This window comes from Clytia hemisphaerica, unplaced genomic scaffold (genome assembly GCF_902728285.1).
Source record: "Clytia hemisphaerica strain Z4C2 unplaced genomic scaffold, Clytia hemisphaerica genome assembly, whole genome shotgun sequence".
In the NCBI taxonomy this organism is placed as follows: domain Eukaryota; kingdom Metazoa; phylum Cnidaria; class Hydrozoa; order Leptothecata; family Clytiidae; genus Clytia; species Clytia hemisphaerica.
The window spans coordinates 1,229,354-1,301,442 of NW_027103421.1; the positions used below are offsets into that span (position 1 = coordinate 1,229,354).

The 72,089-nt window shown below is 36.3% G+C and overlaps 2 protein-coding genes and 2 non-coding genes across 4 annotated transcripts; 2 read left to right on the plus strand and 2 right to left on the minus strand.

Annotated features, from left to right (window-relative positions):
- Positions 1-9,325: 9,325 nt before the first annotated feature.
- Positions 9,326-20,118, plus strand: LOC136797812 (zinc finger MYM-type protein 1-like). The gene is made up of 7 exons (XM_067054396.1): positions 9,326-9,344; positions 10,233-10,267; positions 10,823-10,829; positions 11,491-11,636; positions 17,294-17,515; positions 18,424-18,584; positions 18,858-20,118. Exons 1-7 carry the CDS (start codon positions 9,326-9,328, stop codon positions 20,116-20,118), a joined length of 1,851 nt encoding a protein of 616 aa, XP_066910497.1.
- An 8,221-nt stretch (positions 20,119-28,339) lies between these two features.
- Positions 28,340-28,412, minus strand: Trnaa-ggc (transfer RNA alanine (anticodon GGC)). The gene has a single exon. It is a non-coding gene; the product is annotated as a tRNA-Ala (tRNA).
- Positions 28,413-28,725: 313 nt separating this feature from the next.
- On the minus strand, positions 28,726-28,798 carry Trnaa-ggc (transfer RNA alanine (anticodon GGC)). Its single transcript has one exon. It is a non-coding gene; the product is annotated as a tRNA-Ala (tRNA).
- Positions 28,799-30,390: 1,592 nt separating this feature from the next.
- LOC136797813 (uncharacterized) lies at positions 30,391-35,083 on the plus strand. The gene is made up of 5 exons (XM_067054397.1): positions 30,391-32,480; positions 32,880-32,992; positions 33,186-33,829; positions 34,013-34,720; positions 35,012-35,083. Exons 1-5 carry the CDS (start codon positions 30,391-30,393, stop codon positions 35,081-35,083), a joined length of 3,627 nt encoding a protein of 1,208 aa, XP_066910498.1.
- The last annotated feature ends 37,006 nt before the right edge of the window (positions 35,084-72,089 follow it).

Below are 72,089 nucleotides of genomic sequence, written 5' to 3' on the forward strand. Positions count from 1 at the left end.
CATCGGAGGGAAAAGTGATTGATAGTATCTATTTTGATTTCGCAAAGGCCTTTGACACTGTACCTCATCGTCGTTTATGCCAGAAACTATTAGCATACGGCATAGATGGTCCGATAATGTCTTGGGTAAAATCATTTTTAAATGGACGAACCCAATCAGTGAAAGTAAATAAATCATTTTCGACAACGGATCACGTGGTTAGTGGTATCCCACAGGGTAGTGTCCTTGGACCGTTATTGTTCGTTCTTTACATCAACGATCTTCCTGAATGAGTGATATCATCATTTATACTCCTTTTTGCTGATGACACCAAAATCTTCCAAGAGGTCAACACTATCGAAGACTCTATTTCCATCCAACAGGATATAGACGCGCTAGTTAAGTGGTCGAAAGAATGGTTATTAAATTTCCATCCCGACAAAGGTCACGTACTAACTATTGGCAAATTCTCTGACATCAAACATGCCTATCCATATTGTTTGGATGGAAATCAGCTTGAACATGTTTTTGAAGAGAAAGATCTTGGGATTGTGATCGACTCAGAACTTACATTCGAGGAGCATATTGCAAAGCAGGTAAAGAAGGCAAATTCAATACTAGGAGTGATTAACAGGAGCTTTGAACGTCTGAATCCATCCATCTTCCTAGTACTATATACTTCGTTTGTCCGTCCGCACTTGGAGTATGCTCAGTCGGTATGGTCACCTAAACTTCGAAAATATGTTAATTTGATCGAGGGTGTACAAAGACGCGCCACAAAACTCGTGCCTATCTGCAAAGATATGTCCTATGAAGAACGCTTGCGCATACTTGACCTCCCCACGCTTGAATTCAGGAGACTCTTTTGTGATATGGTCCAAGTATACAAACATCTCCACTACTACGATAAAAATACTCTTCCAAGTAAATTATCGACTCGAACACGACCGAACAGGAGACACAAAGATGAGCTGATACCAAATTTTGGTAAAGATGGATTCCGAGGCGCCCAAACCAACTCGTTCTTTTACAGGAGTATACCAAACTGGAATAGATTACCAAGATACGTTGTAGAGGCAAAGACTGTCAAAATCTTTAAAGAAAGACTCAACGAAGCTTGGAAAAAACATCCGAAAAGATTCGAGACAAGACAATTGTAATCAAGATCCGGTTCTCAGAGGCCCTCGTGTGCCTTGAACTTGTATACATTATTATTATTATTATTATTATTATTACAATATTTTTTCATATCTTCTTTGACACAAAACCCGCTAAATCATGTCAACAAATCTTCATAGACTGTACATTAAATCTGGTAAATTTTTCTTTATATAGAACAATTTTGAGGGGTCAGGCCATTCGCAAAATTTCGCGTGTTTTGATAGAATTCGTGGGAATTAATTTTCGCGAAATTGGATTCACCCAGACATAAACACTGGTAAAATAAGCTAGAGAGCCTTTTTCTATGCAAAAATGATGAAGAAATCTACAAACAGTGTCTTGTGGGTTTTCGCGAGTCAGCTTTAAGATTTATTTAGGGGGTTCGAATCCAATCAGCGGACAAAGTTTTGCAGGGCTTGGTCCTCTAAATTAGGGCTTGGGTCGCTTACGGAAAAACAATTCGCGACGGGCTCCCATCGGGTCAGTCTTTTTCTTTTCATTTTTTTATTCTTTTCATTTTTTTATCGTGCTTTCAAGCCATCTTCACCATCCTAAGGGATGCGTTTAGCAACAGCTATACCAGCGTGCGACGCCGGGTACCGGCTAGTACACTATAATACTGCCGTACTGTATGGGACATAAAATATTTGTTATTATCACAGGTAGCTAGAAACTTTCTGTCTTCCCTTAAGAACCATAAGGGACCATCTGTCACTTTCTTTGATAGACTACTTGTTTGAGTTGTTCTACAATTAACAGGTTGATTAAAAACATAATTTTTTTTTTAAAGAACCAGCAGAGCAGAGGGGCCCTTGAAAAAAAACTGAACTGTTGAAACCAAGTTGGAATTTCATTTATTTCAGAGCCAACTTGTTATTTAGTGGATTGGCTGGACCTTGCTGATTCCCCGGTCTGGGCTCAGGGTATCCTTTGGTGTAAATCTAAGTTATGTTCTGTGTTTGGGTCGTTTGTCTCTCGCCCAACCAACTACTCTCCATAATCCATTAGAACGGCCCTGTCCCGACTCCCCAGACAGTCCGGGGTAAATGGCTGGGGATCAAAAGTACTTGCTTTTTTCACTTTGGGGTAGCCAGTCTGGAATTTATACACAGTACGCCGAATATATTCGGCTCGAGAGGGGGAGGGGGTACTCCCAAAAGGTCCTTGTCCTTGAGGAGAAGTACATACGCTCGTAATTTTTCCAAAACTGTCCTTTTTGAGAGAAAAATGCACATCAAAAAATTGTTTTTGCGATTGTTATTTTTCATTTCTCCTTTGGTATTTTTGTTCGTCTTATAGATTCTTTTAATTTCTTGACACTTTGTTATAAATACGATTGGATACCTACATATTCTACTGTTACAAGAGTTTCAAGTTTCGACTTTGGTTAGGGGGGTTACTAAAAAGCGTACGTACGCTGAAGGGGGGGGGGGTACACATAAAGCGTACGAAAGCATACAAGGGGAGAGGGGGAGTCAAAAATTTATTCATTGCTTTACTTCAAAATAATAACAGTGTTTAGTAGGAAAGAAAAAGATGGTGTTTGTAGTATTTGTCAGATTTCAAAAACCTAGAAATCCGTCCGCCCGCCTGTTTTGTTATGGCGGCCATATTAATATAATTACACATGTGACTGGTTACACTGACCCAAGGGTAGGATTTTTGAAAATACCAAACAGAAAAACTTTAATCAATTCTTATTTTAAAACGACAGATTCAAATTCAGTTGTCAATTGCAATTGAATATCAATCTAAACCAGTCGATACAATCGATTAGCTTTTTCCAATTGACGACCAATTATTGTTAACCGGTTACTTTATCGAAGCTGGCTACACAACTTTTTGCGCAATGCAATTTGTTCTTTTCGCATGACGACGGGCCTACATTGTTCACAGTTGCCCGTCGTTAGGAAAATTCATTGTGACGTCACTATTTCAAAGGAAAATGAACAATGCGTTGACATCATTTCTCTCATTTTTTTATTTCCGACGTCAGAAATTATAACAATTTTTTATCTCTTTTCGCTTTTTTTTTTCGCTTTATTTCGCTATTTTTCCTGGATAATGCGCTACAAATCAATCGAAGCTGAAGGAAACGGTTAACAAATACAATAATGACTGTTTTTTTTCGGGCTGTACTGAAAATATTGCCATCGGTCAATGCAACAACCTCGCAAGCTCGGTCGTTACTTGACCTTGGGAAATATTTCTCAGTACAGCCCTCGCAAACCGGTCATTATTGTATTAATAATCAATGGATAGATTAAATATCAATTGGATAGAATTGATTACCTATCGATTAGGCTGGACTTTGGTTTGCCCGTCACCCTGCGTCATTCGACCCTAGATTTTGGAGATGGGTCGGTCAGAAAAAAAATTATTTTCACAATTTTGTATCAAAATTCTGTTTACATTTTGGTAATTCTGAAAGGAAAGCGGAAGAGGCTCAGAAGGGAGTTCACGATTCTAAGATTAAAATAAAAGGAGACGGACAAGATACCGGTTTTGGTTTGAAATAACATTAATTTTTTTGGGTTGGCAGGGTTTGAGGTAGGGTTGGTCAGGTGACCAAAATTTTGTATCGGGTGGGAGAGTCTAGTCTAATAATAACTGCAATTTTCAGATTCATTTGGGATTTGATTGCGCTTAATTATGTTCCATTATAATTATGTTCACTTGTGCTACCAACTTCTTGTGATTCTCATATTACTAAAACTTTGTAAATCTTCTCTGATTGGTTCAATATTGTCATTTCTGTTTGATTAAGATTGTCTGGTTATACCACGGCAATAAAGATTTGTTCCAAAATTTGTTTTCAAAGTTTTTATCATTTATATAAATTTTATTGTTGTCATCAAAAAAATTGTTACAAGTTGTCAAGTTATCAAATTAATTTAATAGCTTATTTTCCAGTTTATTTTGACCCCTCCTGGTTTTTCAGGCACACGAGAACTAATTCAGATCAATTGAATTTTCAGCATTCAAAGAAAGGATCACAAGTTGTGAAATGAATAGTAACCAGAGAAATTCAAAAAGGTGACTATAGTACTTTGTCTTTAAAAGGGCAGTCAACAAGTTTTGAAAGTGAGGCTTCATAGACTTAAAAGTTTTCTTAGGTGACCCCTACGCCAATGACATGTGGCTTTTTTTTCTCGAAATTGCTTTGCGTTTATTGCACAAATTTTTAGAAAAAAATTAATTTAATAGCTTATCATCCAGTTTATTTTGACCGCTCCTGGTTTTTCAGGCACATGAGAACTAATTCAGATCAATTGAATTTTCAGCATTCAAAGAAAGGATCACAAGTTATGAAATGAATAGTAACCAAAGAAATAGAAAAATGGTGACTACAGTACTTTGTTTTTATTAAAAGGGCAGTCAACAAGTTTTGAAAGTGAGTCTTCATAGACTTAAAAGTTTTCTCAAACAGGTCTTATGCAAAACAGCAGCCTCCCTTTAGCTTCTATTATTGTTATTGTTATTATTATTTTTTTTTTTTCTCATAACAGTATTTATAGTTTTATGGTTAATTTAGAACTCTGAGAAATACCTTTTTAAATTTTAAGGTTGAAGTCATGGAGAAATAGAAGAAGAGAAGTACAGAATATTTCAAATGCTAATGAAGATGATTCGGATTCATCTTGTGATATGGATTTGGCAGACAGTGGTGATATTACTACTATGAGTGTTGGCCCCAATGATGGTGGTGGTCTGTCAGATGATACTCCCTCCGATCTCCCTGATATCCCTGATCCCCCAGAAGTTGCTTTTGAGTTGATAGGTGATGGTAACATTCCAGCTATAGATGGTCACATTCCAGCTATAGATGATATTAATGATGATATTAATGATAATGAAGTTAGCGAACAAAGTTCAGCTGAATTTTCTTACTCAGAGTCTGATATCGACTGCTTGGATGACGAGGATCAAATTGATAATGTGTTGTGTGAGAAATTAAAGACATGGGCACTTAACAATAATTGCACTAGAGCCTGTGTGAATGAGGTTCTTGGTATAGTAGGAGATCTGGGATGTAAAGTACCAAAGGATAAAAGAACACTTCTGAATATCCAGAGAACTGTTGCCCAAACACCAATGGGTCTAGGACATTATATATTTTGTCAAGAATTCGGCCATTCTTCGTTGTTTGTAGATCTGACAGGAGAAAACATTTTATTTTCATACTATATATATATTGGGGTCGAAAATAGAATCACCAAGTTACTTTCATACAATGATCGTGTTGATTCAATAGTTTTGTTCGTGAATATGGATGGATTGCCCTTGTTCAAATCTAGTCCGATCAACTTATGGCCGATTCTAATTCAATTTCATATTTTCAAACCCATCGCTGTGGCATTTTACTGTGGTAAAACTAAACCACCTTTTACCGAATTCATGAATGATTTTGTTGTTGCGATGAATCATTTGATACAAAACGGTTTTATTTTCCAGAATGTTCATTATCATGTTTCTTTATTTTGTTTGACATCAGATTCACCTGCACGATCTGGTATGAAAGGTATTATTCAACACACCGGATACTTTTCATGTGAATGCTGCTGTATCAAAGGTGATAGCGTTAAGGGTAGAATTGTCTTTGATCGAGGACAGGAAGGCGCTAATGTTGCACGAACAGATGACGCATTTCGCATGGATCTTTGTGCTATACCAGATGAAGACGGAAAGCGCCATCAAACCAATGTTTCACTTCTCACCAATCTTCCCATTGACATGATCAAAGATATTGCTATTGATCCAATGCATCTGATCTTTCTTGGTGTCACTAGACGACTCCTCTACTATCTCAAAGGTTCTTTTAGAAAAATCAAAGCTGGAAAACTTTCAACTACTTTGAATGAAATCAGACTTCCTACAGAATTTGCACGTAAAGCAAGAACTTTATCGGAACTAGATAGATGGAAAGCTACAGAACTTAGCTCTTTTTTGTTGTATAGCGGGTTGGTTGTTTTAAAGCCTTATTTATCATCTCCTGCATTTAAACATTTCCTAAGTTTCTCCATTGCAATCAGATTGCTCAGCGAAGAAGACGCTACTATTCGTAACCGAAATATTGCAGCTACACGTGATCTTTTGGCTTATTTTGTCAATAATTCACATGTTTATTATGGTGAAACATTTTGTGTTTACAATGTACACAACGTGGTCCATCTTCCAGATGATGTCTTTTATTATCAATTGCCTCTTATGAGATTTTCGTGTTACCAGTTCGAAAACCATCTCCAAAAATCAAACGTCTTGTTCGAGGTAGAAATAACCCATTGAGCCAGATCGTGAAAAGATGTGATAAATTAGATGGACGTTATTATCTCAAAAAGCAGATTGAAGTGAAGTATAAACCAAAAGGGAAAGATTCTTGGTTCCTTGCATCTGGCCTTCTCATCCAGTTGAAAAGAACAGTAGCTCAAGGAGAGTTTTTTTGCGAAACCTATAAACTTTGTGACCTTTCGTCTTTCTGCAAAGTGTTTGGTATTGATTCGAAAGATGTTGGAATATACGTTTTGAAATCTAATTTGAAATCGACCGAAAAATACTTCAGACAAGATGAGTTTGAAAAGAAATGTGTTTGCTTGCCGTACAAAGAGGACCTTGTTCTTTTTTCCATGTTTCTATAGGTTTATCCTTTATTTTTGTTGATGTAATGTAATACTCAATTGGAAGCTTCAACAATCAAATGTTAAACCTGGTATAAAAATTTGCGATAGGAATTGTGTTGAGCACAGTGTGCATGATAGATTTTGCGTTGATCTTTGTTTGTGCCCGGTGACTGGTATTTTATTGCTTTGTTAATAAAGAAGTCTTGGTCACAATGGTGGAGATAACATAAAATCTATCATGGCACCACACAGTGCTTATTGCAAATTCTTTATCGGGTATTTCTATATTTTTATGCATCTGAACCGGGTTACACGCTTTTTTTTATAAGAATGGTGTTTTTTCATTTCATCATGGATATTCTTAACTTTTTGGGGAAAATCGTCCTAAAATATTCTTATTTGGATCCAAATTAAACCTAGATATGCATGTAATGCATACCTGAAGCAAGAAAATGGCATTATAAAAAAAGGTTTGAGCCTTCCTGGGGGATAGTGTTGGCAATTTACAGTTAAAAGTTCTCTAAAAGTGTCATTCTAAGGTTCAGTTGCAAAATTCCATGATGGTGATATTCTTAGCGTATTCTCAATTTTTTGCCCAATTTCATCATGAATATTCTTAGTTCTTATAAAGTATATTCTTATAAAAAAGCGTGTAAGTTATTTAGATTTCCTTCGAATGCTATTGTTTCTATTATGTTTTCAAAATAATTTCAGAAAAACTGAACTTTGTTTATATTTCCTATTTCAGAAAGATTGAATAATAGAAGTTCGAGTCCACTGTTTTTGTTTTTTCTACCTGTTAGTTGAACCAATTTCATGAATTTTAACTCAGCGTCATTGATTGAATAGCACAGCCTTCTTCAATATTTTTTCTCTCATGCCCAATATTGTGCAATGATTTCTTAAATCTTTTTATAGATGTTGTATGTTCTGTTTAAATACGTTGAAAAAAACGGTAAAATCCGCGAAGGAGTTGCGCCAGCTTCATGGATTAAAGAAAACAAGTTATACCAGCCGAAGTATGGTAGCAAAAGAGGGAGCGCCACTCGACGAAAGGTGGCCGTCGCACGATCTTCACGAGGTTAAGAAATATGATGGTATATTACATTATTTCTCTTTAAATTATGTGAAGAAAGAGATTTCCAGGTTTCAAATCAGAAAAATACCCCAGCATTGTACCCAATACAACATATTTCATGCATTTTTAGGAAAGAACTGAATGATATTTCTAAGAAAGAACTTTTATCCAAAAATATTTTTGGTTCAGTTTTGTCATAAAGAAGTTTAAACGAGGGGGCGATTTGTCTAATTTCACATCTCCTCTTTTCCCAGATGACTTTCAGCGCTTGAATATCTGCCAATATTCCACTACGGAGAATGATAGTCCCGTGAAAAAGAATGACCCTCAGTAAAGTTAGCGAGCGACATTAGATTTTAGCCACAATTTTTCACAGGCTTTAGGCTGATGTTCTCAGCCACTGGGTTAACCTAGAAAATTAATTTTTTTGCTTTGAAATATTTGATGTATTTTCTTCGACAATTTTTTTTTCTTTTGGTCCAAAATTTATTACAATTTTATGGAGCTTTTATAAGTGCCATGGAAAATGACAAAAAGTCCTTTCCTGTGGAATCTAATCCTGATTTTTTTTCTGCTTGAGTGCTGATTTTCTTTGACTTTTATTTAACCATGAAAAAGAGTAACATTTGATCATGATCATAAGAATCCTGGTCAATTTTAAGTAAAATTGAAAGCTTTGAATGACTTATGTTTGAAAAAAATGTTTTGTACAGTTTTACCAAAAATTCAGTGTTTTGGAACATTTTTCTACAAAAAGCAACTGTATTTGAGAAATCAAATGCTGAAAATGCAATTTTCAAAGCTGATGTGCATGCGTTAGAAAACATTGTATTTTTACAAGTTAGTCTTATTTTAGCAACAAAGGTATTTGAAAATATTTGAATTTAAAACTCTAGCAAATGTTTTAAAAATTATTCATCTTAATAAGCTTCCTAAATATGTTTTCTTTATTTTAACAATGAAATGATGTTTTTTTCGATGTTTTTCCCCATTCATCAGCCTTTATGTTCATTTTTGAGTCAATTTCAGTGTTTTGTGTACACTTTTTTTTATAACAAGCTGTAACAAATAAAATTTTTCTGCAGCTAGGCTGTTCTTATTTTTATGTACTTTGAGCCTCAAATTGTTCTTATATGGTTTCAGCCCCCCTCTTAAAACAAGGGGGGGGGCTTGAATTTTGGGCAACATTTTAAGGGGCAAGTTTCTGAAATTTCCAGAAATGAGGGGGATTTGTGTTTAAGGGGACTAAAGAAAAAGTAATTTTGAATTTAGAGGGGGGTAATTTTTTTAACTTAAAAATACCGTTTAAGGGGGGTAAATTAAGGGTGAAAATTGGAAATTTCTCTGTCGCCCAACCATGGCGGGCGACATGATTTTTTGGCCCTTGTACTAATGGCCTTTTAAATAAAGGCCACACTTTGTAATACTAAAAGCTGACACTCTTTGTAATAACACATGATGCACTTTGTAATAGGAAAAAATCATTAAAATGGCTCGTAAAAAGCCCTGTAAGCTGCTTACTATATACTTAAAACAGAGAAAACTAAGGATTTAGATCCAAGGTTTTAGACTTTAAAAATTGACATTTTTAACCAATTGATTTCAAAATATTGTAGTAAATCGAATGTTTTGATCAGCTATGAAAAGAAAAGTTAAGAACCTATTTCCCCCCAAAAAAATGATTCCAATGTTCTGATTTCTTAGGCATGTCAGACAGCTTCACCTAATTTTTTTATACAACTAAAACCTTTGCATTTTATTGTCTGAAACTTTTGGATTAAAATTTTGCTGATTATAAAGTGTGGTAGGCATTACTAAGTGCGTCAAGTTGTATTACTAAGTGTGGCGTTATTACAAAAGGTGCAAGTACAGCCTCCTATATCTTGTTTGCACGCCAGGGGCCATAGTTTATTTTCCCATACTCGGAGTTTCGTGCCGTTTCAGGCAGTCTTCAGTCAGATTTCTGACTTCTTTTTTTTTTTTTTTTTTTTTTTGAAATTCTGTAAGAAATTCCATGTTCAGATCTTATATTGAAGTCAAATCACATTCTCAAAAGGAATAAGATTTAAGGGAGGATTAGGAAATAAGGGCACAGTACATATGGAATTCCAAATTGAGGGGGGAGAAATAGATAAGGGGTAATTTGCCGTTTAAGGGGTAATTTGCCGTTTAAGGGGAGACTGAAAAACATGGATGAAACCATGTCTTATTATATTCCCTATTTCTGGAGGTGGGGCTACAGTTCTTGAAATTTTTCTGCGGGCTATTTTGTTATCGCTTGTTGTCCAATACTTTCAAATACTTTAAAACTTAAGGAAAGGTTTTCTAGAACTATGATAATAAAATCAATCTTTGCTTTTGATATTCAATAATTCTATTCAATGTTTTATTTTTAGGTTGGTCCCACTTATGGGCGAAAAATGCTGAAAAGGTACATCAAATCTTCAATGGGTGAAGATATAAGTGAAAAAAGAATTTCAAAAATCGCAAGACATCTTCAACCTGGTCATCACGAAGCGAGAGCAACAAGAACTTCTGCACTTATGAATCCCATCCCTTATTTTGCTGATTTGTTTCTCGATAAAGTACATTTGGACCAGAATGAAAAACTAATTCGTTATGGGGTGACACATGTTGCTGCTGTTGATGGCCACTCCAGATTTGTTTTGGCTTTTGATACGATGCCTGTAAAAAATAATCTTACAATATTTCGCAATGTGTACAGGTACAAACTTAATTCTCTTACTGAACAGGATTATTTCTGCAGCATTTATTTTTGCTGGATTAACACTTGCACACAGTTGCACATAGCACATACATTAAATTTTGCTGTTTTATTCCTTTCTTCATCTTTTCCTTTCGGGGTTTTATTTGAGAATTTCAATTTCTCAAAAAATGGCCAAATTTGTGCGGACGTATTTTATGGATGGCCCCTAACTTAGATCATTGAAATAGAACTTTTATGGTAACTTTTATGAACAAACAGGATGAAAGTAAGCCCTGAATACTTTTGTATAAGTCTGCGGCCGAAAATTTTAGAAATTTTATTAAATGGCCAAAATAATTTCCGCCAAATTGCACCAAAATAGGCGAAATGACTCGTCCAAATCTCTTCTCGCCAAAATATCTTCTCTTAAGGTATTCAAAATGTTTAATGTCCGGCATGTGGTGAGACCCGAACAATACATTTTTCTATGGTCACCAGAGGGATACCATAAAAGAACAAATTGCTTTTCCCGGATTTTTTCCCGCGTCTTTGCACCCGAAAATCAGCAGAAAATATGATGCGGGTAGGTGACGCGAATGGAACAATTTTTCGATGGCCGCCTTAGACTATTATAGTATTTGGTACTAATTAGGCGGCCATCGAAAAATTGCACTGTTCGCGTCGCAGCAGGTGTTAAAAATGCATGCGGACGGACGGGCGGGCGGTTGGAAAAATTCCCGGGTTTTTAAAAATTGTGGCAGTATGTCGGGGAGGGTGGTTGTACCTTAAAAGAAGGAATTGCTCTTTCTAGATTTTTCCCGCATCTCCGCACCGGAAAATCAGGGGAAAATATGATGCGGGCGGGTACGCAAATAGAACAATTTTTCGATGGCTGCCTTACAACAACTCAATTGTAATAATCTTGAATCTTAACTTTTAAATTTTAGAAACTGGTGTGAAGTTAACGCTCAGATTTCAAGATGGCTATACCACATCACTCAAAGATGCTGGTTATTTTGCGATCAAACATATTTCTGATCTTTCGGAATTGCCTACCAACCATCTTGGCAATGCACTTGGTTCACATCCTGATGTAAGTTTTAATTCAAAACTACATACTTTGGTCAGATATTTCAGGTCTGGCAATGAAGAAAGCGTTTCGCATGCTAACAGCATCCCTAATGAAGTTTAAGAGTTTACCTGCTGACCAGCACGTGGCTGGTTGGATACCACCATCATGTCGTAAGGAGGAAATGTGACAGAGTTTTGGCCTCTACTCCTCGGGTGAAACAAGGCATGTCCCAAATATATTTTGCGTGACGCGCACCGCTTCCAATTATTCCTTAACGTTCATATATAGCTCAAAAGAATCATATCAACGAGCGGATTTCGAAAAGTGCTGGGTCAAATATTTGCATTAAGCAAATCTCAAGATATCGGTCAAAAATTGATTTTGACGTTATAAAATACATCGAAAAAGCACGTCATAAGTAAGATTCAAATGACGTCATTATTGAAAAACAGCGATAACTTCAATTTTATTAATGCAATCAACACCAAATTTTGACTGGAGTTGTAAATTAATGATTCTGAAATATTTGTTCAAATATGTTCAGAAAATTTGAATGACGTCATTTGTTGTCGGGAAAAATTAAAATACGTCAAATAATGCTTACGTCAATGCTTACCCAAAACCTCCAGTAGATAAACAAACTTTTATTGAACTTTTAACGATCTGTAGTAAGGACGTAATAATGTTGACGGATGATGGCTTCTACCGCCAAACCGACGGCCTCGCTATGGGAAGCCCTCCAGCTCCAATGTTAGCAAATGGCTGGATGAGCACCTTCGAAACAAAAATCAGTGAAGGCTCTAAGATCTACAATCGTTATATGGATGATATCTTACGCGATATTGCAAAATCTAAAATTGATGAAACCTTAACAAATTTGAATGGTTTAAACAATAACCTAAAGTTCACGATAGAGAGAGAAAACGAGAATTCTATACCTTTTCTTGACATGAGAATAATCCGTAAAGGTAAAAAGCTAGTCTCTACTTGGTACACAAAGCCAACTGATACGGGTTTAATTATGAGCTTTTATGCTCTTGCGCCATTACAGTACAAACGGTCAACTTTAATAGGGATGGTATATAGAATTCACAGAGCTTGTAGTACATCGGAAAATCTCGATGAAAGTCTCAATCGTGCGAGAAGAATCTTAAAACGGAACCAGTATCCAGAGAAATTTGTTGAATCAGTCATTACAGTTACCTTAGCAAAAATCAATAGTGTCTCGAACGAACCTGAGGAAAATGAGGTTGAGGATCAGGAAGAAAAGAAAAAGTTCTTCATTGAATACAGAGGAAAGATTTCAGAACAGTTCCAGAAATCACTCTATAGATTGAATGCACCGTGTAAGATAATTTTTAAAATCAGAAAATTAAAAACAGTGCTACCATCTTTGAAGTGTCCGATCGAAAAATCCTTTAGGAGTTGGATCGTTTATAAAATTAAATGTTCACGATGTCAGTCGTGCTATGTTGGCTTTACTTGTCGACATTTGATCACACGAATAAAGGAACATTGTTCACCAAGGGCACCTGTCTCGATTCACATGAATGCTTGCGCACGGGAACTTTCTATCGATGATGTCGAGATAATTGCATCATCCACCATCTCAGAAGAATATCTAATGACTCTTGAGGCTTTGTTAATCAATCAACTAAAACCAAAATTAAACACTAGGGACGAATACAAAAGTCATGCGTTGACATTAAAATTTTAATTGTTTATAATTGTTTTATTCATCTCTTGAGACTTTTCATTTTATGTCTCAAACGGTTTTCTAGGGAAAAAAATGTTTTCTTAGGTTATTCATTTGCAATTTGTTTTAGATGAGGAGTGTTTGTAGATATGTTGATAAAAATTTTTTTTTTTTTTTTAAACGGATTTTTAATTCTTGTTTTTATTGATTTTAGACCTGAGGATGATCGTAAGATCGAAATATATATAGTCACAAAAATAGAATGTCACCATTGTTGGTTCATTTTGAATATCTTCTAATGCTTACGTCATCATGAATTTTAAAAATTTTTTTCATGAAATATTTTAGAATCGTTAATTTACATCTCCAGTCAAAATTTTGCTTTGATTGTAGTAAGTTAATCAGAATTATCGCCTTTTTTTCAATAATGACGTTATTTAAATTGTCTTTTTGACGTGTTTTTTCGATGTATTTTATAACGTCAAAATTATTTTTTGGCCGATATCTTGAGATTTGCTTGATGTAAATTTTTGACCCAGCACTTTTCGAAATCCTCTCGTTGATACGATTCTTTTGACTTATATATGAAAGTTAATGAATAATGGGAAGCGGTGTGCGTCACGCAAAATATATTTGGGACATGCCTTGTTTCACCCGAGTCATCTACTCTACTCTACACTGAGGCCACCCTTCTGAGCGAGCTCATGATGATGGTTGTAGCTGGTATTGGTTGGGTTGGTTGTGGGGTTTCATTCGTCTAACCAAGTCTTGTCATTTTAACCAAATCTAGAAGGAACATTCTTCAGACTTTTTTCTGTATCTCACTGATCAGAACAAATTTATACTAATGTCTGATTTAGGTGTACTATTTTGACACTTGCAAGCAATTTTGAAAATAAAAATATAAGTTGTATTTTTTTTGCATTTGGTACCGTGAGTGGTCCTAAATCCGACACCCCTGCCTAATTCCACCCCCCCCCAAATAACGGTTATGAAAAAAATTCTATGTTTACAGACATTCCCTCTCCAAGTTAAACGATAAACTATTGCAAGAACTGTCGAAACAAAAGATTGTGACGTTTGTTGCGTCACAGGGAAAGGTTTGTTTTTATTTTAGTTTGTATCTTTGAAAGATTACGTCGGCTTTTAGCAGGGCTGTCATATTTAGGACCATTCACGGTATATATATTCAAACATTCTAAACTCATATTGAGTTACCTTGGTTGTCTTGGTAAAGTCGACTACGGGATATCGTGAACGTCGGTCGATAAGGACGATCAGGTATTTACCATTGGGTAACGGACCAAGGTAATCGACGTTGACAGTATCCCAAACGTTTTCTGGAATTTCGGTTGGTTTCAGAGTTGATCGAGTTTGGCGTTCGACGGCTTGACAGGCGAGGCAGTTGGCGATTTTGTTTTCTACTAGTTTGTCCATGTTTCGGAAATATACTTTCGTTCGGAGCAGAGCTTTTGTTTTGTGAATTCCTTGATGTCCAACATGGGCAACGTTTATAGCAACATTCTTTCAATTTGCATTTTAAATCGTCAATTGTTGGCGTTGGATAGTTAGTTCGTGAAATAGCTTTGTTTGCGCATCTCAACCAAATGTCTCATAGCTGGTGTTTGTTTGCGGTGTGAAATGATTATCGAGAGCCTCGATAGTTGCATTGAATCCTATGTCAGTCGGCTTGACATTCTCGTACACTTCGTAGGTTTCATCTCCTATATAAGTTAAAAACATTTTTCTGTTTTTCTTCTGTAACTCCTATCGCCGTACAAAAAAGTTCAAAGCGTTGTTTATATTTCTTCCATCTTGAAGATATTGTATCAACTTCTCCCAAGTCGAACGTCGGGAACGCTGGTAAGTTCAAATTTTTAACTGCCATATCTTTTCTTCTTCTAGGCATCCACAAACAAAACACAAAATACTTTCAAAATAATTTTTATCTTCGTCGCCAATTTAATGTTGTGTTATCTCTTTCATATCTATTCATAAACTAACTGATCACATGGCCTTAAGGGCGTTTATATACAGGGTGCTCTCCATCGTAGAGACTTTATATTCAAAATACTACACAACATACATTATAACTATGTAAAAGGTCAATGGCTTTAAAATACGATGAAGTCAAAATTAGAGGGAAAAACTTCCAGGTCACGTATCTTTTAACCATATTTTGAAAAAGATTTTTAAATTGTTGCAAAAATGATCAGAAAGGGCGTTATTCAAACAAAACCATACCGGCGACCTGCGATGTCTGAAACGGCTTTGCAATTAGATTATTTTCTCGCTTCGCTCGCTTTACATTTGCCGTAGTTGTTGATCCTTGATGAGGAAAACTATTTGATGTCAAGATAAGAGGAGTGAAATTATAGACATGACACGAGATTCGTCTAAAAAAGACAGCCCGTGGGTACTTAGGCAAGAGAAGGATACGGGCATGAGCCGTTCTTAAGGATGCCTTTTTAAAAATGGCAGTCCCTGTAAGGGTTGGAAAAATCAGAAAATCAAACTTCAGTCCCACTAAAAGTCGCTAAAAATAGGGAAAAAAATTCAACTTTTGATCCCCAGAAAGATAGAAATTTAATCAAATTAGTCCCAATAAGGGAAGTAAACTTCACAAAATTTCGCTTATTTCTTCTTCTCTTTAGTCTCGCTAAGGTTCCGAGGGCCGAAGTCAGGCAGCTAGGACACGCAGCTAGAAAAGGGTGATAGCGAAATTTTACTCTTAGGTTCCAAATAAACAGCCCCCTGGTTTTTTATTTTTCGAAAATTTTCCAAATCCCCGGACCTTATTAGGACCCCCCGTTTATTAATCTCTAAGAATATTTTCAGCTGTCAAAGAGAAGGCCCCTTATTTTGCTCTTAATAGCCTGATTTTAGCCTATTTTTACCTTATTTTTGGGTTTCAGAAGTACAATTTCCAACCCCCCGGCAATTAGCCCCCCCCCGTTTATTAAAATCTAGAAAATTTTCCAACCCCCCCCCGTTTATTTGGAACCTAAGAGTATGTTGCTTTTTAAAAACCTTCGTCATACCTTTTTTAATTCAACAATGAATGACTTAGATTTACAGCAATATAATTATCGACATAGATGTTTATAAGTCCCTTTTTATGAAGAAAAATCTCTTGTTTTTAACGCCTTTCGAATGTATTGTTAATGTTGCTGTTTAGCTGTTCCAACAAACTTGTCTTGTGATTCTTATGTTTTAAATGATTTAATTTTGTTTTTTTCTATAACAGATTTAGTTCTTTTGTTTTGTTTTGAAACGAATTCGAATGTCTCAAATCAAATAAGGTCGTTAATTACATTCGAAAACATAAAACAAAAGAATAGAGAGAAAAAAATAAAAAAACATAAGAGGCACGTCTGGGCAGAAATTATAATCTATCAATCAAAACAAACTTATCGAACAACTCAAAGTCTTTATAAAACGGCGCGAATCTGATTTAACACATTTGTGGCGCAAGAACTAAAAGTTATCTTTTGGAAGAACAAAAACATTGCGTGCGATAACGAAAGTATAACAGACAGACAGACATACAGAATACCGCTATTAATATTTAGATTATTTTGAATAAAAAGGTAATTAAATGAAAAATTTTTATTGAAAATGAAATTTAATTGAAAAATAATTAGGATTAATTAAAATGTGACGTGATTATATATACTCTGATAAAAATGATGAGCTGCTATTTTGTAATTATAAACTTAAGTATTTTTAAAAGAATTGAACTCTGTGTACTGTAATTATTTTCAAAAGGCATTTATTGTTAAAATGATTGAAGTAAACTTTAATTAATTCCTAATTATTTTTAATTAGAAAATAACTAAGATTTTGGATTTTTGAATTTTAAAAACCGCAAGTAGAATGAAAGGCAAAACTGTTACGATGTGATTGAAGCCGTTTCCTATTTGTATGAAAGCGAAAGATAACTCGATCACACAACCTTTGATTTTCTTTTTCTGGTTTTCAGCTCTCTCCAGAAACTATTTACATCGAGGAATACGGGGCGATTGACTTTTCAGATCCGGATGGAAATTTTGCAGCAATCGATCATGCCGATGACCATGATCGTTTTGAAATCTTCGGCGATCCGATTTTGGCACTGTCTTCGTCGTCTTCGTCTACTCTAACACAGGCGACACAGGGCAACTTTGGAGCTTTCAGAAGAACCATAATGGGTAAGCATTTATGGGTGATTTGATTACAGTATGTTTTATTGTACATTTTTGATTAGACAATAAATAGAGATTAAAATGAAAAAGAATTTAAATTTGGCAAGAATTTATTTTGGCGAACGAACTAGCTAGCTTTAAATTCGATCCGAATCGGCGATCCGATTTTGGCACTGTCTTCGTCGTCTTCGTCTACTCTAACACAGGCGACACAGGGCAACTTTGGAGCTTTCAGAAGAACCAATAATGGGTAAGCATTTATGGGTGATTTGATTACAGTATGTTTTATTGTACATTTTTGATTAGACAATAAATAGAGATTAAAATGAAAAAGAATTTAAATTTGGCAAGAATTTATTTTGGCGAACGAACTAGCTAGCTTTAAATTTAAATTTCTTTCTTCGAGGTGCTTTTTATGAATTTTCTGTTGACTGCCATTTTCAACTTAAAACACCAACTCCAACACCAACAACACTAAATATTAGATTTATGGTCTAGCTGAGAAATATTATTACTGAAATTTTGATCCTGGGTACATTTGATATTACCATGGCCCCCGTCACCGGGGGGGCCAGGGGGGCCATGGCCCCCCCCTCACTTTTTTGCAGAGAAAATTTTTTTTTTCACTGTGAGAAAAAATAAAAAAGTAGTTGATGTGCTTAAAATATCATATTTCTCCTCTTTCTTTGTCTTTTTGTATCTTTTGCTTACTTTCGGCATGATTTTCACTCAAGCAGTCAAAATAAGCTCTCGTTTTCAATTTTTTTCTCTCTCTTCTCATTTTCAATTCGTCGTTATGAGTAAGAGAAGTGGGCAAGATTTTTTTGGAAAAAAAGGAAAAAGCGAAAATAAAGAAGCAACTGTACAAAAACTAACTGGACCACCATCGAAGAAATCGGACGTATCTATTGTTTCTACATCACTACAGCAAGATAGCGTAGCTCGTGAGAATGATAATCATCAACAAGTTGATAAGCCTTTTCATCCGCCAAAACACTTCGTCTTTCCAAAGAAAAAATGTGGATCACGTGAACGTTCCTGTCAGCATGCTTGGTTTGAAACCTATGATTGGCTACACTATGACGAAAGGTATGTACCCCTCCCTTCTAAAATGTCATATTTTTAACTGGTCCAAAAATTAATCTTTAAAACAAAATTTTCCTAAGTTTTCCTTTAATATCGAATTCCAAAATACTTTTTGAAATAATTTCTACGTAATATAGATAATTATTGAATTGAATTAACTCGTAATTTGCAAAGCTTTTCCATACTTAGAACTTAGAGCTCCAAGTAACCAAACTGTTACAGAATTGTGTTCTCATATGTTAAACTAATAGAAATATTTACTCCTGTTTATTTTAGCACGCAATCTGTATTTTGTCATTACTGTATGGTGCAGGAGAGAAAGGGAAACCTGAAGGACCAGGGATCCAAAGAGGACGCATACATTACAAAAGGATTCTCGTCGTGGAAAAAGGCACCGAAATGCTTTCAGGCTCACCAAGATTCAGCATGTCATAAAACAGCACAAACGTACCAACTAACGATTCCCAAATGCTTAGACGTCGAAGAAATGATTGACAACCAACTGACCGAAAAACGTACCGTCGAACGAAAATACCTTCTTCAAGTAATCAGATGCTTACGGTATTTGGCAAGGCAAGGGATCGCATTGCAAGGTGACGACGGTAACGATAACTTTACACAACTGCTACACCTTGTCGGCATAAGTGATGAGAATCTCATGAAGCACCTGGATGGGAAAATAGGTAGCAAATACACGCATAGTGATGTTCAGAATGAATTACTTAACATCATGGCGACTCTAACATTACTGGAGAAACTTAAAGATATTGACGAGCGACGGTTTTTCTCCATGATTGCAGATGAGGGCACTGACATTAGCAATAAAGAGCAGTTATCCTTTTGCTTACGTACCGTTGACGAAAACTTAGAGGCTTATGAAGACTTTATTGGGTTTCATCAGTTGGAAAATATTAAAAGTGATGTCATAGTTCGCGTTATCAAAGATATCCTTCTAAGGTTGAACCTGTCTTTGGAGAATTGCCGAGGTCAGACGTACGACGGAGCTTCGAATATGATGGGTAGAAAATCTGGTGTGTCAACACAGATATTAGCCGAGCAACCAAAAGCCGTTGCGATTCATTGCGAGGGGCATTCTTTAAGTCTAAGCATAAAATCATTGACAAGTGAATGTGACACTCTCAAGGATACTTTGAGTGTTGTGAAGGAGATATGTGTACTCGTGAAATATTCCCCTAAAAGAGAAAACCTTCTTGGAAACATCCACGAAAGCATCGAAAAAAGCGGAGAAGATTTCGAACCCATGAAGAAGCTGACAAAATTATCGACAACACGCTGGACAGTCCGAGCCGAATGTATGAAGAGAATTATCGATAATTACGAATCGCTGTTATTACTCTGGGACGAATGCTTGAAAGAAAAACTGGACCAAGAAACCAAAGCCAGGATAATCGGTTGCAAGAGTCAAATGAGATCATTCAATTTCTACTTCGGCTTAACTCTGTCCCACACGCTGTACAACATGACAGATAATCTCTCCAGGAGTCTTCAAGGTGAAAAGATGTCAGCCCTTTCGTGAAGAAAATCGGCCGAATTGGTTATTGAAACCATTTCGAAAATGAGAGCTGATGAAGAATTCGTGGCTTTCTATGAAACCACCACTAAGGATGCAGAAGCGTTAAAGAAAGTGTGCGAACCAAAGCTACCAAGAAAACGAAAGAAACCTAAAAACTACTCCATCTTGCAGTATGTCACGCGTCCTGACAATGAGAAGGAAAGTGAAGCTTACTACCCTAAAACTCCAGAGGAACACTACCACCTCATCTTTAACGCAGCCATTGATATTTTGGTCAATGTTATGCAAGACCGTTTCAACCAGCCAGCTTTGAAAAAATTTGAAAATGTCGAGCAGCTTCTTTTAAAAGCAATCAATAGTCAAAATTTTTCTGATGAGTTGGAAGTTATGAAAAAAGATTTCAAAGGAGATTTCGACGAGAACCAAATCGAAGGCGAATTGAGACTCATCAAAACCATATTCGAAGGATCGGAACCAATCGATTTTCGTGATATTTGTAAAACATTACGCACGATTGATTGAGGGATTCGTCCTATGATCAAAAACATTTGGACAGTTGTGCGAATCGTTCTTACAAGTGGAGCAACATCTGCCACACCAGAACGCTCTTTTTCGATGCAGAGAAGAATAAAAACGTGGCTCAGATCGACAATGGGCCAAAGACGCTACAACTCCTTAGCTATCCGTAATTCTCATAAGGAAATTGTTGATAAGCTGTCACTCATAGAAGTGGCGAAAAGGTTCACGGAATGCCAGGAAAAACGCCAGAATGAATTTGGAACATTTAAAGAAAGTGATTTGTAGCCGATTCTTTTTTTACGATTTATGATATATACTAGGATAATTTTTGTGTTTACTTTAGGATGTTGTCATTATAGAAATGAAAAAGATATCTTTGAAAGATGAATCATAATTGTACTTACATTGACTTAAGTATACCGTTTTAGGGGCAAAATAAGGGTTAAAAACGAAAAATTTTCTTCGTCGCCCAACCATGGTGGGCGACATTTTTAAATTTTTTTGGCCCCCTCACTTTTTTTGCACGCCGGGGGCCATGATTACTTTTTTTCTCTCTATTGTCTCTTCAGAAATCAAGCTTCCTTATTACCATCATCACAACCTCCTCTGAAAAAGAAGAAGTCAGCAGAGGCAATCAGTATCAAAAGCTGTTACTTGGGAAACTAGTCCCCGCTAATTTTGGAAATAGAAAAATAGGTAATGAGGGTTATTTTCTATTCAAATTCATTAAAATCTTACTGTATGTCTTGTCTTTATCCGCACATTTGCAGTCTTCCATCTGAGATGGTAAAGTAGAGTAGATTATTTTGTTCAGACCTGTTTACTTTTTTCTAAATTATTGACTGACATGGATCACTTAGCTTGCTGTTTGGAAGCAAGTTCTCTGACCACTAGTTTGTATTTCCAGATTATCATCATATCATCTAATCAACTTAAATGACAAATAATTGGATTAGAACACTTTGATTCACATTTCTTTCATTTCAATCACTTGTATTTTAGGATCCGTTAATCGCATAAAGCATATTGATTTTCCAATGGACAAGATCAATGTGATGGATATATCACGCATGGCATGCGAGTCATTTGAGATGGACTTAATACTTGTATCATCGTCTGGGTACAAGGTTGAGGATAGTCCTACAACTAGAGGTACAGCGACAGACTTAAAGTGAAGAAGTGAATATTATTCTTCAGTTTAAACACAAACAGTCCTCCCGAGGGGAACCAAAGGGGTTGAACAGAGACATGGCATATCAGTGATCATATCAGTTCTTCGAAAAATAGTGCACACGTAAAATAGGAATAGACTACGAAAATAAAAGGAAAACACCGTGACAAGACTAATCATAAATGACAATAAAAAACACAAACATATAACAATGAATATACCTAATCAAATAAATTTCATGACAATGAACGTATAAAAGCAAAACATATGTAATGGACCAAATACAGGAAGTAGCATAAAGCCAAACTAGAATATAATATGCCTAATATGAATATTGGATAAATATGTGTTATAAGTAAATCGTATAAAGCTTTCCCCCATGTAGATGATGGGGAGGGCTGGTGGAGCAAATTATAAAAACAGCGACGGCAAAAAAAGGCTGTTATAATCAGTTATTAGAATTACGGAAAACTGAGGTCATCCTGAGTTTTCATTGGATTTCCTAATAATTGTATTCCGTAGTTAAACAATTACGCATAACTTCCCATTTCATCGTATAACTCAGGCTTGACAATAAAGCTATTTTCTGAAGTTTCTCCACTTACGCTTAACTTATCATATATCCGTATTACTTTTCCTTATAATTTAAATGCGTTATACGGAGAATGACAAAGTTTTACGTACTCGAAAAACTCAGTGTAATGAGTTGGGTAATTAAATACGTTAAACTGAGTTTTATGTGCTCGGGTAAGCAGCAAAGTAACAATATTATTTTACCTTATCGGCCGGCCCTTATTGGCGTTATTTTTGGGCTCATTGCGTAATAGGGCCTGTGTTAAAAGGGCCAATTTTTCTTAAAGCGGCGTTAACTTTTAACCATTTTTTTCAATGTAAAGGATTTTAGTCATAATTAAAAAATTGAAACTACTGTATCTCATTTTTTTACTCTATATCCAAAATTTCATGAAAATCAGTGATTTTCAATGGAATTTTGAACAGTTTACTACCGAAAGTTGATACTTTAATTAAACTTTCGTTAATATTTACTGTTTTTGAAGTCTGAATAGTGATTTTTACAAGTTTTGGCGTTATTTACGGCCCTAATTGGCGTAAGCCCAAAATTAGCCTGTGGCGGAATAAGGGCCGGCGTTAAATAAGGGACGGCTTGAAAAGGGCCAATAAGGTAGATAAAATATCATTTTCAATGAAAGATTTTCTTGAAAAACTTTTCACACGTAAACATCTGACCTTGAAACCCGGCATCAACCACTTTTGGATTTATAGAGTATTGATTTAGAATGGAAGTAATCATCGACAATGCATCATTGTATAACACCCTACACATTTTTATAAGAAACTCTATCTTTCGAGTCAGGTCTGGAGTTGCTAAAGATTTTGTTCAAAATCCAGGCCCAAATTCTCTTAAACATAGTGAAGCTCAAAATTGGTGTATTTTTGCTGTTTTTACTGAAACAATAAGCTCCCACATAATTGGTTACTACTTAAGTATAAAAATTATTTGTCATAACACTATGAAATATTAGTATGATGAAGTGGTGGTATAATAACTCCTCGTTAACAAAAGTTTCAACTAAAAGTACACTGATATTGATCAACTTTAGAACATGAAAATACAGATAAATGTAGTTGTACATGTGATCAAGTTCCTTGGTGATGTTTCCAAATTTCGTCAAAACGTTTGCTTTTCACAATACCGAAATCACGAATATCTCCTTCCAGGTCCTTCTTACCTAAGCGCAAGAAGTAGCACTATAACAATAAAAAGCATAATTTTTTTTGGCTTACCCTCCAGCTGCACCAGATAGATTGAAGCTCTGAAAACGTCCGCTTTGCTGGTCCTCATCGTGGTTGGTGCTAGTAGCTGCCGTTGTAGAAGGCTCGTTGTTGAAGTTTTGTCCGTTTGTTGTCAATTGAGCACGCGGTGGCTCTGCTCTTTCCACAAGATAAATTGTATCATCATTCAGTCGAGAAAATACTCCACCTTTCGGAAACTGGGATGGTCCTCCATTTTCTTCCGTTAAAAATAGTCCATCTACCTCGAGCTAAAAGGTGGAAGTGAAAAACTCAGTCTAATAAAAGAGCAACTTGTTTCAAGTTTATTAAAAAACATATAAAGGTTTGTGGATTAAATGAAAAGAATTCATACTACAAATCAAATCTCTTCCTTCTTTCAGCAAAGCAGGTTTGGGAACAGTATTCCGTCTATTCTTCTGCCCTCTTGGGGAGCAGGTGGCAAGTTCTTCCTCAGTGAACAGTACATTCATCATCTGGTTCACTCCTTCACCCCATTCACTGCACGTTTTAGCTCTTTCGGTTAGTGTAAAACGCAGGTCACAGGTCACGGGTCACAGGTCAGTGTTGACAGGTCAGCTTCAAGTACTGTAAAACACAAAGAAAATGTTTAAAAACAGTTGTTAATGTCAAAAATATAATTCGAATGGTATTTTATTGATCTAGAACTATATTAAAACCAAAAATCTATCCACGTGCTTTTGCGTTTTATGCCGTGTATAACACGGACCTGTAATACTTGTATGATATATTACACCTATATCACACATGTAATAAAAATTTTCTTTTCAGTGTTATATGCATGTTACGTATGAGAATACGTACAAAGAATACGCATTAAAAACATTTATCTTACCTTTTGCTTTAAACGCCCCCCCCTAAGCCTAACAGGAAAATAGCTATTTCACAATCACTATGTCATATCTCAATTTATCTCATGCATCACATTGGGTATGATAACAAGAATTGATGAAAATAGCATCAATGGGATTATATTTTATAAATGTCTCAATATTTTTATCCCCCCCCCTCAGGAACTTATGTTATGAGTTCTATGTTACGAGTGCGTTACAGTTTTCCGGTCTGTAATTTGTATGACCTGTGACCCATGACCTGTGACCTGTGTTTTACACTAACCGTATCTCTTTGGCTTGTTTCTGGAAACAAAATTGACAACGTAACATGTTTAGTTTAGATTTAAAAATAAAAATTCTCTAAGGGCTGCTTAATTTTAATAGAGTTTGAAAATAAAATAAACACAATCTTAAGGAAATAAATAATTAATTTTACCAGGGATTTTACTTAAACTATTAGTACCCTTCATTAAAATACTTGAATCTGATTGGTTCCCGGTCATACAACTTTTTCTTAATTGTACAATTTAGAAAAAAGAACGTTTTTTTTACTTACTACGTTTGCCATTAACACAAAATAGGTTGGATACTAGGTACAATTAGAAAAATTGTACTCAAAAGTTTTCAAATGTTTTAATTTTACTCGACTGCGTTTACATTTGAAAACATTTTCTAATTGTACTCGTACCCGACCTATTTTGCCTACAAAATTAACTCGCAACTTGTTCTTTGGACAATTTCTGGGCGGGATTATCATCATCTTCATCGTCGTTTTCGTGATTCTATATAACAATACAGAAATAGGGCAGCAAATAAAATTTTTAGGAATTTTTCTTCTCTGACTGTGTTTTACCAAAAACGAATCACGTTGAAAAAAACTCATGAACGGTTATTTGCAGCTGTACAGTAATTTCATACAAATCATTAAATAAAAACAGGTAAAATTATTATGGCAAATCAAAACACATAAAAGATGTATGCAAGTGACTGAGAGATATGTTCCTTTTTTATTGAGTCGACAAAACATCTGAAATACTATTACACTTATGCTTGCTTCACCTTTGCCAACCAAAATGTTTACAATGTTCTTGAGGTTAACATTTTCCTCCTCAAGACTTTTAACCCGCTCATTCAAATCATTCATCATACCCATAAGTCTATTTATTGATTTATTGATGGATGATGACCAGTGGAGTAGTGTATTGCTGTTGGGAACTCCCAGAGCCACCTGCTCTTTGATTGAAATAATTAGTATCGATAGCCTGGTTAAAATTATTAGTAATTCTGTTAGCAGTAGAAAGGTAAGTAGCTTGGTTAGGAGTGTTATTCTTATTTATATTATTATTTAGTTGTGGAGGACTATATACAAAAGAGTTACTAGAATTTAAGTCAAAAATTTCATAAGAGTTCAATGCTTCAGTGTAGCTTTTTGCACTCCCATCCAAATCATACAGGTGAAGCCTCTTTATCATATTCAATATTATTGGTAAAATTAGGCCTAGCAGGAAGTTTTTCAATTGAAGAGCCTGGCATTTTTCGAGGAGATCTCCGTGGCTGAAAATTATCACTGGTCTTTTGTGGAGACTTTATTACTTTTCTTGGAGATACCTGCTTTCTTGGAGAATTGTTCAACTTTTTATTGGATTTAGGAAGTTCAGTATCAGTTCTATGTGGGGATGTGGAAGTTACTTTGGGCAAATCGTCCTCAATGTCATCCTCATTTTCATCACCTTCAAAGAAAACGAAAATGTGATTTTAAAACAATACCTTACACTGCATTTCAGTATAGACTTAACTTAGGATAACAGAAACTTACTTTCGTTGTCTGCAATTTTGGCATTCGCAATACCCTCCTTCATCTGAAAGAAAAAGTTTTGAATTGAATCAAATACCATCTTATAAATCTTATTTAGAAATAAATCATTGCAAACACTGTAATTACTTTTAACAACTTTTAATCTTGCATAAATAAAAACATATGGATAAGAGACTCAATCAGAGATGTACCAGGACATACTGAAAAACCAAACGTTAACATTTTTACTGATTTTATTTATTTTGATTGACTAATACCTTTGCAATTTCAATCATAAAAGGCTGCTCTGTTAACTTTTGAGCAGCTACATCAACATTGACCTATGAGTAAATTAAATTGAATTTTGAATTCAGATACAGCCTATAAATTTGGGTTTTAAATCAAAAATTATGACACCCCTATGTGGTGGCCCATCGTTGTCAGGGTAATTTAAAACGAAAATTCATTTTAAAATGAAAACTCATTTCAAAAGTAATTTTTAATTAAATTCAATTTTGATTTGTAAAGTTGATTTAATTTTTTATAGCAGGCCAGCATTGTCATTTCAAAAGTTTAATTCATTTTCAAATTTTACACGAAGCCCAGCGTTGTCATGGACCCACTCGACCCCATTCTTTTTTGCTAAATAGTAAAGGCTTATAAAGGAAAAAGAGAGGCATGTGGCTCTCCTTAGTATTTTATGGCCCAGCTTCGTCAGATATACTTAGTACCCAGTCCACCTATTATATTGATCAATCTCCATCGTAGGGGCTTCCCCGTACATGGAAGTAACTTTTGACCACTAGAAAGAGAAACATAAATATTCAATGGTCAAAGACCAATATTTTCTGAATTCTTTTATTGTAAATACAATAAATATATCAATAAACGTTAAATTGTTTGTTTATTTTGCAGATTCTTATTTTCTTTTTTTTACTAATCTAAAGATATTAATTTAAAAAGGGTTTGACGTCAAACATTTCATTTAAAAATAGGAAGAAAGAAATTTTCTGTCTCCCGATTTTCTTATTGTCTGGTGCTTTTTACTGATTGGTTGAATGTTAGAATGAACACAAATTCTGGAGCTGCTGTGAGGGTTAGGGTTAGGGTTAGAAGAAAACGTTAATCAAGAAAAATGGCGAAACGTCGCGGTAACAAGGATGCATTTGCAGCTTTTGAAATGGAGCAATCCACTAAACACACCAGGAAGAAAACTGAATCTCAAGCGCCGAAAGACTTAACTGTGCAAGTAATGCTTGCTGCTACCAATCCCAGAAACCAGAAATATGAAGTACAAGATGTTAAACGATTCGTTCCATTTAACCAATTTTACGAACTTACGCTTGAAAATATCAAAGCTGCGTGTGAAGCCCACTACAAACCCTGTACACCCCCCCACCCCAAGGGGCTAGAGTCGAATTTCTAACCTTTCCCAGGCAAGGTTAAGTGAAACCTTACGATTTGTGCCAAAGTCATGGCGACAGATTGAATCTAGTGCAGTGGTTTCTTTGTTTTTTATTAAGTACATTTTTCTAATTCTGGCGATATTTTTTACTTTCAATCCGGCGTTTGTGTGAATAATACGTGGGGAGTGCACGAAAGAAACGTGACAACGGTGGGCCAATATACCAATAAAAGTTGATTTCAAATCGATTTTAGTTATGGAGACGGTTTTAAAATTAATTTCTATTTTTAAATGAAATAAGACGTGGCAACGATGGGCCATGTAAAAATAAAGTTGATTTCAAATTGAATTTAGTTTTAAAATGCATTTCTATTTCCAAATGAAATAAGACGTGACAACGATGGGCCACCATACACCCCTAATCAATAATATACTTAAATTCTTTTTTTTCTTAGTTGATTCTTCAGAATTAGCAGCTTTATTCTGGTTACCCTAAAAAGTTTGATTGATAAAGAAGTTTATTATCCTAAATCATGGAATCAGCAGTTTCAATATGCAGAAATAAAGTAAGGCTAAGGAAGAAAACTAACTTAGGTCAGTTACTAACATGTTTGTTAATGAATCAACGGATCCTGCACTAATGTACTTCCCAGTTTTCTCAAAGGTAACGAATCGAGTGGGGATTGAACCCACGACCTCTCGCTTGCCGGGCGATTGCTCTCCCAACTGCGCTATCGGTTCGTTGCTATTACACTAGTTCGTAGTAGACGAGGGGAGCGACGTGCTCAATGTTCACCATCCGGTACCTGAATTCTACGAATCAATGGAATTGCCACAAACCGAGACACAGCTAGTGTCCAATCTCCAACCAACCCGCTAACTTTGAGAGAACTGTTAAGCTATGTACATTGGGGAGAGGCATTAGCCCAACGGAGCCCCGATTTCGGACAATTAGTCCATCAACAGTCACTGTGTGAAATCAAGTGCGTATTACTTATGGGTAATGAATCAACGGATCCTGCACTAATGTACTTCCCAGTTTTCTCAAAGGTAACGAATCGAGTGGGGATTGAACCCACGACCTCTCGCTTGCCGGGCGATTGCTCTCCCAACTGCGCTATCGGTTCGTTGCTATTACACTAGTTCGTAGTAGACGAGGGGAGCGACGTGCTCAATGTTCACCATCCGGTACCTGAATTCTACGAATCAATGGAATTGCCACAAACCGAGACACAGCTAGTGTCCAATCTCCAACCAACCCGCTAACTTTGAGAGAACTGTTAAGCTATGTACATTGGGGAGAGGCATTAGCCCAACGGAGCCCCGATTTCGGACAATTAGTCCATCAACAGTCACTGTGTGAAATCAAGTGCGTATTACTTATGGGTAATGAATCAACGGATCCTGCACTAATGTACTTCCCAGTTTTCTCAAAGGTAACGAATCGAGTGGGGATTGAACCCACGACCTCTCGCTTGCCGGGCATGTTTGTTCTTTGCAGTTTTATTATCATCACTCTTTGCTGGTTCTTTGCCATTTACATTTTCTTCCTAAAAATCATACCAGTTTTATAATATACATTCTATATCTATCTATCTATTAATAGCGGTGCTTTGTGTGTCTGTGTGTCACTTTCGTTTTCGCTTTGTTTGTGTCTTAAAATTATGACTTTTAGTCTCTTGCTCCACAAATTTGTTCCATTGGATTCGCGCCATTTGCAAAAGACGGGGGTAATTCTGTGCCATTTTTTAGCATAACCATGCAAATTCTAGCACCCGTCCAATTGTAAAAACTATGTACGGCTTTTGATTGGCCGATTTTAAAAGCAATTCATCTCATTGGTTAATAAAAAGCGATGGTAAAAAAGGACTTAAATGTTGTTGGGGGGTGATTTTGACTGAAAACCTTGTACTTTTTTTCATATCCTACCGATGACTGACACCCGTCATTAAATATTTGTAACTTTTTGACTAACTTGATGAAGGAGAAGTTTGGTTCAAAGCGAAAGTTAGATGGAATAAGGAAGAAGCTGTTGGAAATCCAGAGGAAAAATTCTTGACAATTATCTTGGATTGGATTGAACTTTCAGGAGAATATGTGACCCTCCAAACGATTTGGAGTACATTGAAAACGAGACCGGTCTTGGTGCGGTCGTGCTCGTGCCGCTTTCCGACTGGATAATTGTGCGAGTAAAAGTTGAAAAAAGCGGCCAGAAGACCGCACAGTACCGTATGGTCCGTGCGTACAAAACGCCGACTAAAGCGGAGGATGGTGCGGTCCTCGTCGACTAAAGCGTACGATGGTGCGGTCCCCGTCGTTTGTATGTATGCGGTATGCTGTTTGTTATGATTTCTCGTTTGCCGGCAAACGTTTCGAACGGCAAAATGTCCGCACCATGACCGCACTGAATACCGCACTTATTCAAATGGTGCTCTTTAGTGACCGATCGAGTGCGTTTGAATGGATTTTTTGAAAAGATTTTTGGATGATTTCTGGCCGATACAAAGGTATAATTTTACCGCACGGTAAATCGTTTCGCCGCTTTTTTGCCGCACATATTATCGATCTGTCCGCACCAAGACCGGTCTCATTTTTAATGTACTCCAAATCGCTTGGGGGGTCACATATGTCCTTCTAAAATGGAGATCTTCAATGTTCAAGACAAGAGTGTAGTATGTTCTTTTTTATATTCTAAGGTAGCTCATGAATTTTAAAAACAATGAGTCAACAAGACAGTCAAGGTATTCTAGGGAATGATGCTTCAACAAGAGGCCAGTGTAGCAGAAGAGGGAATGCTGAAAATGCACGCAATAGAAGGGCTCAGGAAAATCCTGAACAAGCTGAGGTGCGAAGAGAACAAAATGCACAGGCAATGAGAACTCGCAGAGCTAATGAAAATGCTGAGCAAACTCGGCAGCGCAGGCAAGCTGATTTAGAGCGAACTAGGCAAGTGCGTGCCAATGAAAATTTAGAGCGTCAACAACAAAGATGGCAAGCCAATTTGATGAGAATGCGTAATGTTCGTGAAAATGAAAATGAAGAACAGGTTCAGCGCAGGCGTGCTGCAGCTCGAGATAGATTTCGTAGACCAAGGCGTTTGAATGCTGCTCAAATTGGTAATCCCCTTCCAGAGGAGCACTATTTAGGCACTTTTGATCACCTTTGTGAGTATTGCCAGGCAATCAAGTTTGCAAATGAAGATGAATTTAGATGTTGTGAAAAAGGGAAAGTCGCTCTTCCGCAATTAGATCCTTTTCCACCTCAGCTTGAGCATCTCTTTAGCAATAATTCAAACCAATCAAAACTTTTTCGTAAAAATATTAGGATCTATAACAATGCCTTTGCTTTTGCCTCCTTTTGTGCTAATTTGAGACCACCTCAAGGTAACGGACCTCCAACTTTCAGAATATGCGGTCAAATTGTCCACCGTCTTGGCAATGTTTTTCCAGATCAACAGCAACCACAATTTGCTCAACTGTATATAATTGAGGCAGCTACTGCTTTGAACTTGAGAATGCAAAATCCTTCAGCAGCAGAGTGCAATCGTGAGACTATGGCCCTCATTCAAGATATTCTTGATAATATTAATCCTTATGCTGCCACTTACAAACATTTGCGTCAAGTTGAGCAAGAAGAACATCGTCAAGCTGCAGCTGAAAATAGGCCGCTGCCAATTGTCCGAATGAAGATGTTTGAGGGTCCTGATCAGAGAAGATATAATGCTCCTTTGCATGAAGAGGTTGCTGCTGTTTTTTCGGGGGACGATGGAGCTCCACCAGGTGATATGAGTATTGTTGTGCATCCACGAAACGCACCTCTCCGAACCATTTCAATCATATCCAGTATTGTGGATCCTTTAGTTTACCCACTTCTCTTTCCAAGGGGTGACCCAGGCTGGGATAGGACCCTTCCCCATGTAGCTGAAAGAGCTTCAAGACAGAGGAACCATGTCACACAACTTGAATATTACGCATATAGGTTAGCTATTCGTAGAGGGTTCTCTGCTCTTCACCTTTCAGGGAAACTTTTCCAACAGTTCATTGTTGATGCATATACTAAGGTGGAAGGTAATAGGCTAAACTACCATCGGTTCCATCAACAAGAAATAAGGGCAGATTCATATCAGGGCCTGGTAGACCATCTTGAAAATGCTGCGCAACAGAGGGATTTAAATGCAGGTCAGGTCATTGTTTTGCCTTCTTCATTTTCGGGATCCCCTCGGGCTATGCACCAATTGTATCTAGATGCCATGGCTGTTGTTGCGAAGCACGGAAAGCCAGATACTTTTCTGACATTCACCTGCAATCCTAAGTGGAGAGAGATAACTGAAAATTTACTTCCAAACCAACGGGCCCATGACAGGCCAGATTTACTTACGCGTGTCTTTCGAATGAAGTTAGCTGCAATGAAGAAAGAAATAATGAAGGATGGTATTCTAGGTATGGTTGTAGCCCGTGTTGATGTGATTGAATTTCAGAAACGTGGGCTTCCTCATGCCCATCTTCTAATTCATTTTGAAGCTGAGTTTAAACTGAGAAATGCTGACGATATTGACCGCTTGATTTGTGCGCAGCTTCCTGATCCAGAGACAGAGCCGGTGCTCTATGAAATTATAAAAGCTAATATGATTCATGGACCCTGTGGTGTTTTGAACAACACCTGTCCTTGCATGAAAGATGGTATCTGCTCAAAAGGCTATCCTAAGTCTTTTAATGATGCCACAGTTATGAATGTGGATGGTTTTCCACTTTATCATAGACCAGATAATGGTCGCACAGTTCGAGTGAGAAATGTTGATCTAGACAATAGGTGGGTGGTGCCCTACTCTCCCTATTTGTGCAAAAAATATAATGCCCACATCAATTTGGAAGCCTGTGTTTCAATAAAAGCAGTTTAATATCTTTATAAATACATCTACAAAGGTCATGACACAGCTCATATTGAAATATCAGAGAGACTTGATCATGATGAAATCAAGACTTTCCTTGATGCACGATATGTTTCAGCTCCTGAAGGTTGTTGGCGTTTGTTTAAGTTTGATATGCACACTCAAAGTCATAATGTGGTTAGGTTAGCTGTACATCTACCAAATTTCCAAAGAGTATATTTTCGCCCTATTGAAGAAGGAAACGCTGTTCAAAGAGCTGAGCAAAAGGAAACTAAACTAACTGCCTGGTTTTTGTTAAATCAAAATGATCCCACTTCTAGGCAAATTCTATATTCTGATATCCCTCATGATTATGTCTTTAATAACAACCGTTGGAAAGCAAGAGAGCGTGGCACAGTCATAAGTAGGATGTATAATGCTAGCATTCGTGAAGGTGAAAGGTATTTTTTGAGAGTTCTGTTATTGCATGTGCCAGGAGCAACATCTTTTGAATTTTTGAAAACTTTTGATGGGGTCCTTTATCCAACTTTCAGAGAAGCATGTTTGGCGAGGGGACTACTTGCTAATGATAATATCTGGGTTGACACCTTAAATGAAGTAGTTCATGTTGCGTCTCCGTTGAACAGATCTTTGGGAGAACTACAAAGAATTTATGATGCAAGACTTTTTGAGACAACATGTTGAATTGCAAGCTGAACAAATGGCATTGGCACACATTGAACTTATGCTTAAGCAGTTTGGCAAATCTTTGGATGATTTTAATCTACCTCATTTAGATTTTGGACTTGTAGAGCAACTGCCAGATGCAGAAGCAAACAGACAAGAAGCTGCTGAAATTAGGCCGTTGTTAAATAATGACCAAACCATTGTAGCAGATGTAGTTCTTGAAGCTCTTTCTAATAATGATCATAACTCTACCAAGCTTTTTTTCTTAGATGGGCCAGGGGGGACAGGAAAAACGTTCACATACAATTACATTATAAAAGAAGCCAGGGCTCGATCATTCTCTGTTGCCACTTCTTCTTGGACTGGAATTGCAGCAACTCTTCTAGATGGTGGAAAAACTTGCCACAGTCTGTTTAAGTTGCCAGTGCCTATCAATGATGGTTCTACATGTAATGTGAAACCAAACAGTACACATGCAGCCTTTTTGAGAGATCAAGATATTTTCATCTTTGATGAAAGCTCCATGATTCCAAAGTATGCACTAGAGGCTGTGGATATTATGCTGAGAGACATATGTAACAGCCAGATACCATTTGCTGGTAAGGTAATTCTGCTTGGTGGTGATTTTAGACAAACACTCCCTGTCGTTAAAAGGGGAAGTGCTGCTCAGGTGGTAGAAAGCTGTTTGAAAAGCAGCCAGCTTTGGCCCCTTGTCCAAATTTTTCACCTTCATCAAAATGTGCGGGCAGGACCAGGTGAGATGGAATTTTCAAATTTTCTTCTGCAGTTAGGTGAGGGAAATCTGCCGACAAAACAAACTGATCCATATCTTGGTAGTATTCAAATCCCTGACCAGTGTGCAATTTCCACTGATTCTGATTTAATTGAGCATGTTTTTGGTAACTTTGAAGATGGGGGTGACTTTACAAAAAGGGTTATTCTGACTCCAACAAATGAAGAAGCCCTTGAAATCAATGAGCAAATTTTGGGTCGTCTGCCCGGGGATATTCATACTTACACTAGCTTTGATTCTGTTGTTGCTGATACCCAAGAAGAAGTTGACCTTTACCCTCAAGAATTTATAAATTCTATTACACCTAGCGGAATGCCAAAACACAGGTCGAATTTAAAAGTAGGCTCTGTTATTATGCTACTTAGAAATCTTTCCATAAAAGATGGCCTCTGTAATGGAACTAGACTTATCATTCGCAATCTACAGGATAATATCATCGATGCCGAGATTCTCACCGGTTTTCATACAGGTCAAAGAACTTTAATCCCTAGAATTACTTTTTGTCCTAATGATACTCACTTGCCTTTCCAACTCAAAAGAGTCCAGTTTCCAGTCAGGTTATCTTATGCGGTTACTATCAACAAAAGTCAAGGCCAAACGTATGATAAAGTTGGTATCTCTTTACGAAGGCCATGTTTCTCACATGGACAATTGTATGTTGCTTTTTCACGCACTCGTGCTTTTAACTGTGTCAAAGTTCAGGTCTGTAATTCATTCAAACAAGGCTATGTTAGAAGAAGGTGCTTCACACAAAATATTGTTTACCTTCAAATTTTATGAGTCGTTTTTCCATGTATTCTGTTTTCATGAGCTACTTTAGGGTGTAAAAGAAGCATAACTGCAAGAAGTAAACATTTTTTAGCTATTAATTTTTCCATCTCGATCACTTGTTGTGTCTTTTTACAATAAATTGTGTTTTGTATATATTAGTGTATCTGCAGGTATCTTGGGTACTTTTTTACTTGTGTTAATTTTGAAAACCTTATAATTTAGTTTGGCATTGATAAGAAATTGTTATTGTTTGTACAAATCGCTATCTTGGCTGAGGCTGAGGCCAATAAATGAAAAAAAAGTTCATTGCACTTACTTTGTCACACTCACCTTCTATCACCCACTATCAACATGTCAATGTCAACTATCTGCAAGCTTACGTTATGGAGATCCCCATATCAGATGGGAGACAAATCAATTATGGTTTGTTAAAGCAATTGTATTCACTAACCTCCTCAAGACTCGTCAACAAGTCACCAAGTTCCATCACTCAATTTCTTATCCCAGGGCTTGATTAATGATGATTGTCAACAGTTCTGAAATTGAACCCAATTTTTCAAAAACCATCATATTGATTAAAGATGTGATTTTTCGAATTCCTTTGCAACAGCTTTTTAGTCTTTATCATTAGTCGCAATTTCCTTTCAGGTCTAATTAAAAGTTAAACAAAAATGGGGAACTCTTTTGTAAGCTCAAACAAAGTGTTCATGAAAGATGAAGAGACACAAACACAAACCATCACCAACAAACCAATACTGGCTTCTTCTGCAACGCAGACTAGGGGCGGTCCTGTCATCAATGAAATAGATGACCACAGTAAGATAATTATCTTTTACGTACCATTCTCTTTTGTGCTTAGTTGTAGGGGGTGTCAAAATCAGAATAGTTTTAGTTTCTCAATTTCTATGTTTTTGTTAGAAATAAATGGCGTTTTACCCTAAAAAAGTGCTAAATTTTCACAATTCAGCAAAATCTTAACCAATTTCTTAAATCTCAATGTGTCACAATGCCCAAAGTTCCTAAAAATGGAGGGGGCTAGGATATTTTGGATTTTTTACTGTCGGGGAAGACCCCTAAGTATAATACGAGACTTCTTTGTGATTTTCTGTTCTACTATTCTCATTTTCTTATAGCACGTTTAGTATTGGCAGTATTGGGCATAGTGGCGCAATCAAGAGAAGAATTGAAAGAGTTGATCAAGTATCAAAAGAAACTAGAAAAAGGTTAGAATGATATCAAATTTGACTATTTTTAACAAAGAGAAAGAACATTTTAATAAGTTTCATTTCACTGCTCAATTCAATTTTAAACAATATTTAAAAACATTTTTAGGGTAAAAAAACAAAAAATTCAGCAATTTGTGCAGAAAAGAATTCAGCAATTTGTGCAAAAAAAAAATTACAAAAATGCTTACCTTAAAGGGACTATTTTTCGCGGAACTTTTTTTCGCGCTATGAGGGTCTGAAATCAGCTGAAATCCTCAAAATTAATCAGAACTAATTTTCGCGGTTGACAACCAAAATCGCAACAATTAGTACCGCAAAAATTAGTTCCCTTAAGATCTTAATCTATTATGATCTCATTAATAACAGTAAAATCTGTTTTTCTTTCTTTTAGGGAGTGGATATTTCTCGCGGTCGCGTTCATCCTCATCGGCTTCGTCATCGACATACCCATACCCATACACCAAAATTAGGGATCGTTGAAACATATCGGTTTTTCTTCGTGGCGTTCGGTTGTGTTTCCTGACTTGTTGAATTGATACGTTATCGTTGGTTTCGTTACACGAAAATTAAGGAGGTTTACTATCACGAGATGTACCAACTTTTTGAATGAATGAATAATGTTGTGTTTGTTCTTATTATATAGTCTCTATACGCTCTCCGAGATATACTTAACTTTTTTTCAAACCACTGCTTGGTTCTACCCACCGACTTCATCTACCCAGACTGTGTTAACTCGATCATTAGTCTTGCATTAAAAAGAAGTATTTTTAAAGTCACTGTACATTTTTTATCGACTTGAAATGGTATAAGATTTATTTAAATTTCATCTGCCAATGCTGTTTTATCAATGTTTTTATTATTTTGTAAATATACATTGTAGATAGATTTATAAATTATTTTTACCACTAGAATTATTGTTTTACTAAGTAAAATAAACGATGCATTTACAATACTTTTTATGTCATGATGTGTCACAGGCGACCAAAAAAAAACAATGAAGTAAAAGCCCCGAACGGGCTAGAAGTCAAATTTCAATCTCTCTCAGGCAAGAAAAAGTGATGTCTTAACGAATGCATATCATAAGCATCGTTTGAGCTTGATTCTAAAAAATACCTAAGCTTAACTGAGCCTGTCATCCAAAAAACATATGCTTATGAAAAAGAATATGTAGCAACAATACATTTTGCGATGTCCGTGCGATATTTACTTCTTTTTTTTTGCTTGGAAAAGCTTAAAACACTCTATCTAGCCCTTCGGGCTTAATGGAAATCTGTGCTTCACTGACCTAAAAGTGATGCGTTCAGCAATACCGGCGTGCGACGCCGGTTACCGGCTCGTATTATATGTTTTGACATTAATCATTAACTTTTTATTTTTTACAAAATCTATGTATTTTTTGCCTTTTACCTTGTTCTTGTTGATTTTTTCTTTTTGTCCTTCACAAGATTCTTCTGTAAACAAATAAACACCATCAAATAAGCACTTTGTATTTTCAAAAAAATTAAAGATATTACAATAGTTAAGAAAAATACACTAGATTCAACACAAGGTTAAACGAGGAACATGGTGTATGATAAATTCTTTTGGTTATAGTTTTTTGTTGCAGGTGTGTGGTTTCTTGTTTGACATTTCAGCCTTTGAGACCTTTTGCTTTGGCTATGGATCTTAGCTCTTATACTTATACATTGAATTAAAACGGACAATTTGATTATCATATGAATAATAATACCATATGAATAGAGATCATTAATTTTCTTCTTTCTTTTTCTTTTACCGTCTGTTGGTTTCTCAAAAAATATACCAACCTTCGGGAGTGTAGCTTCTGCAGCACCTTTTGATTCTAAAAAAACACCTGTATCCCAGTAAAGGCAAGTAATTTAATCATGAATTACATTGAATAAAATATACAAATAAAACACAAAACAACACTGTTAATAACATGTAAGACAAAAAACACAAAAAAACACAAAATCATGCAGTGACAACACTAAAACAAAACTTTGAACATGCAAAAATTACTATTACAACAACAACAAAATTATGGCTTTTAAATGATGCACAACAATATACATAATGAATGAAAAAACACACCATCTCTATACCCCTTTTTATTTAAAGGCAATTCCTTTCGTTGATAAACTTTTTATCGCAGGTGAAAAATATTAAAAAGATGAAGGTTATTCAACCTTCTCTGAACTCAAACATGAAGCGTGAGGTAGATTTCTCGGCTGCCGTGAATATTCACTTATCTTTCTACTAGAGCGTGCACGTTTTTCCTCTGTTTCTGAATCTGTGTTTTCACGCGCGGTCTTATGATCGTAAAAAAGCTAAGTGATAAGGTCCTTCAGAACAAAAATAATAATGGCGCGTGTAGTGTAGGTTCACGTGAATTTTCTAGTTTTCTTTCAAAAATATTTAGTATTAAAGCATTATATTTAATTATTAGGTTATGGCTTCATCAAACAAGAGGCTGAGGTATGAAATACCACGAATCAAAGATCGCTACATATGTCCATGCTGCTTATGTATTTCCAAAAGGAAATATAACATTGAAAGACACATCAAAATAATTCATAATGGACAGCCTAGACTAATATTCATTTTTCTTCGTTGAGTCACATGACTCAGGACGATATTTAGCTCGAAGGCAAACTCTAAGACGAAAGAGAGTCGTTATGACGAGGTTTAATTTTCTTTTGTTTTCAGGAATGACGTTTTGAAGTCAGTATCAATTGCGCAACAATCCCAAGACGATCTTTATGGCACTTTTTACGATATTTGTACAACAGTAATAAAAATCGAAGATTAGCGATGGGAACGAAAACATGAATTTCTTAAATCATAGTGTAAATAATTATGTTCGTCTGAGAGACTTTGAAACGTAGAAAATGAAAATTTTCTTGAGACTTGTAGAGGTAACCTGAGATCAGATTGTGATTGTTTTCTGCCCACCACGCTGAAGCTCTAAAGCAAGGGATGGGTGAAAACATACAATCTGACGAATATGCAATCTCGAATTCGTAAGCATTGTGTTTATGAATAGGGCGCCGTATCAGTTTTTGACTTTCTGGCGCACAACAAGATTCTTGTGGTAAAATTTTCCGCGGGAGGACTATTTTCCTCAGATGTATAATTTTCAAGCGCCTTTAGAGGTTTACCGTACCCGTAAGAAAATTATGAACAGCTGTTATCAGGTTATGTAGAGGGGTCTTGGATAAATTGATTGCATTTTTATGGTGTAATGGAATGATTTAGAAAGAAAGGACAGATGATTGAAACATCCAATGGAATAGTGCGAAAGAAAAGTGTAAATAATGTCTACTCTATAAAAATTTAATCTATTTTTGTTCCACCCCTAACATAAATGTTCTTTATGTTTTTTTCGAAGCATTTTCATACAGAGAATAAGATGGGGCATGGTCAGAATGATTTCGAGAAAACCTCATTTTTGCTCAACAACAGAGACACCCCTGTGTCACAGACCCATTGGGACCCCATCCTCACTGTAAAAAAAATTGGCCCCGGTGGGAATTTTAGCCCCGCTGAGAAATTGACTTTCATATCATCTCCACTCAAAATCAATGTTTAAAAATTGCACTCCAATACTATCCCCATTGATGAGTTTTTAAACCTTGGAACAATAAAATTATATCCCCCCATCAAGGGATTTCTATAGGAATTTTTATCCCCGCTGAAGAAAAAAAGTTCATAGGGCTGTGATACAGGCGTGTATAGAGAAAATCTTAGCAATTTCCATTAACTAAGGGAGTTTATTCCTGAGCATAAGTAGGTCGAAGGAAAAATTACTTCTCGGAACCTTTTACATTTCTATTGTAACCCTTTTAGTATCAGGGGGTAGAATCGACCACGCCGGAGTTCTTTTGTATATATCTCAGAGAAAATCTTTTTAAACGACCTGAAACTTTCAGACTTTTAACGAAATCTTATTAAGAGTACTTGTGCAATATATTTAGGGTCATTAGTCGTCCAGATCAGGTTTTATGACTTTATTGTGAAACATGACATAAAACCAAGCTAAAATCGCTTAAAACTCGTAATTTTAAAGTGCTAATAACTTCTGAACTATTTATTCAATCATTTATGACGTCATCAAGTTTAGAAAATTTCACTCATTTTAAGAAAAAGTCTTCATTGAAAATGAAAAACCGGCAATTATGTTAAAGGGCAGCCTTTTTTCTTTCAGAATCTTTAAACAGAATCTAAATATCTTTATTGTTTCACCTGTAACATACAATTTTGTTTATATATTTGGGCCTTTTTCAGACAAGTGGAAATTTTGGGATGACGTCATCGGTTTTTTAATGAGTGACAATGACTTTGTCAAGCTGGCCCTAGTAATCGAGCTAATTTATTGGTGCTGGAGTCCCAATATGGTGCTTCCGATATCGTTCCTGAAAAATCTGATGCTCCATCGTGTTACGCGGTCCAAACAGTCCGTTGAAGTGGCCTACAAACTTTCTCCAGCAGGCTCATACGCAACCGTCACAAAAGGGTTAGGCGTGAGGCTGTATTCCCTAAAAAGTTCCCAAATATTGACCTCAAAGCAGTTTTCGATAACGGTCAGGTTATTGGCAAGAATTGGAAATTGTCTCCCCTATCCACAATGCCTTCGAGTGTAATCACAGTACACGCCCAAATTGCAGTAGGACAGGATATGTTACAGTGGGAGGAAGAATGTAAGCCGGAATATTTTTGGTTTTCGAAGGATGTACCAGTCATGATTGAAGAAACTGCAGACGTGAAAATATTAACACGGTTCCGTAACGAGTTTATTCAACAACGGATTACTGTGCTAAAATCTAAAGATGACAAGAAGGTTACCGCAATGGTCGAGGAGAGGAAGTTATTCGAGGAGAAAAAAATTTTCAACCAATGCAACCGGGAATCAACGAAAAACCTAATCGTGTGCAGAAATTGTGGTGGTCATCTCTTTGCAAAGAAATACTCACTTCCAGAACCGGGTGCCACGTGAAGACAATTCCAAAGTTACAAACAAACAAATGTGAATATGTATGTGGTGAAACTGACACTAACAACCCTAACAGTTATGAGACTATTGCATATACCCTTCGCAATCTTGGTCACAGAGCAGGTAATTTGTCCTAAATTACTTCTCTAAAATGTCACACAAGAAACTTAGGACATTCAGATTACCAACGATCTTTATGTAATCTCTAACACCAAACTAAAAAAACGATGTGGTCAATAAGTCTTTTCCTTCATTGTACGTTCATAAAAAACTTAAAAAGGTTGCGCTTTCCAACTTTCTTGTTCAGGAATCAAACGTTACAAAACCGGGAATAGAGAATGGATGTTTCTTGAAGCGGGTGCTACTTTATTTTGTATTATGGTGGAACTAATCGACAACACGGTTGCATGTAAGGGCTGTGGAAAGAGTATATATGGAGAAGCAAACTACAAGGTACTACTTTCGATATTTATTCTCTAATAGCAAACAAACCTGGGACCTGTTGAACCCAGCTAATGAAAATATTGTGGTTTTGAACAATATATATACACAGCAGCAGACTCGTAATGTTAAGTAGATTTCAAAGATATTGTTTGTTTTTTTTAGATACATGTTTGCAAAATTGATGGTCTCCCTGTAGATATGGAGTTCGACTGGATAGTTCCTTTGCCAGGTAATCTATTATCTTCTTTCTCACCTGTATTTTAAATAAAAAGGTGGAATGAAAAAGCTCAACTTATAGCACTGGTTTCTACTAGCCCGACCTAGATAACTCCCTGACAATTCCTGGCCGAATTATCATGTTACTTTTTTAGGACTGCTTCATATTGAAATGAATATCTGCAAGGCATTAGTTGGTTGGAATTGGCATGTATTCTTCAAAAAATTGGCAATTGACTATGGCTTTAATTCTACAAGTGCCCAGGAGTTTGTCAAAAAAGGAAGCGATCACCATTACAACTAGTCTTTCACGGAGAAGATTTTATATGCCGAAGTTGACGAATTGCTTCAACCGTTCATCAATGTAACATCCAACCCAACAGTGGATGGTTATTGGAATTGGAGTAACCTCGCAGCACGAACAAAACAAACTTTCCAAAAGCTATGTTTACTTTCAGCAAATGGTGATGAATCAGCTGATGGCTATTGCTCTTTTCCGATTGAGTGTTAGAAGAAATGATTTTGAATATGTGGAGAATAAAATATATTTGAAAATTGGATAAAAAGCTTTTCGGCTTACGCCATCATCATTTTGAAGGTAAGAAACTAATTTTCAACCGTTTTAGGTTAACACATGACTTTGGGTTTGACTTACGTCGTGGGTTTGGCATGTGATAATATTTGACCTTTGTACTATTTCAGACATTGTCTGCCACCTGTATAACACAACAACAATTTCCTACAGGTATCCGAAGTGCAATGGAAGAAGTGTCAACGCAATTCTTTGGAAGAGACCATAGAATCTATCAAAAGGTACATAGAAATGTAATTCTTTTCTTCAAATACTAAATATATTTTGCTTAAGTGTATATCACATGTGTATATATTTTTACAAGCCCTGGTATACTTCAATTAAACACATGGCCACAAGCTGGCACCATCTTTTATATTTCCTAAAGAGTAACATGGTTGATTGTACTGTTTCATTCATACGGTTCATGTTTTATCTGCTATCATAGGTTCATACGAATTTTGTCAAATTGAACAACGTTCTCCCTCGACGAGTGAAAATCATTTGGCTTCCCTCAGTGGCAACATCGATGACTGGAAATGAAGACAGCTGTCAAGGAGGTATACCTAGTTAAAATTTCAAATTTTGACCGTATATTTGCTAGTGTTGATTTCGTTAATTGGTAATTATACTTCAGACAAACGTTACCAAGGGCAAAAAGGAGTCCCAATTATTCACAAATGAACCACTCTTTTATTTTGTAGGCGATGCCTGTTTGGAACAGATCAACAAGAAACTGAAGTATTGATTGCCAGATGAGGGGGTGCCAGACATGGAGGAATGGTTGAAAGCTATTTGTTTGCTAGAAAAAATGGATGAGGTAACAAAATGAAGTTTATTTACTTGATAACATAACCAATATTTACCACATAAAACTTGGGTAAACAAACATTTAAAAGATAAAACACAATAAAAAGGCAGTTATTAAAATAAATAGAAATATAAAGACCATTCAAGTACAATTTTGAATCAGCATCACTTTCACTTTAGTCTTGCCGACCTTAGTCGTGACTGGGTGCACGTAGGGGTAGAAGTTTGGCCTTTTTTTCTTCCGTAGTTGGGTCCGCTGTTTTTGATGTGTTGCTCTTTCTGCGTTTCTTTTTTGGTCCTTCCCCTTTGTTCCATACATATTTGCCACCGTGTACAATACAAGTGTATTCGATTTGTTCAATATAGTCTTTTGAGGTTATGGTGTGGCCCGTCCACCGAACATGGACCCATTGGTCACACTCATCAACTTTCTCGCACCCCATAAACGTGTTGTTGATCTTAAATTCAACAGTTTTGCTGTTATCCGCAGGTGAGTGTGCAACCAGTTCACAAAAGGCACATCTGCTCTGAAGAGGGCGTGGCTCACCTACTGACAACTGTTGCTTTTTGCTTTCTCGTTTCTTGGGTAGTGTCAGTATTGGAGGCATTGACTTGGATAGATTTTGGCCACTTGACCGGCCCTTGATTTTCTGGGACCTGAAACTGTGATGAGGCTTTAATAAATGTTTGAATGTAGTTTAATCTATTTCTTGTGTAGGCCATGCTAAAAAAGACGTTTTTGACGCGTACCTTATTAAAAAACAATTAATAACCATATTTATTGGTGGTATACTACTACTAAGATCATTTGTGTTGTTGTTGCTGTCACTTGTCACTTGAGTTTCTGCTTGGGATTTTTCCTAGTACAGATTAAAAGGAAGATACGCATAAAGCATAAGCTGATGCTGATATCCTATTCCTTCCTTGTTTCAAACTATTTTTGATTAGCTTAATAAAATACACCCTTTTGGCCTTGTTTATGCAATCGCCTATGTCGTTAAATAAATGAAAAATGTATAATTACCATAATTCTACCATAATATTTCTCTTTCCCATCCTTGAACCGGAACTTGAGCTCATATTGAATACAGAACGTTGCACAAACAAATTTAATCTGAAAATAAAAATTTTCTCTTTTAGTTACGCAAGACTGCTATTTTATCTCGTGGTGATGAAAACACAGGCAAAAAGCAAACAATCCAGACTGTAGAAATTGACTTTATCCGGTCCACATTTAGAAAAGCGAATTTCCTTGGACGAGGTACGACGTTTATAATTCTGACATCCCTTTTTCAGCATAATAATTCTCATACACCATAATGATAGATGGTATTGTAAATGAAAATACGATAATTGTAAGTATGGTATAATATTACCTTGTATGGACTCAATTAATTATGTCATTCAGTTGATCTTACTAAGATACCCTAATTTTTAGCATGCTAATTTCGCATTGAGCATAATTGAAAAAATGTTTTTGTAAGCAAAATGTTGACCGTAAACAAACTCCTATTATTTCTAGATATCAACAGCCTCACTTCCTTTGGGGGCGAAGAAGAACTGGATGAAGAACTTATTTACTTCGAAGACACCATCAAAGAACACAAGCCTGTTAAAATGAATGCTATCTTAAGTAAACGTCAATTCCCAATGAAAATAGTATTCATCACCAAAAAAGAACGCGAAGATGCAATATAACAATATAGACAAGCTGACAATCAAGTATACATTATATATTTTCATATATTTTCTATATCTGCTGACCCCTGCCTGCCTAGTTTGAGATGCACGTATTTAGTAACTTGACTAGAATCGCCTCAAATTTATAAAAGGGCATGACGAGGGTACTTATCTCTGAATTGAAGAATAGTAAAGACAGGTATATTTGATGCCGAATTAGCGAAAAGATTTTATAGGATCACGGAAATTCCAAAGTACACAGGCCTCTTGTTTGATAAAAAAATCTCGTACGCCCCTCTTAAGAGAGGTACGAGACGTGCTAATACTTTTAACTTAACTAAATTGACGTTACTATACTGCTTCAATGCAAGGGTATCTTACATTTTTCACAAAAGCGCTCCTACACTTGTGTTTTGGATACCGTGTACCGAAAAAAGCTTTCCTTGTAAATTTATTACCAGTCGCCTTAAAAGCCGTCCGCGCCGCTAAGGGTTGATAGGTGTATTTAAGGGAAATTGTAAATCAAAGAAGGCCGACCTTACCCAAGGAAAACCAAAATTAATGTACCTGAGCGGCCCTGAAAAAGCGTCAACATTATTTACATGGGTCATCATTCAATAAGAATTGCTGTATCCGAAGTTATTTGTTATCAAAGACTTTTTCAGAAGAATCTTTTATTACTGTAATCTGCTTCTTTCTATTGTTGCTTGCCCGTTATTTTACTAGTTAGGTCCATACAGCATATTGCTTGTTAAATTCTTAGCTTTATTAAAGCTACCATTTCAAGACAAAGGAAATATTTTGAATTACAAATAAGTTTAGTCGATTCTGCAATTACTCAACCAGTATAATCACCGTACTTCGGTTTATCTATTCAGCGAAAAAAGTTTGGTACAGGCACTCAGTACATGCCATTATCTAGAGTATAAAAAACTGATGAAGCGAAAGAATGGTTTGCGACTAGAAATAACTGTATTTGAAACACAACTAAAATAAAGGAAGATACACCTTTTGAGAAAAATTTAAGAATTTATTCTATTGCTTTTTGTTGTTTTTTATTTGCAGGAAACACAGACGATAATGACACAGAACTGAAAAAAGAGGAGGACATGACATTCAAGAACGAAGAGGACACTGAAGATGAAGAAAAAATTGCGTGAGTATGTGAAATTTCGGTTCTTAAGCAGTTTAACTAAGTAGTTGTGCATCTTCGAGTTCCTATCTGGATGTTACTTTAAGCGTACAAACTTTCGCAAGCAGAAACTTTCACGAGGTCGAAAAGTCGCGAAATTTACCACATTTACTTTCGAGAAAAACGGCCAAAATAACACGCTGGCATCATTAGGCATTTGACAAACTGAACAATAGCGCGGAACAATGGAACTCAAAAGAATACTGCAAGGGGGAGGCATTCAAAAAGTACGTTCGTCCATTTTCATTTATTTTTGCCCCCCCCCCTCTGTTCGTCGGCGTTCGTTTCAAAGAAACCCTCCCCCCTCAGCACGATTTCTGACCCCCCTTCCCCTCGGATTTTAAAGTTTTGATTTTACACTTATTAAGTCAAGTTTACACTGAAGAAAATTGCCCAATTGAAAAATCGGTAGAAAAAAAGGTGCGAAAATTAATTGCCGCGTGCTTAAAAATCGCTAGCGAAAAAGCCTCATGAGAGAATTGGAGAGTTACGGTTTAAATATAGATATTTAATGCTTTTCAAACATTACTTAATCTTTTCAGTCGATTAAAATTCAGACCCTACCGGGGCTAATCTCCTTATGAGGGTAGTAGTTTGACACCTGCGCGATAAAATTTCTACACTTGGTCGTCAGAGGTTGATATTTTCTTTGAAAACTCGGCCTCTGATACTCAGGGTACGAGGAGATAGGTGAGCAAATGACTTCAAATTACCGACGTCGAACATTCGGGGACAAGAGACGTGGGTGTCATACTCACAACATTTAATCACCTACTGCATAAATACAAATTTTCTTTTAGAATTCACTATCACGACGACCTTCCGTATCTAACAAGAAAGAAATCGCTGTCAATCATTGAAATTTTGGAAATCTGTTGTCCCGGAAAACCATTACCAGAATACATCATCAAAAAGATTCCGTCTCGCTGTCAGAAAAACGCCGTTTATGTTGTGAACATAGCAGGCATGCATAGAACAGACATTTTGGCAGACGACAACGGTTCATATCGTAACCATGGGACGACCTACAATCTTGTGACCGTCTACGATACTCCTGTGAATGATGAAAACATAACTGTCCAACCTTTGAAAAGGTCAAAGGAGTCTTTGGATATGAAACTGGATGAGAATCAGTACATAATCGCAAAAACCTTTTATATATCCCAATCTTATTCGGATTTTACAAGGCAAATAACCATGACATATACAAAAGGTGGAGTTTTGCCCTTACACATGGTTCAGTACAGATATTCACACGGTCTAGCAGTTGCTTTTGAGGTGAAATCGCATAAGAATGCAACGAAAAATCCAAAACCCTTCGCAAGGAGTTCTGGAAGCTTGACGGAGAAGACGAAGAAGGCTGTCAAGAACACAAGAAAAGGACCGATAGAGATCCACGATGACCTTTTCGAAGAAACTGGTGGGTTGTTGAATTTCGAAAGTGTGTCATCCCTCCCTTCCATCAGACAAATAAAATACCAAAGGTCGATACTAAGAAAAAGTCAAGAAAGTGAAAACAACGACATGGCTGCAGATTTTGTATATGGGTTATACAATATGGGTTGCAAAACAAGGGTTTTGTTCGTGATTTTCGGGCGATTCCAAGTTTGGGTGCAGTTTTGGCGAAAGAAAATCAATTGAACGATATTGTTTCGTTTTGCACAGATCCGACCAAATTTTCAGTTTTATCTATTGACACGACCTACAACGTGTGTGAATACTTGAGTGTTACCCCGCTGACGTATAAACACCAAAGTCTCGTTGATAAAAAAACAGATAAAAAAGTTTCGTTACCAAAATAACGTGATATATAATTGGGTCAGAGGGACAGCCATTATCATTGCTAGAACTCATAAAATCTCTAGAGGTTTAATCGTATACTTCATTCATCGTGTCTCTTTTTGCATAATTTTGAATCCTTGATGACGATAGACATGGGCACCTGACAATCTTCACATATGTGACAGATGTAGATAATTATAGCCAAAATATATACCGTGAGCACCCCAGTTTAGCTTTCTCTGAACTTAAACCTGTGCGGACGGGCTATAAGAATGTCATCGCGTATGTCTCAATCAAATTACTATTCAAAGAATCGAAGATGGAGCGCGCATATCCTCATGTTTAGCTTAACCAGATCATATAATTACATATAATTCTAAATTCTTCTAAGCCTTATGAATATCAGTGAAACGAGTTTCCTTCAAAAGACATCCTTTCTCCGACTCCCAAGTGTGTAACAGTAATCACAATTCATTAACAGATCTCAATTCTCCAAAAATATATTAATCGATTCCTGATTATAGAAAAATGTTGTGTGTATGTATGTGTAAAAGATGACTCTCTTTCATTGGATCTCTTCAACATTTCTTGTACGTGATTTGATTGGTACGGCTTTCATCCAAGATCCTGGATGGTTGCCATGGTTACTTTTGTTCACGCTTTAATGTAAAATAATATTTATTCGCGTAATTTCTTGTTTATAGGAAACCATCCGGTGATTCCACGGCCACTACTCATGCACTCGAGTATAGGAGCAGATGCTTTTCGCTATTTTGGTGCTACCATAACTGGCCTTGAGCCTAAAACGTCTGATGTGCTTGCCGTCGGTTCTGATCGGGACAAAGCTATCGACACTGGGTTCATGTCATCCTTCCTTTTAGGGAGATTGCTAGCCTGCAAACGCCACGTTGAGGGAAACCTGAAGACGGCCTTGTCTGAAATTGGAATCAAAGGATCTAATCAGGATTCGTTTATTGAAGATGTATTCGGCAGTGCAGTCAACAAAGAAAAGGTTGGACTTTTTTTTAATTTCGGAAATAAGAATTACTAAGAAAACTGTTACAGTCCTTGCTTGATGAAAATTTAAGTATCTATTCGATAGACATCATTGAACCAATACCCTTTATCGACAACATAACAGGTCTAAGCTAGAAAAGTCCTACCGATTGATTGAGACAGAGCCCAGGGAACAGGGTCTGTCAACTCACAAAGTTGAAATTAGTACATCAGTAAGCCTGGTCATGGTAACTTGAATCGTTTCAAGCCTTAATTGTTTCGCCTTGGTGTATTTAACCCCAAGTTATATTTCTGCTCTCTCAAATAGAGAAACTTTCTACTTTTGAAACAAGAAACCTAGAGTAGTCATTTGTTTTTAATATTCTCAGGGACTCATCGACTCCTCAAGCCCTGAAGAATTTGACAAAAAACTAATCCAGTTGGTCGACATTTGGGATAACTAAGAGAGAGAAAAAACTACGCTCAACAGATGCTTTATTATTTTCGCAGTATTTTGTTAAAAACGTCAGCGTCGACATGAAAAGAAAGATGATTCTTCCTGTCCGACAAGAATTGATGGAAATTGGTGACATTCTTTTACAACAATGCTAGTGAAAGTATGAACCAACGGATCAAAGTCAGAATTAAACAATCAAACTTAGAGAAGACAACATCAGGCATCCCAAAGAAGAAATGTTCTTGGGTGGAATTTGCGATGATTTACAAGGTATTAATTTGGAAGGTGTGGGTTCAAAGAACTGATTAAGCTCAATTAGGTGTTGGCTACTCTATTTGGCAAGGATCCACGAAACACTTTCCCTTACTGTGAGTGAACGCCTCGGTCATTATTCCATTTTCTTTTTCAGGCAATCGTTGAACAAACCCAGAGGAACATTCATCGCTCTATGGTAGGCGAAGGCCCTTACAAGCTGATCGAAAGTTTACAAAGAAATTGTATGGATCCTGTGGAGTTTAAAAGGCTCAGCGATCGTGAAAAGATCAGCAGAATCAACTTAATTGACCCGACTTTCAAAGATTTCCCAAAGGATCTTTCCAATGTTTTACTTCATGCTGAAAATGAACCTGAAGATGCCCTTGTCAATTATTTGTCTACCTCAAGTTTCCAAAAATTTGAAGATTCAGGTCTACCAGCAAACTTAAAAGAGCAGCGGGACAAGGCTGGAAAGATTGTATTGTTGAAAGATGGCATCGTCAATATGCCCAACTGTCGAGGAAAACTGATCGTTGCTTCCTTTTCTAACCCACAAAACCCAAGATACGTTACCTTAAAACCTCGATCAATTGAATGCAGTTGCCTAGGATATAAAGCAACCATGGTCTGCAGCCACATTCTCGCAGTGACGTATAAAGAAAATAGAATGGAAGATATTCAACAGTGTAATCTAACAAAAAGTGTTACACCGTTACTTCCAAAATCTGGTGGCCGAAAACCAAATGAGAAAAAAAGGAATCAAACAAGGCCTGTACAGAGGGATGTCGCTGCGATGATTGACAAAACCTCCGTCGAGGTCACCACCAAACCAGAGCCGTTTTACATCGAATGGATGCGAGACAGACGGTGTACAGTTTGCTATGGTTTTGGTAAAAAGTTCTGTGACAAGCCATCTGAACAACCACTCCTAGCCCTATATGATATCGTTCTGGTCTCAAAGGAGCACAGGGTTTTTTTTCGATCCTAATAGAGGTGAACTGAGGTGTACGATCAACAAAGAGGATGTATTTTACCATCCAACAAGCTAGATGCTGAATGGACCTACCTGATGATGAAAGTTAGATAGCAATGCGAGGAGAAAAATGAAAAAAATCAGTCAGAAAATATAGCGTTTAGCGAAAATGCATAACGCAAAAAATTCATCATTGATTGTTGATGGAGAGAGAGGAAAGGGTTGTAAGGAAAAAATAAATAGAAAGTTCTGGTCACAAAAATCAGTTTTATTGACAATTGAATCATGCTTGATGGTGAGCATTGTTATCAATAATGTTTTTATGTAAAAAAATTGGAAATATAAGGAAAAAATCCAATGAAAATCGGCAAAAACGGCGATTTCCGGCATTTTCCACTAGAAGAAATTTTTCTCAAAAATCGAACTCGGCCATGTTTTGAGCATTGCGAATACGCATCTCTCTGTAAAAAATCAGAAAAAACAAAAGATGAAAATTCGAGGAAATGTCAAAAAACCGGTTTTTCCGGCATATTTCCGGCATTTTCGGCCGGAAAAAAATGTTTTTCGAAAATCGAGCTCCGTCACATTTTAGGTATTGTCATGTTGCATCAGTGTAAAAAATTTCATAAAAAAATATAAAGTACAGCTCGAGAAATTCAAGAAATACTGTCTTTCCAGCGAAAATAGGTTGTTCCGGAGGTTTTTTAACTAGTTCCGGCTTCAAAATTCAATTTTATTTAAAATTGAAACATGCTTGATGGCGGGCATTGCTAGTAATAATGTGTTTGAATGAAAAAACAACCATTTAAAAGGAAAAAGCCCAATGAAAATCCAGAAAACGGCCATTTCCGGCATATTTCATGCATTTTCCGCCGGAAAAAAATTTTTCTCAAAAATCGGACTCGGCCATGTTTTGGGCATTGTTAATACGCATCTTTGTGCAAAAAATCAGAAAAAAACTAATGATAAAATCTCGAGAAAATGCCAAAAAGCTAGTATTTCCGGCATATTTCCGGCATTTTCGGCTGGAAATGAATTTTTTTCGAAAGTCGGGCTCCGTCACATTTTGGGCATTACTATTTTGCATCATTGTGCCAAAAATCAAAAAAAAAACTAATGAGCCAATCCTGAGAAAAGCTGGTAACAGACGGACGGACGGACGAACGGACATGGGTTAATTTATAGAACCTCCACCGGGGCACCCGGAGGTAGGTCCAAAAAAGAAATGTATTTTGGAGAAACGTGAAAATTTTCTAAAGGAACACGTCATTGCCTTGACGACAGGTTTCGGTGAAAAGCATAAAGATCATCTCAAAAAAGAATTTGGACTCGATTTATGAAATGTTCATAGCTTTTAGTTAGAAATTTTTTATCAACCATAACTTTAACATTGTTCCTAGATTGTGCTAAACCACATGTTTTTCTTTTCTTTAAAACAGATAAAGGAGATTGAATTTTGGCTTCGTTTCGAATATATCTTTTGATGTAGATTCATAGGAATTTCCGAATTTCAATGCTTTAAAAAAATGTTTCTCAGGTTTAAGCACGAATTTTCTACTGCACACTTTGTATTCGTGTTGAATTCGAACTGCGTATGTAGTTATTGATTTTGTAAGTTTGAAAATTTCACTAGTGCATATCTGTATTTTCATTTGTTTTTTTTCTTTCTTTTCATTTGGTCCTATCTAGGTAAGATTTACAAACACATTATAAATAGAAATCGTGTAATTATAACCCAGTTACTCCATTACAAGAGTAAAAGCCTTAGGAAATTGACGAAATTTTGAATACATATGACAATAGTTTCTCCAGTCAATTTAAGCTGGCTATAATGACATAATTCTTTATTAAATTTCAAATTTCATAGCATAAAATCTCCGCCCGATCCAATACTGGATAACGCCCTAATCAGGCCTTGAGTCTGAAAGCTATACTCCACGACCTCTTTTAACCTTTTCACGCAAACAAGATGGACGCCGAGTAAGTAATTTGATAACTTTGTGGTTTTAATCAAGTATTATCTCTTCAATCATTAAGTGTTTGAAAGAGATAATTGTATAATTGGGACTATTAGTTAATACCTCATTCCTTTTAATAAGAATTTCTACAATTATTCTCCTGACACTCAGTGTCAGACATGAGAACTTGAGCTAACAACACAAATAAAGAATTTTCCCAAGCTAAATATGTTTAAACGTTTATGCCATAGATTGGGAAATGGTGACAACGCTGTACCTGCAGCAGAAATTCCTGCTGAGCCTGAAGTAGGACATGGATAACAAAATGATCTTGTTGATCCAGCCCAACCACCAGCCAAAAAGCCAGGTTCGAGTTGGGGGACGATTCAGAAGACAAATGGGACATTCCAAACAACTTAGCGGAATATGTTCACAGATATCTTAAATTACATATTTCTGACAAGGAAATAAAGGACAATGTGATCTTAGAACATCCTGTTCCGTCCAATATCAAGGAGGTACCGGAGCTTGACTCCTATTTAAAAGTCATTTTACAAGACAGAAAACGGTTCAACACAATGAAAGTGGAAAAAACACTTAAATCTTTCCATGAAAAAATACAGTGTGTCCTTGGACCCTTGAGTCGTATTTGGACAGTGTTCGAAGAAGAAAAGAGTGCTAGCCCAGAAGATCAATCCATGCAGGAGATGGTAAGATGGTTTGAACAAACCATCATACTGATTTCTCAGTCATTGAACTGTGTATCATATCACAGACGAGACAATATCCTATCTACGCTAATCGACTCTCCATCAAGAGTGAAGGAGATTTTGAAGAATGAATCTAAAGAGTTGGATGTCCCGGAAAACAAGTGTCTGTTCGGAGAGACGTTCGAATCAAAAGTCATCAAAGACTCGAAAGCACTCAAGAAGTCTGAGGCAATCTTCACTGGTTTGAAACCAGGAGGTGGACAAACAGGTGCATGTGGATCAAATCAGCCCTTTCGTAAGAGCCCTCTGTTTCGGTCTTCAAGAGAAGGCAGAGGGAGATCGTCCTTTGGCAACAAGTTCAATTCCTTTAGAGGTAAGAGTAGTTTCTTGTGTGAATCCTTCTCTAAGGGATCTCGAAATGGATCTATCATCAGTACATCCTTAAATACAAAACCTCTTTCCTCTAGGCTTGATAAAAAACAAACCTCCAGCAGGCAAACTAAAATATTTTCTAAAAAATTGGAAGGTACTAACTCAAGATCCTCAAATCCTTCAATATGTCCAGGGGTATCAGATACCCCTAACCTAACGTCCTACCCAGTTCAAACTCAGGGTCCAAAGTCTCCCCACTTGTCTACAGAAGAGAAAGCAGTCTTGGATCAAGTAAGGTATCTAGAAAAAGGTCACTTTCGAGTCCTATATTTACTGTGTCAAAGAAGGATAGAGGTCACAGACCTGTAATAAATTTAAGGAAATTGAACACTTTGATACCCTACGAACATTTCAAAATGGAAAGTCTATCACTCTTGAAAGATATGTTAAGGAAAGGGGATTTTCTAGTGAAAATAGATTTAAGATTAAGATTATGATAGATTAAGATGCATATTTCTCTGTGCCTCTGCACCCAAATTCTCAAAAATATGTGAGCTTTCAGAGAAAAGGGAAAGTCTACCAGTTTCTATGTCTCTGTTTCGGTCTTGGTCCTGCCCCGAAGATCTTCACACAGTTGATGAAAGTACCAATTTCATTGCTCAGACGATTAAACATAAGACTGATTGTATATCTAGACGACATATTGATTCTGAGCTCATCCGAACAGGAAGCAAAAATGGCAAGGGATTCCCTAATCTTCATTCTCACACATCTAGGTTTCTCAATAAATCTCCCAAAATCAGTACTAGAACCAACCCAGTTGGTACAGTTTCTAGGAGTGGAAATAGATTCGAAGGTTTTAAAGATTTCTCTACCTCAGGAAAAGGTCAACAAAATAGTATCCCAGTGCGAACAATTCTTGAATGCAGAAAGAGTTTCAGTGAGGGACTTGACAAGAGTAATAGGTCGCTTATCGGCAGCAGCAATAACAGTTCTTCCTGCACCTCTACAATACAGATCTCTCCAGAGACTGCAGATAGAGGAATTGGCTTACAGCCACAATTACGAAACGACAATTGTTTTATCAGAGGAGGCGAAAGAAGAACTAGATTGGTGGTGTCAGAACCTCCAGTTAGTCAATGGAGTCTCCCTAATGTCTCTTCAACCTCAACTTATAATAGCCTCAGATGCATCCCGTCAAGGGTTGGGGGGGCACACTGCAAAGGCCAGGAGACTGGGGGACAGTGGTCAAGATTGGAGACAGAACTCCACATAAATTGCCTAGAACTCAAGACTGCCAAACTGGCAATCTTGTGCTTTCACCGAATGTATCCAGTCTTATCCATTCACATTCGGATGGACAATATAGCAGCACTAAAATACCTGATGAAAATGAGGGGTACAAAGAGCAAAGAATTGGCAAAAATAAGCAAAGAAATCTGGAAGCATTTACTGGACCACCAGATCACAATTACTGCCGAATATCTACCGGGGGTTCTCAATGTGGAAGCAGACAGAATGTCAAGAAACGTGAAGGATTCAAGCGAATGGAAATTGAATCGAAAAGTGTTCCAAGCAATTTGCAAACACAGAGAGACTCCTTGCACAGATTTTTTTGCTTCCAGATTGACAAGCCAGCTGCCCCTTTACTTCTCATGGAAGATAGACCCGTACATCAGGGGAGTGGATGCATTCCAGGCAAGCTGGACACACCTTCGGGGCTACGCGTTTCCCCCTTTTGCTTGATAGGAAAAGTACTGTGGAAAGTACAGTCAGAAAAGGCAACAATTTTACTGATTACTCCAGCATGGCAAAGCCAACCTTGGTACCCCCAGTTACTACAACTTTCAGTGCGAAAACCACTTCTATTGCCAAAGAGGATCGATTTACTAACCAATCCCCAATGGGAACATCATCCAATGATAGTCAACAGGAGCATGCACCTAGTGGCATGGAAAGTTTCAGGGATAACCTCAAAACAAGAGGCATTTCGGCGAAAACTACCAATCTTATCTCAGCTGCCCGAAGAGAGGGAACACAAGCTCATTACAAATCGGCCTGGGATAAGTGGTGTAGCTGGTGTGGTAGGAGAAATGTTGATCCATTTCGAGGTCCTGTAGAATCTGTCTTAGAATTTTTGTCTGACATATTTGACCAAGGTTTGCAATACAATACTATCGCAGGATATAGGTCTGCAATATCTGCCTATCATTGTAAGTCCACCGACACACACAGACAAGAATTTGTAACGTTGATTGAATTGATATTGAGGATATTCAAACTAAGAAATAAAATGAATGAAAATTCCTAAGTTTCTAATTAACAAAATAAATTGGGCCTTGAATTATAAATGTATTTGACAAGTAGAGCCTAACTTAACTTAACCTAAGGCCTGAACAGTCACTATGCAAAAAGAAACAAAGAAAACAGAAAAAGTGCAAACAAGAAACAAGAAAAACCTACCAGCTGGCCAAGAATGTGTGCTGGAAATGTGAGCAAGTGAAAATACAAAGTTGAAATTGAAGTAAAATTCTGATTATTGTCATTTGTCATTTGAAGTCATATTGATGTTGACTCTCTCATAGTCAACTTGTGACTGAGTAGCGAGTGAGAAAAAGTTGGCCTTTTTTATAACAGATTTGATACAAAAAAACTAGTTTGACAAGATATAAAAACAATGAATATATAACACTCTTGAGAAATCAAATGATAATTAAATAAAATGCGTGTGAAATAATTAATTACTAGATAATGACTAAATGACAAAATGATAATAACTGACAAAGTGTTTGAAATAATTGATAACATAGATAAATGACTTTAAAACATAGAACAAAACAAACGACGCATGAAACACGAGAATGCACAAGAGAGAAAAGACGCTGAAAAAGAAAGCACTGGGAAAACAAGGACGCTGGGGACAAAAAGACACTGACAAAAACAAGACACTGTAAATTGAACTATAAAATATTTTTGCTTTTTTAAATATACTAAAAATTTGATGAATCACATTACAATCATGATGTGGTCGAAGGAACGTCAGTGGGAAAACATCCTCTAGTTTTGTCATTATTAGCCGGTATTCATAATAAAAGGTTTCCTCAACCTAGGTGTTTGTTCATATGGGATGTAACCAAAGTGATTAACTATTTGTCACTCATTGATTCAGAAAAAACTTCATTGAAACTGTTAACCTTTAAGTTGACAACGTTATTAGCCCTAACGTCAGCGGCCAGAGCACATGAGATTACTTATTTGAATGTTGAGTTTCCTGTTAAACACCACACAAAGTATGAGTTTCATTTTAATAAACCGACAAAAACTGATAAACCAGGGAAAAATAGACCACCCTTGAAGTTTACTCATTTCAAGGAGGACTCAAATTTATGCGTCTGTCACCACATTGACTTATATGTCGAAAAAAGTATGGAGGAAAAACAATACCAACAAACAACTTCTGTTAAGTCACATCAACCCACAGGCACCTGTTAAGACTTCTACAGTTTCTAATTGGGTGATTGAAACACTTTCTTTATCAGGGGTGGATACAACTAAGTTCAAAGGCCATTCTACCAGGTCAGCCGCCACTTCGAAGGCTTCGGCATTAGGAGTTCCAATTAAAGAAATTTTAAAACGGGCTCATTGGTCTGACTCGACAACATTTGAAAAGTGGTATAAAAAAGACATGATTATGGAGGAGGATAATGATGAATTTCTATCTAGTATTCTCCAAGCGCTTTAAACAGAGGTCGTGGAGTATAGCTTTCAGACTCAAGGCCTGATTAGGGCGTTATCCAGTATTGGATCGGGCGGAGATTTTATGCTATGAAATTTAGGATTGTGCAAGGGCCCGCAGTGCAATCCTGATTTTATAAATAAAATCGAAGCCAACGATCTAATACTGCCCCCCCCCTCCTTGCCCCTTCAACATCCGGTAATCCTCAATTTCTTACTTTCATTTCAGGTAGAGTTGGTTATACACCCCGTGGACGAGGAGGACGCGGACGCGGCAACTAATATTTTATTACTACTATTTTAGAGAGTTGATTAAAACAAAGATATTTCAGGAGTTCTTGCAAAGAAACTTAACAACACTTGTCTCGTTTAATTCCTTTCCCTACCTTTTTCTTGTTCGACGTGAAAATCGACTTAGTTTAGACTTATTTCATTTATTTCGGTAATATATCAAAAAACCTCATGTACGAGAAGAAGACATTAAGTTAAAATAAATGAAATCGAAGTTTAGTCATTGGTCGTGGATTAAGCTTTCTTCTTAAGGCGTGATTAGGGCGTTACAAATCGGACTGGGATAATAAGTGGTGTAGCTGGTGTGGTAGGAGAAACGTTGATCCAAATTTCCATTCGACTCTTTTCTTGATAAGTTCGAGCTTGTTTAAAAACTTTATTTTGTGATTTTATTCATTTTAACATTGTACCTTGATTTCATATTTTTGGAGCCCAAAGAACAAAAATACTTCGTTGCTTTTTCATTTAAGTTTGTAGTCCCTGTTTATTTTTGTTTAGTCGATTACCAAGGGAAACAAAGTTATATATCAAAAATTAGCCAATGAAATAGCATTTACAAGTAATGTGATAAAATTGTCCAATCAACAAATAAAGAAAATTATCTATAAGAAAATTAATTGTAAATAAAAGGCATACGTATAGGGATAGTAGAAATTTCGCAAAGCTAGTTTCATGAAGTTCACATCCCAATTTTGACCTAAAAAATATCATCGTTTTAATACATTAAAGCCACGCACCATAGAGAGTTTTTTTTTAAGTTGATCCAATGCCTCCAGGGACCTGCAACGATGCTCCAGCCCACTCAAGAAAAAAGTGCAAAAGAGACGTCATGATTTTCCGTGATATCTTTCGTTTCATGGGACAAAAATTTAGGGAAATGGCGCTAATTTGTGTTTTTGATTTGCATTTTTTAGTTATGAAATTAGTTAACATAACAGCAAAAGTAAATAAAATTATTGTCAAAGATTTTAATTGTGTGGTGGTTGTGTCTTTTAATGAAGCCAATCAGTCATCATCTTATAAACAAAAAAACATGTTCTCTTTTATATTGTACTGATTGTATTGTAGGGAAATCAACCGGGAAAATTTCTGCTCTGATTTAAATATTATATTAAAAATTAATGTTTCTATTCACACGAATTCGAAATAAGTTTTATCAAGATAACGTATTTCTGGGAAAACCCCCTAATTCGAGTGTTTTGTTTGAATTCGAAAAGTTTAAGGGAAAATCCCGATATTTGAATGTTTACTTTCTTTTTCTTTCCATCTGGACACTGGAGTATCAAGGAGGAGAGACTTGAAAAAAAAAATTTGTTCTGTAAATTAAACAATACTATTATTATGCATTTTGTACCTGTCGATACACCAAGCCCTTAAAGAGTGCGGATCGGACTACGGGATAAGAATAACAACTGACCGACATCGTAAAACGCAGCGTCTTAATTGGATTGAGCTCAAGTTTCATAAATTTGAGGCTCTTAGACAACATCTTTCAAAAGGTTTGGGAAGTGATGCGTTTTGTACTGCGCGTTTTCTAAAGAAAACATTGAACAAATGTCAGTTGAAAGTCATCGCCTCAGAAGAAAATCTTGCTGTCATTCATTTTGATTGCAAAAAGAACGTGCTTACTTTTACCTCAAAATATCAAGTAACAAACCAATACGGGAACATTATTGCTTTACTTTGATTTATTTTAACTGTTTATATCAAATTTTACGATGCCCCCTAAAGGATCCAAGGCTTTAAACCAAAAAAGAAAGCAAATCGGTTAACTCGCAACAAAAAAGAAAGAACTATCGTCAATGGAGCAAACACTTTCTGAATTAGATAAAGAGGTCAATAACCTACAGCATAAACTTAGTCGGAAAAGAAAGAGAATTGAGGAATCGTAAAAATCTTTAAATGAGACTAAAGATGTTACGCATAATGTTTTGTTTCCTATTTTGACGGTCAATGCTGCTAAACGAAGAAAGAAAAATCCAACTAACAAAAACCTCAGTGAAATATCTAGACAGAGAAAGAGAAATGAAACAATTATTGCAGCTAAAACTATCCATGGTGCTACAGATGAAAACCCATTTGCTGCACTAGATGGAATGATTGACACAATGACTTGTAAATTTCCAATCAGTGTAGTTGGTAGCCATATCATTAATAGCAAGCCAAACCTGAAAAACACCATTGAACAAAACTTCCATAAAGAATTTAACAAAAACTATTATAAGGCTGATGAGAATAAAATGCGATCGCTAAATCTTACTATACTAATCGAGTTTATGAAAAATTTCTGTAACGCTAACCCAACATTAAGAGACATCTCCGTCTATCACGGGCAAATTGCTCTAGGGAGACCAGGCTGTAAACCAGAACATAAAATACCAAAAACTAGACTGTGAAATAGTTTACAGCCTGGATATCCAGGCTAATTCAAAACATCAAATATCAAGAAAGTTCAAACAACATCATAAGAAAAAAAACCTCAAGAATCAGTACGCTCGAGAAAGAGAGAAAAAGATTCAGTCTAAAAAAGTTCTCAAAAAATGCTTCAAAACAGTCAAAAAATCGGAAATTCCTCAAAATTTCAAAAGAAGTTCAGTCAAATTCAGTTTTAGTCAAGTAGTTGTAACCTCAGACAGTGGAAAGGTTCATCTTACGTGTGAGGTTGAATATCTCTCGTACAGTTATTGTTCATTTATGGTTCTTGGGTCTCAAAAACTTCAATTCTCCAAAATTCAGCAACAAACGTAAATTTCAGGAACTCAACTCAGCTTCTTGATCAATATTTTCTTTTCTCGTGTCCCTCATCGGGCGCCATGTAAAGAAAAGAATAAACTACTCAAGGTTTAATGTTTCTTAAACAGTTCTTGCGGGTTCAAAAATATCTACATCTATATTCACTAAGGTCCACGAGAAGAAGGAACGCGCTATAAAATTTGCATTTCATAAATACTAGAAAACTTCTAAATTTATAATTTATGCAAATTATGCAAATTATACTAACTTATGCAAACACGCCATAAAATTCGTATTTTCAACAGCCTCTGTGAAGCAGAGCAGTTAAGTTTGGGTTTGCAAACTATTGGAAGCCAATAATAGAGTATGTTGCCAAGAGTAATTGTGCCAAGTTTGACCGCTCTCCGTCGTAGTGTGCTCCCTCTAAAAATGCTAAACTGCTAAATTTTAATTATGCTAAAAGGACAATTTTGAAACATCTTCCAAGTTTTGTTTCCTCAGCTTACACAGTTTGTTGTTTCCTTTATTGAAGCCTTTATATCTAGTGGTGCTGCAACTCCTCTATGCTATGATCGTTACTTTGAAAATTGAGGGTAGTAGAGATGCCGTGAATTAATACAACATACGTTTCCTGTTGGATGTCGGCAACCAGGGTACAGTAGTGATTACTTTTTTATCTAAACGAAACAAAAGAAACGTTAGAACGGCAGATAGACTATGTTCTCAAGAATACTTGTGTCGGGAAAATGACAATGTCGTCCCGTACTGTACAATGGAAGTTAGAAAAGCACCTGACGAGACTTGGGAAACACTGTTACCAAAAGTATCACGAAAACAAATTTGTTTTATTTACATATCAATCATATGAGCGATTACGTAATATGTTAACCTGATGGAAAAGATATTACAAAACCTATATACCTATAATCCTATTTATCATCCACCTGCATATAATCTGATCCAGAGGAGTTATTTTAGAGAGTTGATTAAAACAAAGATAGTTCAGGAGTTCTTACAAACAAACTTAACAACACTTGTCTCCTTTAATTCCTTTCCCTACCTTTTTCTTGTTCGACGTGAAAATCGACTTAGTTTTGACTTATTTCATTTATTTCGGTAATATATCAAAAAACCTAATGTACGAGAAGAAGACATTAAGTTAAAATAAATGAAATCGAAGTTTAGTCATTGGTCGTGGATTAAGCTTTCTTCTTATGGCGTGATTAGGGCGTTACAAATCGGCCTGGGATAAGTGGTGTAGCTGGTGTGGTAGGAGAAACGTTGATCCAAATTTCCATTCGACTCTTTTCTTGATAAGTTCGAGCTTGTTTAAAAACTTTATTTTGTGATTTTATTCATTTTAACATTGTACCTTGATTCCATATTTTTGAAGCCCAAAGAACAAACATACTTCGTTGCTTTTTCATTTAAGTTTGTAGTCCCTGTTTATTTTTGTTTAGTCGATTACCAAGGGAAACATAGACAGGAGAAACGTCGTGTTTTTTTTTATAATTTGATGTACACAAGACGGGTTCGAGCTGTGAGTCCAATATTGGACTCACAATTTTTACAGTAGGAAATTCGAATTTAACGCTGTCCTCACTTACTAAAATAAAAACCAAATTTCGAAAGTTGCGTTTTCTCTAAGAAAGTGTGACCAGTAAAAGAATAACAAACTTTGATTGGCTATGTTTTCAACCGTTATTAGGATCTGAGAAATTCAAACTCTCAGCCCATACCATGCTATACATTTCGCCATCAGTTTATCAAAGAACAAATCATAGCATGGATTCCCAGGCTAAGGGAAACAAAGTTTTAGGCAAAAAAACGTGAAAACCGCGCAAATTTCTTCCCTTACGGTACTTATAGGTCTGTAAAAAATGGAAGATCTGTAGATCAGGATAAATTTCACGCGACCTGCTAAACACGAGGTCGTTATATGTCAAAAATTAGCCAATGAAATAGCATTTACAAGTAATGTGATAAAATTGTCCAATCAACAAATAAAGAAAATTATCTATAAGAAAATTAATTGTAAATAAAAGGCATACGTATAGGGATAGTAGAAATTTCGCAAAGCTAGTTTCATGAAGTTTACATCCCAATTTTGACCTAAAAAATATCATCGTTTTAATACATTAAAGCCACGCACCATAGAGAGTTTTTTTTAAAGTTGATCCAATGCTTCCAGGGGCCTGCAACGATGCTCCAGCCCACTCAAGAAAAAAGTGCAAAAGAGACGTCATGATTTTCCGTGATATCTTTCGTTTCATGGGACAAAAATTTAGGGAAATGGCGCTAATTTGTGTTTTTGATTTGCATTTCTTAGTTATGAAATTAATTAACATAACAGCAAAAGTAAATAAAATTATTGTCAAAGATTTTAATTGTGTGGTGGTTGTGTCTTTTAATGAAGCCAATCAGTCATCATCTTATAAACAAAAAAACATGTTCTCTTTTATATTGTACTGATTGTATTGTAGGGAAATCAACCGGGAAAATTTCTGCTCTGATTTAAATATTATATTAAGAATTAATGTTTCTATTCACACGAATTCGAAATAAGTTTTATCAAGATAACGTATTTCAGGGAAAACCCCCTAATTCGAGTGTTTTGTTTGAATTCGAAAAGTTTGAGGGAAAATCTTTTTAGTGAAAACTCGCAAATGTGTCCTGCCAAGCGATTTCCATAACACCCGATTTAAACCGGTTATCGAAAAACCGATCTTTGCACCGGTTCACACCGGTGCCGATCGTTCGTGCAACCGGTTCAAACCGATCTAAACCGGTTTCCAAAAAATCTGAAATCTCGGTCAATCAGAACCGGTTGCTACCGGTTTGGAAGAGAAGAACACCGGTTTTGCAATAGATTTCGGCTGCCGGCAGTTCCAAAATAATATACTGCGCATGCGTTTATTAAAAAAAAAGTAAACAAAGCCCCTCCATACAAATCTATCTTTTGTAAATAAATTTTTTATGCAAGTTGAGCAGGATGGGAGTGTTTATTTTTGACACCATTCATGTATTAGTGCAGTTCAATTAGTTATAATTTTTCATTAAGAGAAAATCTCTTCATTAATTGTTGCTGAGTAATTTTTCTTTCTCTCTGGTTATTACGTCATAACAAATGTTCGGTTCATTGCACATGTTTATTATCTTTAGTAACGAGTGAGAAGCACATGCGAAAAAATTCCTTTTACATTTTACAAGTCTAGATATTTATCTTCTCTTTTGAATTTCAAAGAGAGAAGAATGTAGTTGTTTAATAAAGCGTTTTGATAAACAACTTTTGCATATTTAATTAATATTGTTCAATGTGCACTCACTCTCCCCTGTATCACTATCGATCTTTTTAAAGACACCCCCTTCTCACAGACCCGGTGGGATTTTTTTCAGCCAGTGGGGGTAAAAATAACGGACTAAAACTCGACGGGGATTAATAATCCCATACTCTTTATTGCTGGGGATTTCAATTCTTTTGTTTTTAAGTCAGAATATTCAGTGGGGATGGACCAAAATAAGTTTTAACCAAAATTAGAAAATCTTTGATTCGCCGAAATTTAAAAAAATTCCTGTTTGACCAAAATTAGTTCTCGCCGAAATTAAAAAATCTTAGATTCGTCCGTTCGTCAAAATTAGTGCTCACCAAAAAAGGTTCCCTTAAGGTATTATTTTGGGAGGAAGTACTTTTGAAGAAGCTTTTTCATCTTAAATTTAACGATTGTAAATTGTAAAAAATCTTGTTCAAAATTTTATAATCTTCAAGATAGACCATCCAGACCCACCTCCCTAAATTTAGGATTGGGTGACAGCAACCAACCACCTTCCAAACACCGGCCATTTCTCAGGATTTAAGTCAGTAATTTGAAACAATTTACAGTTTTTGCTACTGATTAAATCTTAAATTTATTTTGTCGGCTCCGTAAACCGGGTTGACACGGTTCCAAAACCGGTAGAGATCGCTTTTCAAACCGTTTTGCACCGGTTTGTACCGGTTTGTATGTAAAAATTAACAAGCTCGAGATACTCAATTTTAGAAACTTTGACACCGATTTCTCAACCGTTTTAAACCGGTTTAAGTCGGGAAAAACCAATCTCAACCGGTGTGTTGAGAGTCAAAACCGGTGTGTGTTTTTGCTGTATGGAAATCGCTTGGCAGGACACAAATTACTATGATCTTGATTGCAAAATCGAGAAGTTTCCGCGATTTTAGCGTGCAAGTGTCGAGAAAATCGGCTTAAAAGTTGACTTTTATCGATTTTCATAATTTTAACAGTTTCTAGGTTATGAAATTTCACTTTTATGATGCATTTTGCTTGTAAATACTACAGGGTGGCCACGCTTATTTTCGATGAAAAACATCCTTTTTCCAGGTATTTTCAGTTGGAAAATGTACTTTTTTACAGCTATAAGCGAGCGCAAAATTATTACCAGCGGATACCCCTCAAAACCTACAAAAAATAAAGGAACCCTCTATCTGAAAATGTAGGTGGAATTTTAGGTCGAAACTTTTTGTGTTGAAAGTACGCTGTCTGTGGTTCCTACAAAATGGTTTTTCTCCAATAACTTTTTATGAAATAGTCCTTTTGGTCTCCAATTTCGAGCAGTGATTCACTGCGAAGTAACTAGTGTTGCAATTAGATTTTTGGAACCTAAATATTTTCACAACTATACGTGAAAATCAAAATACACTTTAAAACCTAAATTAGAACTTTGGGGGTCTAACCATGAAGAAAAAAATTATTTTTTTCATCCCTACTATAAGTATAGGTACCAAAAGATATAGGTTTTATGACCTTAAATTCAGATGTGTAATTTCTAGGTCCGCCGAAAAACTTAATTTTTTGAAGGGATTCTTGATAAAATTTAGATGACTTTGAATTTTATAACACTTTGCGATAATTGAAATTCTCGAAATTAGGTATTTTATGAAAGTATATTTATAAGAGGTTGTAAAAAAGTGAACTAAACAATATTAAATTAGGTTTGGTGGCTAAGAGAGCCCATAGTGCATTTTTGTACGTTTTAAGGGGTATCCACTGGTACTTCTACATTTTCAAAAGACATTTCTTTCAAATCGGTCATAGAGATCTATGCTTTGACAAAAGAACGTCTGATGGACTAAACTGAAAATGGCTAAACTCATACTAGATAACATCTTATGAAAATTATATATGTATCTATATATTAATAGTGGTAGTCTGTATGTCGTTTTGTCTGTCTGTCTTTCTTTCTTTCTGTCTGTGCTACTTTCGTTTTCGCACGCAATGTTTTTGTTCTTCCAAAAGATGACTTTTATTTTGTTCTTGCTCCACAAATTTGTTTAACGATATTCGCGCCGTTTTATAAAGACTTTGTTTTGATTGATAGATTAGAATTTTTTTTTTTTTTTTCTTTCTTTCGAATGTTATTAACGACCTTATTTGATTTGAGACATTCGAATTCTTTTCAAAACAAAAGAAATCTTTTAAACAGAATCTGTTAAAGAAAAGAAATATATCTGTTAAAGAAAAGAACAAATATAAAATAAAACACAAGAATCACAAGACAAGTTTGTTAGAACAACAGCAACATTAAAAATACATTCAAAAGGCGGTAAAAACTAGAATTCTTTCTTCGTAAAAAAGGGACCTTTAAACATCTATGTCGATAATTATTTTGCTGGAAATCTAAGTCATTGTTGAATTTGAAAAATTATTGAAGTTATGACAAAGTTATTTTATAAAAAGCAATATAAAATTGCGCTATCACGCTTTTTTGTCTGCGTTGTCCTAGCTGCCTTCCGGGGGGACTATGGTTGCGAGCTGACTTTCGGCCCTGCCCCTCGGGCCCTTAGCAGAATAAAGAGGAGAAGAAACAAGGGAAATTGTGTGAATTCTAATTCAATTTTTGGAACTAATTTGACCAAATTTCTATCTTTCAGGGGGCAAAAAGTTGAAATTTTCCTATTTTTCCAATTCTTAGTGGCACTGAAGTTTGATTTCCGATTTTTCGAACTGCCATGTTTCAAAAAAAGCACCCTTAAGGCCGGCACATACCCATACCCTTCTCTTGCCTAAGTATCCCCTCCCCCCGGGCTGCCTTTTTTCGACGAATCGCGTGCCATGTCTATTATTTCACTCCGCTTATCTTGACATCAAAGATTTCCTAAACATCAAAAACTACGGCAAATATAACGCGAGCGAAGCGAGAAAAAAATCTAATTGCAGAGCCGTCTCGGACGTCGCTGGTCGCCGGTATGGTGAAGTTTGGGAATGACACCCTTTCTGTTTTCTGATCATTTTTGCCACAAAAATCTTTTTCAGAATATGGTCAAAAGATCCCGGAGGGATAGAGTCAAACTTTGAAGAGAATTCTTCCCTTTAATTTTGATTTCATCGTGTTTAAGCCACCTTCCCAACATCTCAAAGGACTTTAAATGCGTTCAGCAAACAGCTAAACCGGCGTGCGACGCCGGGTACCGGCTAGTACTCACATAATGATTCTAACCAATTCCTGACATAAAGTTAAAATCAAAATTTCAAAAAAGTTTTTCCAGTTTTTCCAGCTTTCCTGTTTGGAAAATGTACCTATTTTCAGTTTTTCCAGCTAATTTTCAGAAAAAGGTCATTTTTCCAGGTTATCCAGCTTTTCCAGCATGCGTGGCCCCCTGTACTAATAGTCATCAAATTGTTACACTAATAATAAATTTAAGCAATGAAAATGTTAGAAAACCGACTAAAATGGATAAAATCATCGATAAAACATCGAATGTAAACTGAAAAACATGTAGCTGTCCTCTTTGGGTAAACATTTTAACGGGTCAATTTCTTATATATTTTTTTCACAACTAGGAGGCAATACGTTGACAAAAGTTGGCTGCCGCTTTCTTTGACGACCTCGAGGAAGAAGAAAAGGAGATAATAAATTCTATGTCTGGAGATGTGATCACGGACGAGGATTCGGATGTAGACGACAAAAGCATGAAAACGTTCACCCGTCGAAAACTTACCTGGCGCAGTGAAAAGTTTGAAAACCTTTTAAAACGGATCGAGCCAGAGCGGAGTGCCAAATTATTGTATCGTGTGGATGGTCCACCGTCGACGCGAGAGCCGTCTTTATTCAGCGAATCGAAGAGACTGCCTCGTAAAATTTTTTATTTAACAGCATCGATTAACACATGTATTTCTTTTGTATATAACTAATATTTATAACATCAAATCATTACTATATTTTAACAATAACAGAATGTATATAACAAATATTTATAACATCAAAACGTTATATTTTAGCATTAACACTGTGTAAATATTACTAATATTTACAACTTTTTTATTATAAGATCAACTAAAGATATATCTAAAAATGACATAATATTCAAACGTTTCTCGTGTTACATTTTGTGAAAAAACTCATCTTACATACTTTGGTAAACTTTCTTTTCCGTATAAAATTGCCCAATCGAGAGAGCCGACAGCAATCCAAATTAATTATGTATTGGTCATTTTCACTGCACATTTATACGTTAAAAACAAAGATATCCGTACTCCGCTATCATTAGTTTGAAAAGTTCTTAGAACTGAGGAAAACTCAACCTAATATCAGAAAATATCATAAGTTTTCCGGCGAAGTAAAGTATTTTATCCGTATTGTTCCCCAAAATCAGATAACTTCGTTTATCTTACATCTACGGAAAAATACGGAAACTTAAAGTTAAACGACATCGGAAAACTCAATTCAAATAGTTCCGAAGATGGAAAACTTGGTTAAGTTATGTCAGATAACTTCGCCAAATATTTCCGAAGTTGTAAATCTCGGTTAGTCGACATCGGGTAACTTAGTGAAATATTTCCGAAATAGGAAAACTTAGGGGTACATTTCCTGCTATTTTACGAAGTTCGCTTTATCTAAGGAATACAATTAGGAAAACTTAGACTACTAGATGTTAGTCAGAGTAATAATGATTTGGAAACTAAGTATTTTTTGCCGTGACTGATCGGCACTGATGTGTAATGAAATAGCCAAATTTTAAACACACCAAAATAAAGCATCTCACAGATATTCAGGGGGGATCTCCCGGGGGGGCACTGACCTTGACGACCGACGGGGACGTGCCGCTGGAGTTTCAAAAGTCGATCCTGTCAGAAATGAAATTTGATGAAAAATAGACCCTGTCAGAAGAAAAAATCGATGAAAAACCTACCCTGTCAGATTCTACTATGAAAAACCTATACCCTGTCAGATTCTACACTGAAGAACCTACCCTGTTAGATTCTATGTTAAAAACCTACTCTTTATACACGTCTTTCGCGTTTTTCGTAAAGTATAACGTGATATCAACATTTCCAGGCTAAAAAACTACAGCATTGCATAAACATTAAACCTCAATACCTGGAAAACCGACCAAAAGAATCGACGACGAGAGTTATGAAATTACAAAGTAAACATATCTTTAATATTATTCAAAATCATCACTCTCTACTTCCACAAAATGTGTTTCAAAGCTATAAAGGTCATGGTACAATATTATAGATGTACAAGAACAAATAGAACGCTGAAGTTTCAAAAAACGTAATAATAAACGTAGATAAATTTCAGATATCCGTTTCTAAATAGTTCAATAGAGGTATCTCTGAAATTAGCCTCGATCCCTTTAAGAGGGCGTAATGGCGGGCGTTGGTGCGAGACAACAGCAGCAAAGCGCCTCTGTTGGCCGTGCGATAAGTATTTGCAAAAAGCTGTTTGCCCCTCGCAGGGGTCTGCTCACCGCCGCATCAAAACGATTTGCAAAAGAACTTTACATGCAAAAACGGCAAAAATAGACCCTGTCAGACACACATCATGAAATTGCGCCCCTGTCAGATCAGGATTTTGCAATTTTAGATACCCTGTCAGTAATTCTGCAACACTGAAAAAGGTACCCTGACCAGCGGCACGTCCCCGTACCTATTTTTGCCTAAGTGCCCCCCCCCCCGGGGGGATCAAATACCATTCCTTTTACAGTCCTGCAAGACTGATAATAATTCGCAAAGCAAAAAGTGCTTTACAGGGTGTCCGTAATAAAAGTATCGAGTTTGAACACGTCATCGAAAATGTGAGACAGACTTAACATAAAAGTTGGTTTTAACATATTAATCAGTAGCCCTTTTTATCATTCCCTTGTTACACCAATGTACGTCTATAAAGAATCAAACGGTTGAAAAGAAAAGAGTTAAATGCTGCATTTTGAACTATTCAAAAATCAAATTCTCTCAGGGGACAGGCCATGTTCAGACCTAAAAATGTCGCACCTACAAATTGCCAAAAATAGCATACGCTGAATATTGAAAATGAGTTTGCCTTGAGTTTTCTTAGAAAAGGTAGTCATTTGGATTTTTCTTAGCTTCTACAGTATTGTATATTGAAACTGTAGTGTGTAATAATGTTCTTACTTTCCATGTTCAAAAGATTACCCAGAAGATTCCAACTCAAACAAAATTGGGTAACAAAAGTTATAAGCAAAAACTAAACTTTTACAGAACAAACTCAAAGCTAAATTGTATATACAACCCTGACGGGGACCTTTGCAGGTGAAATTTAAAAACCTTACCTTAGAACAATTTCTGCCTCCTGTTTCTGATAATGTTCAGAGACATCAATGAAAAGATCAAAAACTCCATCCTCTCATTCTCATCATTTGCTGACGACGAGACTTGAAGGCAATATTATGTAATGTAGATGTGATTCTACTTCAAGCTCATCTAAACTATGACTGGGCATCCATCAGCAATATGGAGCTCAATGGGAAAAAAATTGAACAAATCACATTCAAAAAATGTAACCTACTGACAGTACACTCAGTCTACCAATCAAAATGGGCAGCTCCAGAAAAAAACCATTACCCCCTGTGGACGACAGGGTTTTTTTGATTTTTTTTTTTCACCTGGAAATCCTGAGAAATTTGAAAAAGGTTTCGGAAAATCTAGGATTTTTCCTCATTATTTAGTCATGTGCATCAGAAAATCCATAAAATGTGCCCTATTTTCTTGCCAAGTATCATGAATGTTACGGAAATCATGAAGTTTTTCAAAAGTAAATTGTTTATGGAAAATCCATGTCGTCCACAGAGGGGTAACGGACTATAACTTGAACCGCCTAATATGTGACAAGACCAGGGGGGGGGCACTCGATCTGAAAACGACCATACATTCGGCCCAAAATTTGGCTTCTAAAATCGGACCCTTACAGTGCAGTGAACTTCCATGAAAAATCATACCCTTACAGTGCACTTTTTCAAAATTTCTCGCCCGTTCTGTTCCGAGAAAATGTGGAATTTTTCCTCCAAAATTGACCAATTTTGTGCCAATTTTACCAAAAAATTGGCCTTTTATCACAATTTCCTACCCTTACAGTGCAGTTCAGTGCAGTTTTGTAATTTCCTACCCTTACAGTGCACTAGTTGAACTATGAAAAACATACCCTTAAGGGCCGAACGTCTGGTAGGTCATTTACCTTGAGTGCCCCCCCCCCCCCCCGGGACAAGACCAGTTCCAAGTAGCTACTTCTTCAAACAAAAAGTTGATCAATTTCTCCAAGATGTTCCTGCCCAGTCAGCCTCCTACCTATCCTCCTTACAGGATGACTGACTCCCCAATTCAATACATTCAATTGTTGAAACAAACAAACAACACAGCAGCGGAACCCATAGGTTGTGTGAGTGAAGAATTTGCTGAATCACAACAAGGAACAACCAACGCAGAGAGACTTTTAAGCTCGTCCAAGTTCTTTGAAAGAAGAACTTAGACCTCAGGACAACGTCCGAACGCAAACTTCAACATCAAGAAAAAAAGCAAAGTAGACTTGAAGTTTTTGGGGGCGTGCAAGATTTCTTATGTACCTCTTTGACCAATAACAAAAACTTGATTTTAAATCATTACCTTGAAACACGTTACTCATACCTGGTGGATTGATCACGTTATCGTCGTCTGATTGTTCGTGTGTCTGTCTTGAATCGTTTTCTTCCATACCTATGTCTACGTCACAATTATTGTCAAACAAGAGGGAGGCTCTCTTCAGCATCATCAGCAGTAACATCAATAAAGCTGACATCAATTGAATCTTTGAAGACCTCTTCAGAAGAACTTTGGTACAACTCTCTTTTCCTGTAGTAGGAGGAACGAGACTTTCCGGCTCCGTCCTGCGCTGATGGTACTAAAATGGTGATAAAGCTGTCAGGTGACTAGGGACAATGGAATGTTGGGCGTTCGATTCGAATGATTCGAATTTTCTGACGTTCGAAAGCTTTTTTTGGAAAACTCAGACCGTGTTTGCTCGTCTAGGTGTCCAGATTGAATTCTTTTGGTATTTTTTTTAACAAAACGTAGATTTTGCTGAAAATGGTTCGATCACAGAGGGAACGACAACCTTCAGCTAAGCTGGCAGACAATTTCGGTAAGTTGAACAAGTATTTATTTTCAAAACGTTAAATTCAACGAGAGAATATTTTCCAACCTTGGTGTTTGGGGGGGGGGAGGCAGTTCTAACATCTAGTCGGGTACCTAATAGTCAGGGGGTTGGAATAAGCGGGGGGCTTGGGAAAATTTTAAAACTTAATAAGCGCAGTGGGGGTCGGAATAAAAATGTCCTGGCTTTAAATTTGTTTTAGGAGATGACACGGGACCACTCCTCAAGATTTTGTTTACGTTGGAGGAGAGAATGGCAAGAGATTATCTTTAATTCAGCAGCCCTTCGCCAAACTAAAACCAAAATGCCTGATTAAGAACGAGGAAGTTCCACTAAAAGATTTGGTGGAATTGAACCATTACAATTTCATATACCCACATACGGAACAATATTTTGAGGCAGTTTTAATGGAGATGAAGAAGAAAAAAATACAATTATCAGGTTAGATTGTACATTTTATTTCAACTGATTATTTATTTGTTTAGTGC

What these genes read in the sequence shown, in the direction of transcription:
- LOC136797813 (XM_067054397.1), top strand. Translation starts at nt 30,391, where the DNA reads ATGAGTCAACAAGACAGTCAAGGTATTCTAGGGAATGATGCTTCAACA. An exon ending in AATGTTGATCTAGACAATAG is followed by an intron (nt 32,481 to 32,879) that starts GTGGGTGGTGCC and finishes TCCCACTTCTAG; the next exon opens with GCAAATTCTATATTCTGATA. An exon ending in AGATACCATTTGCTGGTAAG is followed by an intron (nt 33,830 to 34,012) that starts GTAATTCTGCTT and finishes TTTCTTCTGCAG; the next exon opens with TTAGGTGAGGGAAATCTGCC.
- LOC136797812 (XM_067054396.1), top strand. An exon ending in CACTTGGTTCACATCCTGAT is followed by an intron (nt 11,637 to 17,293) that starts GTAAGTTTTAAT and finishes TCTGGTTTTCAG; the next exon opens with CTCTCTCCAGAAACTATTTA. An exon ending in TGGCTACACTATGACGAAAG is followed by an intron (nt 18,585 to 18,857) that starts GTATGTACCCCT and finishes TGTTTATTTTAG; the next exon opens with CACGCAATCTGTATTTTGTC.